The sequence below is a fragment of the Hibiscus syriacus genome, unplaced genomic scaffold (genome assembly GCF_006381635.1).
Source record: "Hibiscus syriacus cultivar Baekdansim isolate YM2019G1 unplaced genomic scaffold, ASM638163v2 tig00110597_pilon, whole genome shotgun sequence".
In the NCBI taxonomy this organism is placed as follows: Eukaryota; Viridiplantae; Streptophyta; class Magnoliopsida; order Malvales; family Malvaceae; genus Hibiscus; species Hibiscus syriacus.
The window spans coordinates 739,782-811,870 of record NW_024062795.1 but is presented as its reverse complement, the minus strand read 5'-3'; the positions used below and the strand labels follow the sequence as shown (position 1 = coordinate 811,870).

General features: G+C 34.1%; 8 protein-coding genes and 1 non-coding gene across 9 annotated transcripts; 3 read left to right on the top strand and 6 right to left on the bottom strand.

Moving 5' to 3' along the window:
* Nucleotides 1-6,570: 6,570 nt before the first annotated feature.
* LOC120134072 (FCS-Like Zinc finger 13-like) lies at nt 6,571-7,896 on the top strand. Its single transcript, XM_039150548.1, has 2 exons — nt 6,571-7,194; nt 7,404-7,896. The coding sequence occupies exons 1-2, from the start codon at nt 6,626-6,628 to the stop codon at nt 7,564-7,566; spliced, it is 732 nt and encodes a 243-aa protein (XP_039006479.1). The 5' UTR covers nt 6,571-6,625; the 3' UTR covers nt 7,567-7,896.
* A 451-nt stretch (nt 7,897-8,347) lies between these two features.
* Nucleotides 8,348-8,498, bottom strand: LOC120134788. The gene has a single exon (XR_005517192.1). It is a non-coding gene; the product is annotated as a U4 spliceosomal RNA (small nuclear RNA).
* A 1,622-nt stretch (nt 8,499-10,120) lies between these two features.
* Nucleotides 10,121-11,804, bottom strand: LOC120134062 (protein TIFY 10A-like). The gene is made up of 4 exons (XM_039150541.1): nt 11,582-11,804; nt 10,519-11,007; nt 10,360-10,417; nt 10,121-10,275 (listed from the first exon to the last, which is right to left on the bottom strand). Exons 1-4 carry the CDS (start codon nt 11,772-11,774, stop codon nt 10,167-10,169), a joined length of 849 nt encoding a protein of 282 aa, XP_039006472.1. The 5' UTR covers nt 11,775-11,804; the 3' UTR covers nt 10,121-10,166.
* Nucleotides 11,805-23,358: 11,554 nt separating this feature from the next.
* Nucleotides 23,359-25,596, top strand: LOC120134731 (pollen receptor-like kinase 3). The gene is made up of 2 exons (XM_039151168.1): nt 23,359-24,933; nt 25,028-25,596. The coding sequence occupies exons 1-2, from the start codon at nt 23,568-23,570 to the stop codon at nt 25,594-25,596; spliced, it is 1,935 nt and encodes a 644-aa protein (XP_039007099.1). The 5' UTR covers nt 23,359-23,567.
* A 1,433-nt stretch (nt 25,597-27,029) lies between these two features.
* Nucleotides 27,030-36,266, bottom strand: LOC120134730 (subtilisin-like protease SBT1.8). The gene is made up of 2 exons (XM_039151167.1): nt 36,134-36,266; nt 27,030-27,583 (listed from the first exon to the last, which is right to left on the bottom strand). The coding sequence occupies exons 1-2, from the start codon at nt 36,264-36,266 to the stop codon at nt 27,030-27,032; spliced, it is 687 nt and encodes a 228-aa protein (XP_039007098.1).
* Nucleotides 35,657-37,780, bottom strand: LOC120134081 (subtilisin-like protease SBT1.8). Its single transcript, XM_039150556.1, has 2 exons — nt 36,134-37,780; nt 35,657-35,850 (listed from the first exon to the last, which is right to left on the bottom strand). Exon 1 carries the CDS (start codon nt 37,759-37,761, stop codon nt 36,535-36,537), a length of 1,227 nt encoding a protein of 408 aa, XP_039006487.1. The 5' UTR covers nt 37,762-37,780; the 3' UTR covers nt 35,657-35,850; nt 36,134-36,534.
* Nucleotides 37,781-55,274: 17,494 nt separating this feature from the next.
* LOC120134614 (phospholipid:diacylglycerol acyltransferase 1-like) lies at nt 55,275-58,708 on the top strand. Its single transcript, XM_039151057.1, has 7 exons — nt 55,275-56,003; nt 56,456-56,678; nt 56,796-57,079; nt 57,203-57,530; nt 57,665-57,924; nt 58,009-58,508; nt 58,654-58,708. Exons 1-6 carry the CDS (start codon nt 55,516-55,518, stop codon nt 58,490-58,492), a joined length of 2,067 nt encoding a protein of 688 aa, XP_039006988.1. The 5' UTR covers nt 55,275-55,515; the 3' UTR covers nt 58,493-58,508; nt 58,654-58,708.
* Nucleotides 58,709-65,858: 7,150 nt separating this feature from the next.
* Nucleotides 65,859-68,049, bottom strand: LOC120134185 (actin cytoskeleton-regulatory complex protein PAN1-like). Its single transcript, XM_039150668.1, has one exon. It carries the CDS (start codon nt 67,962-67,964, stop codon nt 66,201-66,203), a length of 1,764 nt encoding a protein of 587 aa, XP_039006599.1. The 5' UTR covers nt 67,965-68,049; the 3' UTR covers nt 65,859-66,200.
* Nucleotides 68,050-70,185: 2,136 nt separating this feature from the next.
* LOC120134184 (protein ALP1-like) lies at nt 70,186-71,796 on the bottom strand. The gene has a single exon (XM_039150667.1). The coding sequence runs from the start codon at nt 71,776-71,778 to the stop codon at nt 70,234-70,236; it is 1,545 nt and encodes a 514-aa protein (XP_039006598.1). The 5' UTR covers nt 71,779-71,796; the 3' UTR covers nt 70,186-70,233.
* Between the last annotated feature and the right edge of the window lie 293 nt (nt 71,797-72,089).

Sequence of the window (72,089 nt, the reverse complement as noted above, 5' to 3'; positions counted from 1 at the left end):
CGAACTACCTTTCGAGTGTCACTCCATCTTTGTTACACAAGAGTTCTGATCTGTACATGAAAATTTTAAAATCAGCATCGCATTTGAGGTAACCTAATTTTTCTAGGTGAGTCTTAAATTTTAGGTAGATAATGGGCCTGTTTACATAAGTACACAATTACCCAAGTAATATGATTTTTATGAAGATAGTTATGAATTTAAAGATGTATTGATAGTTTCTGCCAAGTTGATACTAATGTGACTACATTAATACCCTTCATTATATATATACATGAGTTCACGTGTATTATGTATACATAAATATTCTATCATCTCTTTGAATCGATATAATAGCAGTTCGTACCCTAATCAATCAAGTTATACTCCAAAATTCAAGCTTTCACTTTTTTTTAATAATGTGAATCCAACATAATATAAATTAAGTGATTTTAATGATAAAAAAATATGTTGTTTTTAGAGGATTCAATTCGAGCAACTATATCTACATAGTGTGTGTACATTATCAATAGTCTAAAATATTTTTAAACAAATATTATCTTATAATAATTTTAGACTTTTTAAAAAAACTAATAATAAATAATAAATTAACTTTTAGAATATATCAAAATCATTTGACTTTTTCATTTAACAATTATTATTATAACAATAAAATAAAATTATAATTAAGTAAATCTATAATATAATAATAATTATTTTAATCTTAATTAACATTAAATTTTAAGAGGAATCCTTTCCGTTTATCTTTAAAATAGGAACCAACATCCTACTCAATGAAGTGAGCCGAGTCGTTGTCACACTGAGTGCACTCATCAAACGAGTTTACTCGGTTATCTTCACGAGCCTCAACTGAAAAGAAGCAACAAGGAATGTACCCGCGGTGGACCACACTGGCTACGGGACCAACCTTTGCCTCGTTATTTAGGGTAGTTTTAGCTTTTGCTTTGACTGGACTTTATTGGGCCTCTTACAATGACTTTACCACCCCTATTCAATATCCTTAATAATATTCAGTTTTAGTAATAAAAAAAAGAGAAAAAAAGAATGCACAATATTATTATATCTGCTGAAATATTTAATTTTATAATTTTATTGAAACTTTAAAACGTGTATTTTATTTTTAAAAATCTTTCTTTATTAAATTTCTATTTAATTTTTTAATAAATCTTTTTTAATTATTTGTACTAAAATAGTTGTTTAAATTTTAAAAAAAATTGTTAAAATATTTAAATTAGAAAATAAATTTATTTTTAACATATCTTGATACGTTTTAAACATTTTTTATTAAATAAAAATGTTTTTTACTTTTTAAATTTTAATTTTAAACATATTTTTATAATTTTAACCTGATTTTAATTTTTCAATGTTTTAATTTTATATCTTAATTTTATTTTTATTGTTATCAAAATCTATTTAAAATCAATATTACCTCACTATAAAATTAAGTGATTTTAGGGACGATATAAAATTGTTTCTAAAAGTCGTCTCAGAAAAAAAGTTGAGAATGACTTAAACCGTCCATAAGAATCGTCCTCTATAATTACAGCCATTATAAGTTTCAAGGATAAATAACGTCTCCAAAATTAAAGATAAATTTCATCGAAAAATTCTTTGGACACGATTATCGTCCTAAAATTAATTTATGACGTATAATCTTCAATAATGCAAAATACCACATATTACTTGGATACTTGTTTTTCCAAAGTTTTATATAGTATTTTGGGTGAAATTTGTCTCTAATATTTTCTTTATTTTGTATACTCTTAATATATTTATAATTCAAAACTTGAATGGTCATAGAGAGATAGATTTGATGAATTCTTTGACTCGTGAGATTGAGATTATCACTCTTAATAAATTTATAGTCTAATATTTAAGTAGTTCCAGTGAGACGAACTTTATGAATTCATCGAACTTTATTTGAGAAATTGAGTTTATTTGATTTAACGTTCTTAATTATTTTATAACCCTGCCTATGTTGAGATAGACTCGATGAAATCATCTATATAAATGTAAAGGATTAACCACCTTCTATGAAAGATGTTGAGTTGTTTATCCAAAACACTTTTCATCATTTTGGGGTATAACTGTTATATGGTTGATATATCACAAAACTTAATTAACGAAGAAATTCATCATGTGCTATATAAGTTTACTCTTGTTTTAGTAAGTTTTAAATTCATTCACTTGTTTCACTATGTATTAGTTCTAGATACATTCACTAATACTTAAGCGAGTATTTTTGCATTGTCCTTTTCTTGTTCTTAAAATCTATTATCCTTTTTCTAGACAACTCTATTTCTTTGGATTGGTAGGGGATAACGAAATATGAGTGACCTTTTTCTAGATAACAATTTCATGTCTTTGGACCTTGATGATAATGAAATATGATTGACCTTATTTCAATGTCTTTTAATTGTATAGAAGTTAAATTTTAATAATAAATTGACAACAAAAGATAAGTTGTGTATGATTAACAAAATATATCAATAAGCTAATGACATTCAAGTGAGGTATTTTTAGACTAAGGAGATCATCTTTTTTCCTAAGGCTGAAAACGATCTTTAGTTATATCAAGTGAGGTATTCTACCTTAATTGTATATTTTCATTTTGTTCAATTACGATCTAATTTTGATTCAACTTATTTTTTTAATATGACATAATTTATCGAGATCTTTTTATTATCAGATATTCGATTCTCTTTTAGATAACTTATTTTAATCGCATGTAAAATCTATTTCATTGATTTTTCAAAACTCATTGTCCCTTCTCGAGATCTTCTAGAATTCATCCTTTCTCATTTCCTCATTCCAACCATAAAAAATCTTAGCTTCATGTTTTTTTACCAAGGATATTTAACTTCGGAATCTATTAGTATATCATGTTTCGTGCGTGTTACAAACAAGAAACTAAAGTTTTTCCTTCATGAACATCAATTTTGATCAGAACATTCACAAATAGTAGATGTGACTTAGTCACTCTTTTATGACAATAAAGATATCTGACAATTGATTTGTTAAATTTTATGAATAAGTTATCCTTTAAAATTTAATTTCATATTGTTGTACATATAGATCATAATAAGTTAATGATAGTTCATTTATCTTATTTCATTTTCTAGGTTTTATCATCTTAATACTAGAAAAATTGACTCGTTAAAATGATAGACAACAAATAAAGTTGTGAATAAATTATTAATCAATAGCTCAAGATATCTAATTATTGATGAGGATTCAAACTCGACTATTTATAGCCTCTTTAAAGGACTCATTCTTGTATGTTATAATAAAGAAACATATACCGTAAATTTAAAAATTCTCAGATGGAAATTATTTGGTTCATAATCAAAAATCATTTGCAATGGAAAGAACTTGTGATAATTTATTGTGTAGCCCTCAAGACTCGATTTAGATATTACACTCAAATCAATGAAATCACACTCCATCACCAAAGAGGCCCTCAAAAGTAAAACATATTTGAGAAACCATTAAATTCTTAACAAATAAATAAATTAAAATAAATTCATGTCATGGTTATAATTAGACTGAAAAATAAAGGAATAATGATAAAAAAATATCTATAATGTTTGACTAAATAGTCACTTTAGCTCATATTCTTTTTTTTATAACATTTTGGTGTCCATCGTTTTACTTTGGGGTAAAACGATCCGTTTGTGCATGGAAACGATTAATTAAAAACGGTCAACACATTAAAATAAGAGTCTTTTACCTTAAAATGAAACTTTGAGATAAAAGTGCTACAAAAGAAACGAATAAGGGCTAAAGTGACTATTTAGTCAAACATTATGGAGTTTTCCCCTAAAATAAAATGTTAGAGCTCAAAATACTTCAAAAAAAAAAATGAGCTAAAGTGACTACTCAATCAAATGTTAGGAGTATTTTATGACATTATATTAAAAATGAAACACTTAATCACCTTTATATTTAAAAATCATCGGACCAAACCTTCGAATGTGAGACCCATCTTATGACTTGGAAAATCTAAAAAAGAGAAACAAAAGAGAAGTGAACTAGAAAGTTGAGTGCGATATAACAATAATAATAAATATCAAACAAAATATAAATAAATTTGTAAAATAATCTACTCAAACAAGTTGCATAAATCTTATATAGGACAGGACATATCAACATGTAGAAAACAAGTACAAATATAATGGTTTATGCATGAGAAAGAATGCAACTAATGAGCCCCAACTACCCCACGACAACACAACAAAAGGATAATGATCCCCTAGAAACTCCTATACGCTAACACAACGATTAGATGATCGAATTAACAGCCATTATGGTTGTACCATAATGCAAGATTACCAACCATAATAGAAGAATTAAAATAGAAGTGCGAAAACATCAGTTATATAGGGCGAGCCGCTAAACTTTCTTCTTTACAATCCCAAATCCTAGATACATGTAAAAAGGGTATAAATGTCATAACCCAAATAAGTTACACATAAACATATCAAAGTTCTTGAAGACAGAAAACATCGAAAGTTAATAGCAAAATTTATATTACTTTCACAAAAGATCAAAGTCCAAAACGTGTATACAACAAAAGGACCATAAAGCATACTTGCATCATCATAACATGGTAATTGCAGCAATGCACTCGTACGATCTAGATAAAAATACGAGTAAATTAGATATTAGGTTGTTATCATTCATAATTCAATCAGTACACAAGAGTAATATAGGAGTACACAAAGGACGCGCGTACCTTATATTATCAAACAATCCTTTATGAACAAAAAAGATTTATTTACTCAAGATAAGGATTACACAGTTCGTAGGCATCAAGAGAAGCATTTTTCCTCTAACAAGAACTACACTAAGATGAATACCTACGTAAAGATATTATTCAGATCTCATTCTAGACATAAACTTAGAATGCACTTATATAATTTACTAATATGAAGAAGACTGATTTGAGTCTATAACACGGTATTTAAAGTTTGAATTAACCTGAGAAGTCAGAAATAACAGTAAATTATAGACTAGAATTGAATAAACGTTCAAATCAAAATGTTAAACATAGAAAATAATTTATTGGGTCAAAATCCGAAAAAAAAAACAATAATTTAAGTTAACATAAAATATGAAAATCAACACGATCAAAGTTAACATTAAAAATTAAAATCAAAATTATCAATTTAATTTGATTCAACTCAAATGAATTAAACAGATTAAATCAACCATTAACAAATTAATAGTCCAATAAGTCGAATTAATCAACGATCAATGAACCAAGTCAATCAAAGATCAAGTCGTACTTGGAAATTTATGTTTTTGTATAGATCATAGATAAAATCGTTTAAGGGGATGGCTTAGTAATTTTATATGGAAATAAAACCATTAGGATATAGTACTTTCCTGCTAAAAAGGAATTTGGGCCCACAGTTTTCAGTGGGCTAAGACTAAAGTAAAACGGCTGGTTTCAGCAATAATTGCGAGGCTACATCAATTGTAGATTTCCGCCACGTATCAGAATTAAACGGTGATAGGGGCCAAAGGAATCTTTTGAGTGAGTAAGTGGGTCATAGGCCACTGGATCACTTCTCGACCATATATTATAAAATTGAAAGATTGGTCCCCACTTAGAAAGTTATAATTTTTCCAAATTCATACGAGGAAATTACTATCTATGGACTTTACACTCTCAACTTTATCTTAGTATGTCCTTACTCCATAAGAAAAACTCTTCTAATAGTACATCAAATTAGAGGGTCAATATTCATCCAATTAAGTTGAATTAATTTTTAAAAAATAAATTAGTTAAATTTATTGAGTAATTTAATGATAAAATAAAGTATTGTTTTTCATAAAGATTATAGATTTAAAAAGTTGTGTTTCTGAGATGTATATATTTTTAATAATTAAGAAAGGTTTTGAATAAATATTACTTTATAATCACTCATAAAAGATTAAATTAGTCAAGTAGATGAGTCTTATTTTAAATTCAAATTTTATTTTAAAAAAGTGTGTCAAGTGGATTTACTCGAGTTTTTATTTATATTTGATTATAAATATTTATAATCTTATGATAATATTCTATTTAAATTTAAATTATTTTTTATAATCATATACGACATATATATATGTATTTTTTTTTATATTTCTCCAATGTGATACACATTATTTCTTCATATTTATCAAATGTGATACACATACATCTTATATAGTTGATGAACTCGACTAAAATTTAAAAATCAATTAACTAATTATTAAAAAATTTAAGTTTTTATTTTTTGATTCTTATTTTATAAATCAACTTATTTTTAAAAAAATAATTGAGTCAAATTTATAAAATAAAGAATCGAGTTTAATTTTTTTAGATTGAATTGAATTAATAAAACTCAATATTTTCGAATTGATCGAAATTTACTTGACTTATATTGTTTAATAAATAATTTAATATTTAATTAAAAAAACAAATGTATTGTGATGGAATTTGATAAGTTAGTCTTCTTTTTATAGTAATAAAGTATGAATCATGATTCGTCAATCATCATATAAAAAACCTAAACAATGTTCTAAGTCTACCACCCACTCCATCACCATAACCATAAATCTCTTCCTCTTCACTCTAAGATTTGGTGGAGACGATGGTTTTATGACAATAAAAACAACTCTCGCTTTCTCTTCAATTCCTCACCTCTTAACAAAACATCGATTCCCAATCATGTTAGGGAAGAAATCACGTCCGATAATCGGGAAATTGTCCGAATTATTGGTTTCCGGCAACAAGCCCAGATTTTTCAACCCCGTAATTCCTTTAGATTTCAAGAGCTCATCGCCCAAAAGTTCCAAGAGATACGACATCGGTGGGGTCGGATTAGGGATCGTCGCTGCACTCGAGAAGTCTACTTTTACCGATTGTCGTAACCGTGCGATTTGCAGCTCAAATTTGAACCGATCGAATGCGGTCGTCGTTGATTCCGGGAGGGGATTTGATAGACTCAAGGGAAGAACCGATGATTCGGAGGAGGATTATACGCATGTGATAAGCCGTCGGCCTGGGAAATCATCGACCCAGGTTTATTACAACGGAGACGATGATGTTAAAGAAAACCCAGAAGCAAGATTGGCTAAAGACGATGTCGTTTACCCAACTTCAGATTTTCTCGCCTCTTGTCATCTTTGCCGGAAAAAGCTGCATGGCAAAGATATATACATGTATAGGTAAAACAACCATCTCTTTCCCTACCCTATTAGATTTCGCCTTTGAGTTCGACATTTCTCTAAACACATAATACTTTTTAAATAGTTGGAATTGATAACGAATATTATAGACTCAGCTGCCGAGAACAACATTTTTTTTTTGCCATGAAATTCGAATATATCTGAATTCTAATAACTTGGAATTTTTTTTATTTATTTTTTTGGTTCAGAGGGGAAACAGGGTTTTGCAGTGAAGAGTGTAGGTCGAGGGAAATAATGACGGAAGAGAGGAAAGAATATCGCAGATCAAAAGCTTCAAGGTCTGCAAAATTTTCAACGTCGCCATATAATAGTAGAGGCCAAATCTTTTCAACTGGGATTCTCGCAATTTAGCCTGAGCTTGTGATTTACGTTTTTCTTAATCGCAATATCGAGTTTTTAACGCATATACTGATAAAAAAATCGAAATTGCAAAAGATGATCTCTGCATATAATAATATCTAAAAAAGAAGCATAAGTTGAGAACTCAAGAAGGATGAAAAGGGAATTTCGGTGGGATTGTAATGAAACAGGGTAAGAAGTGAACCTCATTATGTTGCCCTTTTTTCATAGAGAAAGGTTTCAGTCCTCCAAACTTTGTTTCTCTACTCCCAATACATTATCAGTGAGAAGTGAACCTCATTATGTTGTTTGAGTCCATCAAACATTGTTTCTCTACTCCCAATACATTATCGGCGTGAAACTCGGTCAATATATTTTACATTAATAATGAAATAGTTTTTTCCATAGGGTTGATATCATTACAAAATGAATAATCGGGGCATTGCATTGCAGTGAAACTTGAATCTACAGTAATGGTGTATTCGGTTCAGCTTTTTAATAGAAGATTAATTGAATCCTTTTATGCGATTTTTATTTTTTAAAAAGTTGTTCTCGAAAATTAAAAAAATTCAAATTCAAATTCATTTGATTCAATTCAAACATTAACGGCCTAGTCATCAAACTCTTGATCCCTTCTAATTTAGAGACATCATTGCTTCATTGAAACCCCAACACAAGAAATCTTAATGCACTAGTACAACCTAAAATAAACTCAAAAAAATTGGCCAGGCAAAACACGTACACAATATAGCCTTTTTGGGTCATATTAATAAAACTGTACTAGAAATTGTAGGGCTTTACCCCGAAGGGAGCCCTTCAAGAAATTCTCGAAGGCCAGGAGCAAGCCCAGGCCTAAGAGGGGGTTTGGAAATAGTTTTCAACCAGCAATAGACGCGCCTCGGTTAGAACCTCATGAGCTGCGTCATTGCCCCAAGCGCAAAGATACTGACACCCATCATGCCGTTGTCTTTTTATAAAACGTAGGAACCATTACCATTTTATTCTCAACTGTTGTGGGATACGAGACAAGTAGCTTCATGTTCAGTGTTCGGATATATGAGCTTTCGGCCGTCATACCTTAACAACACTCTGGTTAATATATTCATTTCTTCAGTTACCAGACAACTGTTGAGTGATGCCTTGCTGATTCTTTCTTCAGTTCTTGCTCCGAAGAGATTCAATGCCTTTAAAGCTTCATCTCGAATCATAAAGCACATGATGTCTGTTAAGTAAATGTATCTGATAGGTGATTCCTTTCATTAATTTAATCAATCATGACAGCATCTTTGAACATTAATAATTACAGATTGAGGCAACAGAAGGAGAATTTTAGTGAGAATCTGGCTTAGCAACGTTCTTTAAAGTAAATGAAACTGAAGGTTGTTGAACCTTCGAGGTGTTCCCGTTTTCTTTGCCAGCAGCAGCATCGTTACTGTCTATGTTAACAATTACTTCTTCTATCTGCTTGCGATCATCAACCGACTCATTGGAGTGAAGAAGGAGAGGTTGCTCTTCTTGCTGGTTTGCATTACAACGGTTTCATGGATTGATCGAAGGAGGACAGGTAGGAACAATCGTCCCTTACAAATTTAAAATTTATGTTATGGGTTCTTTCTTCTATAAGTCGAGCCAAAATTTTATAAGAGAGTCAGACTTCATCAAATTAGATCGGATCGAAAAACGACAATTTCAAATAAAATTATTATTTCTGCAAGATAGGGAAGCAATCAACCAAAGCAAAACGCGTGACAACTAAAAGAATATGAAAATATAAATCAGACTAAAGGAATATAAATTATATGATGATAATGGCTTAGTGGTGTAGGTTGATAACATAAAGAATTTTGGAGGGTAATTCTGAATATTTAAATTTATAGTTCAAATTATGGGACATATCAACAAATTAATTTCCGTCTGTTTACGTTAAATTATCAAACCAATTAAAAAATAAATTTCAATACTCATCTAAAAATTGAAAATGCCATAACACATAATTTTAAAAGATATAGATTATTGATAGTATTTAATTATCTTTGACTATTTAAAAATATTAATATTATATAATTATATTTAATTGTATACCTTTTATCATAAAATAACTTATAGTTTATGGTGGTTTCCTTTTTCTGCTTGCCTTCCGTATCTATACGCATGTTTGTTGAGAAATTTTTTAAAGGAAAGATGCCCCTTTTGAAGGCAACAAATAATGATAAATTGGCTATCACAGATATTGCATTGTCATGCTTCAATAACAACTAGGAACGGACCAAGACACTGTTGGGAACAACCATTACTTTCGCTCATTTACAATCCCATGTCAATTTAACTCAAGACGTTAAATAAAACCATAAATCCAATAAGAAGTTCATGCTTCATAATACATCAACTAATTTTTTTCCTTTTAAAAATCTAATTACAAACAAACTATTAGTCAGATTTGATGGAGAGTTGGGATCTAAGAACGATTCCTTAGAACTAACAACTAGAAGCCAAAAATTAAACACAGCTGACCAAACAGCGGTCATAAATGACGAACCTGCTGCAAAAACCAACAATCAAAGCATACCAGACTCGAACAATCCTTAAAATTCCATATCAACTACATTCCTAAACTACTGCAGTGGTTCAACTGCTAAACCCAACCATGGCTTGCTGTTTCCGGGCTTCGATTGCGATCCGGCTGCCGAGTTACTTGCCTGGTATGGACCCTTTGAGGTGATCCTGCACAACCAAACATATGAATATTAACATCAATTATTCAACTCTAAACTTGGAATTGTATAAATTACATCTCTAGATGCTTACCTATCCTTTCTCTTCTCGAGGAATCGATGAAGGGAAGCCCTTCTAGCAATTGGTAGATCTGCGAATAGATGAAAACTAATAAGAAACTATGTATTGCAAAGCAGAATTCCATCTTCAGTAACTACATTATCAAAAACTGAAGCAGAGAATGAGGAATACCTCCAGCAACGGATCGCTGCTGAGCTGGTTGAATGCTTTCTTGACTTGTTACATTGTTCCTGAGATTAGGAACACCATTTGAGGTCGGGGGAACTACGATGCCCGATTCATTCGGGGTGCCGGGCATGCTAGAAGTAATGTTTGTTTCCGGATTCAGGTTGAAATTGTTTTGGGAGCTGCACTTGGTAGCCAAAAGCATAATTTCCTTTGCTTTCTCTGCCGGGAAATCATTGAACACCATCACTTGTCCACCGTAAAAGATAGTCATCGGTGCAGATTGAGGCTCCATTGCAGCACACTTGTTCGAGCTATTAACAATAGAATTAACCCTTTTCGGAGCATTGTCCGTGGGAGCCGCCGGCATGGAAAAACCATCTTGTCGGGGGAACAAATCCATGGATTTCACGCTCCTCGGACCTCCAACATTCCCGCTAGATATCTGATCCATAGGGAACAAACTCATGGTCGGACGGACAACCTCCGGTGCCACTGCAACATATCCATATCCATAAATAGTTCGTCGATGCATCATACTGTTTTTTTTTTTCAAGTCAATACCTTGAATACCCTTTAAAGTTCAAAGATTCATGTTTCAAGAACCGAACAGCTAGAGGCCATATATAAAGAAATATCCTATGATTCTGCTGGGATCTGAACAGAATTTTGTGCTAAAAAACATGTATACATTATTTAAATCTCTATCATTACTCTGAAACCTTGAAATCGCGCACGTGGTTTAATGCTATAAATTGAGTGGTTTTTGGGAGAAACCGAGAGATAAAAGGACTTTTTTTACTGTTTAAGCCATTGTAAATATGAAAATGTCAACATACAAATCTCATTTTGTGGATCTGAATTTTTTTTATAAAAAAAAACATGATTTTGAAGCTAAAGCTTAATTGAGCTGGTTTAAAATCATAAATAAATAAGAAAACACAATCGAAATTATAATTCAACTATTCCTCCTCAACCCAAAAACTAATAAAAAAAAGGAAGAGAGAGAGGGAGAGAAAGAGAGAGAGAGAGAGAGAGAGAGAAAATCATAAGAAATTGAAGAGCTAACCATTAGATTCAACGTTGCCTGTCATTCCCAAAGTTAGATCCCCAAAGCCACCTTTCTCCTTCAAGTACTGACTCAACAAACTACAAGTTCGCTTGAAGCTTGGCTTGTCCGGCGTCGCCGTTTTCTGACCCATAAATTCCGGTGAAACCGACATGGCTGAGGCAAAGGACAAAAATGAAGGAAATCGAAGCATTTAATCCCGCTTTTCTCTTCTGGGTTTTCAGAGAATAAATAAAAAACCAAAATCTTTGAACAACTTTAATAAGGAAGAGGAAGAGCAAATGGTTTTGAGATGTTTGAAAAAGCTGAAAATTAAAGTGCACGAGGAATAAATGGGGCTTTTCTTAAGCTTGATTTTGAGCACCTTGTGAGAGCCTTCTCTCAATATTTTATTGTCTCCTTTGATTTGGATTTCAAACATGTGATTATTATTATTATTAGTTTCTTGCTTCGGTTTTTTCGTCAACGTTCATGTCTATCAGTTCATGTTCTCTTTTAAAACATGTTCGATATTTTAAGATAATTTTATTGCTTTTTATGAATTTACATGTTTCTCCCTCGTAGATAAGCATAATTATATTTTTATTATCATATTTAATTGGATAAAGTACGTAAATGGTCCCCCAATTATATGTACTATTTTATTGAGTCTTTCAACTATTAATAATTATAAAATTATCATTTTAATATGGAACGCTACTTTGTTGAGTCTCTCAATTATTCATATATTCCAAACTCATCTTTTTTTCCAAAAATTGACGGTCTTCTAAGCTAGACATTAGTCTATTATATGAGACATGATTAAATATGATTCTAGAATAGTTTGAATTTTACAGTACTTTGAGATTATGAGATCATATGTTATCTTATCTCGGTCAGCAAGTTAACATCCAACTTATACGATATTCGATTTTTTAATAGAAAATCATGACTTTGAAACATATGAATATTCATATGGTCGTTTTGTAACTTTTAATAGTAGAATAACTCAACAAATCAACAACCTATAGTCAGTAAACTATTTTGTAACATTTAATAGTGGAGGAACTCGACAAAACACTATCATGTAGTCGGAGGACCAATTGTGTGTTTTATTCTATTTAATTTTGTCCATATACTTGACCTGCTTTTAATTTTTCAAGACAATTTATTATTTTTCAAAACTTAAGATTACATCATTTATGCTAAAACTATGACACAGTTACACATCAACCAGCACGTTAATTTCATGGTAGTCTAATCAAATCGAGCTCAAAAAATAATATGTTTGAGCTTGAATTTAACTCAATATTTAAAATTTAAAAATTTAATTAATATTTTGTTCTTTTAAATTAGGGTTGAATTTGAGAGAAAACAAATCGATGGATCCAATTAAACAAGAGTTGGCTAGATTAGCATATCTAAGAGTGATAAATCTGGATAAATAATTTAAGAGTTTAATTAAAATTTGTTTGATTTAATAAAAAGTTTTTAAAAATTGAAAATTCAATTAAAATTTTTAAAATAACATAGAGATGCAATTATATTTGTATTTTTGTTAAAGGGTGAAGTAGACAATAATCATAGATGGTGATCGAACGGTTCGTCTAGTAGTGTGGGTTTGATGTTTTGGAGAAGAAGCATGTATGTCCTCTTACTCTTTGCATGACTATTTATAATGTCATTTACAGGTGTCGACTGAGAGTTGTCATGACATTGATATTAATAGGACTTCATAGAAAGCGATGACTTAGATTAATTTGTCATCAAAAGAGATCACTTGTATCAATACATAATTGTTATAGATCATACATCATGAGAGATATTCACGAGTTAGTTAGTGAATGACACGTAGTCGTTGTTGATAGTTCATGAGGCATGCTCCGAGTGTCTGCAAGGTCATATGAATTGTGCGTTTACATACTTCAAAGTTTGCACGAGTTGTATATTCACATATCTAGAGGTTTGCGAAACTAGATGTTCGCATATGTGGTAAGCTCACATATAATAACAAATTTATTAAATTATTATAAAATTATCATTAACTTTATTAATCTTTATAGTTTAAACTTTCATTGCTATGCTATCGGGTTCTTTTTTATTTTCTTATACACATTTTTTAATAAATTTACGAAATAAAAGACAGCTTTTAATAATTTTAAATGAAATTTCTGATTTAAATTTATTTATATCCATTGACATATTGTATTTTATAATTTTATAAACATTTTAATTATTCAAAATTTAATTCCGTGAGTAAACAATTTTGAATTCTTCAACTTAAACACATGTGCTTTGTGAATGCATGAATCTCGTTTGCGCAATGGTGAAGACAAAGCGTAGGATACATGACTAAAGTTTAATATTGTATAAAAATATTAATACAATTTTAATAATGTATAAAAAGGTATTAAATAATATGTTAATTTATTCTCTTATATTCGATGCTTTAGACAACATTCCGTGTTAAAATATTAGTATGAATTTTCAAATAAAATTGCTTTCTTTAGGTGCCGTCTTGCAATGTACCAGCAGTTATACATGACTCAAGTGGGCGGCCGTCGTAAAACAAAAACACCGTTTTCTTCTCATCCCTTCCAACCAATCCTTATCCAATAATGTCCCAACACGTGTAAATACCTTGTTACAACTTGATTAGGATAAATAATTAACTTTTAAGATAAAATATTGTCCATATTCTTCTCCTATTTTTTAAGTTTGATGTCATCAATAAATTAATAATTAGTTAATTAAATATTAGCATATTTGAATTTAATTCGTTTTTTTAGGCAAATAATGAAAAGAACTAAAAGTCAAACTAATTGTGCGAAACGCGGAGAGAGCAAAGATAGGCTTAAGGGCGGGTGAACCGTGAACAAATCACCACAGGTCAGCGCTCAAGCTTAAAGATACACGTGACTATGAAAGGAATGATTGTGAGAGGTAACAATTTTTCTCGTGGTGGTGACTTTAGAATTGCCGCCTTTCTTTTAATCATTCATTTTTAAATTTTATCGAGCACGGGTCCCGCCACGTTTGTACAGGGAGTAATAAATAGTGTAAAATAATCGAGGACATTAAAGAAATAAATACCAGGGGCGGGAAAAACCGGAAAAGAGTCACGGGCGACACTGGAATCCTACGTCATGTGAAAAGAAAAGGCATAAACAATTTATAATGTTTCTCTACTTACTCTTTTAATTTTTTAATTCGGTGAATTTATGGAAGCAACATTTATTTTAAAACTAATTATAAAATGGGTAAAATACATAAATGGTCCCTCGACTATAATATATTACAATGTTAAATCCTCCAATTATTAGAAGTTACATAATGGTCCCTAACTATATAGTGTTGTTTTATTGAGTCTTTCAACTATTAAAAGTTACAAAATGGTCACCGATAATTCATTATGTTTCAAACTCGTAATGATGAATTTTTAACAAATATAATATCTTAGTCAGCATATTAACGTCAAGCTTAGACGATCATTAATTTTTAACGAAAATGATGAATTTATAATAAAATAAATAGTCCGATGACAATTTTGTAACTTTCAATAGTCGAAGGACTTAACAAAGCAACTCTTTATAGTCAAATGATCATTTTATAATTTTTAATAGTCAACTACTTAACAAAACAATGTCCTATAGTCAAAATACCATTTGTATATTTTACCCTTATAAAATTAATACTTACAAACCTATCTAGAGAAGTAAAATTTTACAATCAACTTAGCGCATCTAAACACATCGCTAATATAATACATTGAAACATATCACTAAATAAATTGTTATTACTAAGGAAATAACAAAAGGGTGAATTACAAGTTTGGTACCTAAACTATCACTTTTGTTCCGTTTAAGTACCTAATATTTTTTCTTCAAAATCATACATAATGTTTAGTTTAAATTTCAATTTTGTACCCCGATGTTAAAAACTTAACAATAATTTTGATATGACATGACATGTCATTTATTAAATTTTCACACCATCTTTCTCTATCTACGTCAGTATTTTTTAATTAGTTTTATTCAACCAATTAGGTGATGACATGTGTCACCACCCATAGGATAAAATGAATGAAATCATTATTGCTCTCTGAGCTTATCGATGTGATCAAATTTGTTCATATTTACCTTTCATTTGAGTTTATTTAATTAAAATTTTTAATTTTTTTCTTGTGTGATATTGAGTAACTAGCTTATTGCGTCAATGATAATAATAAAATATCTTATTATGTGTTCATATTTTATTGTTTTTATAATTGTAAACCTTCATTGTGATATTCAGTTTTTTTACATATTTAAATTTGTATTATTTTATTTAAGAAATCTTCTATTTTCTAATAAAAATGATAATTCTTTTGTTCTTATAACATATTTTTCTCTATTTTAAGATTGAATTTAATGCCGTCTCTTTGAATTGTTTTTATTTAATTTTTTTTGTTGATTTATTCCTGAATTGGATCCTTATACATGTTCTCTCACATTGATAGGTGTCTATAATCACCTCATATATATACGTTTGTGTTGTGATAAAACTAATTGTCATCATGTCCTCATTGTTATATTTATTTTTTATGTTAGTGTTGATGATATTTCTCTTTTACTTTTATTAGCCACATTTATTTGTATCTTTAATTAAATAATATGATTAAAATACTTTAATTTTAATGATTTATTCATTATAATTTAATTGTATTTTTCTTATTTATTCAATAAAATTAGATCTTATATTAGTTAAATGAATCGTGAATATTACTTTGAATCGGCATATTTACCATTAATTATAGAAAGGTAAAAGAAATCTTCTTTTAAGTAGAACATACACATTTAGCCGATTGATCAAGTTGTTCATTTATATTCTCTTATATTTCCTTGAATCATGAGTTCTAAAGTCGGTACAAACATTATCCTTATTTCTCTTAGAATATCCTCGTCCTTTAACCTCTAGATTATGTTTAAAATTTGTGTAGGAATCTTCTTCCAAGCAACTTCGTTTGTCAATTTAAAATCGTTTAACCCCACGTTCACAAACAAGTATTATTAAGAGAAATTTTAATCAACGTCATTACATATTAATTAATATGAATTTTTATTTATATAAAAATAGTAAATTAAATACAATGATTGAATGTTTCTTATTGCAAAACACCAATCAAATACAGCAAATCATTGAACTGCTCCGAGACCCGGAAACCACCTCGTCATTGCAGAAACATTATAAAAGTACAGTCGGAAAAAGAAATTTGATATCAATTCAATTTTTATTTAATTTTATAGTTACTTTTATATAAAATTTGATATTTGTAGTTAACTTAATAAAAATAACTTTAAAATATCGTATAAAAGTATTTTTATAAAATGCATAGTGTTCTTTTATTAGGCTATAATAATTATAAGGTACTATTTATTCGAGAAACTCAATCATTTGACAATGAACATTCAAAATCTCTACAAATGACGTGTTTAAACTTGAGACCTCTAGAGATAACGACTAATCATTTAATTACTGAAATCACTTGGTCCGTTCATAAAATGCTAATGTTATTTTTTGTCTGAACGTATAAAATGCTTAGGTCTGATTATATAAAAATTTAACTTTCTGATTATGCCTTGCTATGTTAATTTAACTTTCTGATTATGCCTTGCTATGTTAATTTAACTTTCTGATTTATTTAATAAAAAACTGTCTGATTTATGGGCTAAGGTGTTTTAGGGCTTCAATGTTCATAATCTCTCTCCAAATCGGCCTGAACATGAAAATGGGCCTAATTGTTATTACCTAAGCCATTAGTCATATACGTAACTTTTTATAATAGTTGACATATTTAGTGACATGAATTATTAGACAACAATTTAATTGGGAAAATAAGTTTTACTTAATTATTAATTAATTTTTATATAAAATAACAAAAATTAATATAAAATATTATAAAATATTGTAAAATCTATCATATGATTTTTTTAATAGTCTAGGTGATCATAATTCATAAGGTAGTATATATTCAGAATATTTCTCAACTATTGACAACATACACACACTTTACATATACAACTATTATGTAAAGAATAAAAGGTTGTTAGGAATGTTAGAAATCAGTTAGGGAAGTTAGAAATTGTTAGAAGATTAGTTAGGCAGTTTACCTCTGTTGTAAATGAGATAAATTAATATATTGAGGCATTTCCAGTAATTCCCTTGCTTTAACATGGTATTAGCCTAATTTCGATCCTTTTGCTTTGTGGCTCCTGCTTTTGCCTCTTTTTCATTATGCTCCTTTTTACCTGATTGCTTTTTCCCCCCAATTTTTTTCTCTTCTCTCGACAATGCCATCTGCAGAGGAAATTGACTTCACTCACTTACTCTATCTCCACCCATCCGATATGCCTGGGCTTTTGCTCGTTTCTCAGCCGTTGATTGGCTTAGAAAACTACGGTGTTTGGAGTCGTTCACTGAAGATTGCTTTACTTGCGAAAAACAAGCTAGGGTTCATCGAATGGTTCTTGTCAACGAAGCGATTACAGTGGTGTGTTGCAAGTGCAGTGGGATAGGTGTAATGCCGTGGTTCTATCTTGGATCTTGAATGTCGTCAGCAAAGATTTATCAGCCGAACTCGTGTTCGCCTCCAGTGCTGCTTCAGTTTGGAATGATTTGCAGGAGCGATTTGATAAAGTTGATGGCTCTCGCATATTTTTTCTGCATCGAGAGATTGCTACTCTCTGTCAAGGTGAATCTACGATTTCTGCTTTCTTTACTCGGTTGAAGATGTTGTGGGATGAGTATGAATCCTTGATCCCTTTTACTGCCTGTGATTGTGGTGTTTCCCAACAGAATATGAAACACCTTGTTCAACAAAAATTGTTTCAATTCTTGATGGGATTAAACGAGTCTTACTCAACGATTAGGAGCCAGATTTTGCTTATGCAACCCCTGCCTACGGTGAATCAAGCTTATTCTATGATGATTCAAGAGGAATCGCAATGTTCTCATCTCTCTATAGCTACTGTACATGATTCGATGGCTTTGTACTCCAGTTCTGTTACTTCCTATGAGAGAAAACGTTTTTCTGGTACTTGCGATTACTGCAAGATCAAAAGTCACAAGAAGAACCAATGCTACTGTCTAATTGGGTTTCCTCCCAATTACAAGTTTAGTAAGAAGAAAACAACTTCAAATGTTGTGGCAAATTCAACAGTTTCTGTTGATCCGGTGGCTGCTCCCACTCGACTTAATTCAACAATGTGTTCTCCTCCACTGTTTACTCAAGAACAGTATGAACAAATCCTGCAGTTGTTGAACAAACAACCTGCTGAATCTGCTGTTAACCTTGCAGGTGCATTTACTAACGATCCTTTACATTTCAATGTTTCACTTAAATAGATTGTTGACACAAGAGCAACAGACCATATTGTATTTGATTTTAAGAGCCTGAATTCTTTTAGTCCTTGTGATTCCTCTACTCGATTCATATGCTTTCCTGATGGAAAAAAGGTTCCTGTCACTCATCTTGGTTCCTGTAACTTTACTTCAGATTATAGCCTTGAAAATGTCCTTGTTGTTCCACAATTTAAACATAATTTACTGTCAGTATCACGGCTCACTCATGATCTTGGTTGTTCTTTCACCTTTTACCCTGACTTTTGCCTTCTACAGGATCTCTGCACTGGAAGGATGAAGGGGATTGGTAGGCAGTCTAGAGGATTATATTTTTTTGAGTCTGCTTATTTTGCTTCTGGTTTGTCTGTTTCTCAGCCCCCAGTTTTAAATCGTTTTTCCTTTACTACACCTTGTATGAATTCTTCCAAACTTGACACTTGTATTTGGCATGCTAGATTAGGGCATGCTGCTTTATCTACAATGAATAAAATAGACAGTTTGTAGTCTGTTAAGTTTCAGCATGATTTGGTGCATCAATGTTCTGTTTGTCCCTTAGCTAAACAAAATAGATTGTATTTTCCTATAAGTACCTCTAGGTCGGCCGTCCCTTTTCAACTAATTCACATTGACTTATGGGGTGCGTATAGAATTTCTACACACAGTGGTCATAGGTTTTTTCTTACTATTGTTGATGATCACACTAGGATGACTTGGCTATATCTGTTGAAGCACAAAAATAATGCTCTTTTCTCTTTAAAACAGTTCATTTCCTTAGCCAAAACTCAATTTTCTACCTCTGTTAAAGTAATTAGAAGTGACAATGGCTCTGAATTCTTTAATTCAGAATGTTCCCCTTTCTTTTCTTCCCTTGGTATTGTTCATTGGAGTTCCTGTGTGAGCACTCCTCAGCAGAATGATGTTGCTGAAAGGAAACATAGACACATCTTAGAGGTTGCCCGAGCTCTTCGTTTTCATTCTAATGTTCCTATTAAATTCTGGGGTGAGTGTGTACTCACTGCATGTTACATTATTAATAGGATTCCCTCCTCTGTGATTAAATGGAAAACACCATTTGAAATGCTTTATCATCATCCACCATCTTTGTCTCATCTTAAAGTCTTTGGTTGTTTATGCTATACAATAAAGCCGCACTATAATGATAAATTTTCTTCAAAAGCTATTCCTGTTGTGTTCTTAGGTTACTCTGCTACTCAAAAAGGTTACATTCTCTTTAATCTTGACTTAAAAACTTTTTTTGTTAACCGAGATGTCATCTTTCATGAAGATGTTTTTCTATTTAAATTTGCTTCATCCAATCAGTCTTTTTTTCCTCATCATCCTGATATACTTGACTCTGATTTTTTGCAACTCTCATTTCCTTCCTCACTTAACCAAACTCCTTCCTCAGATTCTGTTTTTCCTTCAGCCTCTTCAGAAATCCCCACTAATCATTCTTCAACTAATTCAGAGGATCTTTCTAATGCTCCAACAGATGTAGTTCCCATTATTATTCCTCAAGCTTCTGTTCCTAACACTGAGACTACTAGAACATCCCCATCTTGGTTACACGATTATGTTCATGACTGCCAATCTACTTCTCCCTCAGGTAAGTATCCCATATCTCACTATATTTCTTATTCTCATTTACCAAAACATACTCAATCCTTTGTACTTTCTGTTTCTCATTTCCCTGAACCAAAAACTTTTCAAGAAGCCCAATCTGATCCTAGATGGATTAAGGCAATGTAAGAGGAAATTCATGCTCTTGAGTAAAATAAAACTTGGTCTCTTGTTCCCTTGCCCCCAGGAAAAGTATGCATTGGATATAAATGGGTATTTCGCGTTAAGTTCAAAGCCTCCGGTGAAGTTGAGAGGTTCAAGGCAAGACTTATGGCTAAGGGTTATAATCAACGAGAGGGAATTGATTTTGTGGATACTTTTTCTCCTGTTGCTAAGCTTACCACAGTTCGTTTTGTTCTTGCACTTGCTGCCATTTTTGTTTGGCCTTTGTGGCAAATGGATGTTCACAATGCTTTCTTGCAAGGTGATTTACTTGAGGAAGTTTACATGGAGTTGCCTCAAGGTTTTTGTAGTCAGGGGTGAATGTTGTGTGTAGACTACAAAAGTCTCTCTATGGCTTAAAGCAAGCCTCGAGACAATGGAATGCCAAGCTCACAGAAGCCCTTATTTCAGCAGGATATAGTCAAAGCAAACATGACTATTCTATGTTTACTAAGAGACAAGGGGATTGTATAGCAGTACTTGTTGTTTATGTTGATGATCTGCTAATCACAGGAAATGATGCTAAGATGATTTCAGAGTTGAAAGGGGTACTGCGTAAGAACTTCAAGATGAAAGACTTGGGAGAACTGAAGTATTTTTTGGGCTTGGAAGTTTTGAGAACAAAAGAAGGGATATTATTAAATCAGAGGAAGTATGCCCTTGAGCTTATTCAAGATGCAGGGTTAGGGGTTGCAAAACCTGCTGTAATGCCCTTAGAAAAGAATACTAAGCTCACTACAGTGGAATATGATTATTCCCTGCAACAAGACAACAAAGGTGAGGATTGTTTAACTGACAAAGCAGAATTTCAAAGGTTAATTGGCAGGCTGCTTTATTTGACACATACAAGGCCTGACACGTCTTTTTCAGTTCAACATCTTAGCCAGTTCATGCATCATCCGAAGAAAGAACACATGGAGGCAGCTCTTAGAGTGATAAGGTATATAAAGAATAATCCTGGGTTGGGAATTTTCTTGAAAGCTTCAAGTAGTTGTCAACTGGTGGCTAGCTGTGATTCGGATTGGACAACATGTCCAATGACAAGGAAGTCAGTGACATGTTTCTATGTAAAGCTAGGTGATTCGCTAGTTTTATGGAAATCAAATAAACAAAGTACCATAGCGAGATCTTCAGCAGAAGCTGAGTACAGAAGTACGGCAGTAACAACTTTAGAACTAATCTGGTTTCAAGGTTTGTTAAAGGAGCTTGGTGTCAACAATATTCAACTAGCAAAGATCTTTAGTGATAGCAAAGCAGCCCTACAAATTGCAGCAAATCCTGTGTTTCATGAGAGAACAAATCATATCGAGATAGATTGCCATTTCATAAGAGAAAAAATTCAGCAAGGCTTAGTTCAAACATAATTTGTACCAACTGCAGAGCAACAAGCAGATATTATGACAAAGGCTCTTGGTGTTGCACAACATAAGTATCTCTTATCCAAGTTGGGAGTTGAAGATGTATTTCACTTCCCAACTTGAGGGGGAGTGTAAAGAATAAAAGGTTGTTAGGAATGTTAGAAATCAGTTAGGGAAGTTAGAAATTGTTAGAAGATTAGTTAGCCAGTTTACCTCTGTTTGTAAATGCAATATAAGTGATGTAAATGAGATAAATTAATATATTGAGGCATTTCCAGTAATTCCCTTGCTTTAGCATATTAGTACACAGGACTAATACTTCATTTAACTACCAAGATCACTCAATGGATTATATTATATGAAAATTTTAAACAACGTATAATCTTAAACTAATACATATTAATCAATTCGCTAATAAAATTAGAGTTGAAATAATAAAATGATGAGTAAATTACATTAATGATTAATTATGAGACGTTAAATTATAAGTATCTTTCAATTAATTTATATTTAATAACAAATTACATATACGTTAAACTGTATGTCATTGCCAAAAAAAATCATGAAAAAAAGATGCAATAGGATTAAAATTTGGGCCTCGTGGGTGGAGATGAGCATCCTAATCACTTAAACAATCGACAATAATTTTCCATGTCTTAAATTACTGTTCAGTGTAAGGTATTTTAAATTATTGATAAATATATTTTAAACATATTTGTAGTATATTAATAATAGATTTTTTAAATTATTGATATATTTTTAAACATATTTAAAATATTAATAATTAACATTTATAAAATATATAAAACACATTTTAGTTGTATTTTCAATTATAGTTATAATATATTTTAAATTATTAATAAATATATTTAAAATATAATTAATAATAATTTAAAACAAAAATGTTATCAATCATAAATTGAACTTGATTCAGTGATTGCCTATCCCCTCTCACAAATCCTAGGTTCTATTGGATTTTTTTAGTGATTTTCACCAATAAAATACAATTTAATATATATATATATATACACACACAATTATACAAAATTAGTTAAATTCATTTTAAAAATTAATAACTTAATTAAAATAATTAGGTAACATAATTAAAGAATGAATAGATTTATCGTCAGATTAAGATGGCTTCATAATGAAATGATGATCCATATAAAATGATTATAAGTTGAGGTGGCGGAGGGAAGAGGGGGCCAAAAAAAGGGGAAGAAAAAGTCAAAAAAGGAAGTTAAAAACCACTGTTTCTGGTTTTTTCAATCGAAATCCTATTCTTAGAATCTGATGTAACCTTCGCCAGCTCCATCATTGAATTCAACCTCTCCCCCATACTCGTATCCAACAATGGCTACACCAGCCTCCCCTCAATCCAAACTTAACCTAAAATCATACCAAGAATCAACCCCAACAAAAACCCACATTTCTCACGCAGCAGCGGCTCGTTTCTTCCCGGAGCTTTTCACCATTTCCGGTCAGTTATGGCCGCTGTTCGCTTCCTCCTTTTGCTTTCTCTCCTTGCTTTTCTTACCGCCCTTTCTTTCTCTCTTTCTGATGATGAAAAAGCCCTCCTCAAGCTCAAGAAATCTTTCACCCATGCCAATTTGGATTCTTGGGTTTCCGATTCTGATCCTTGTCAGAAGAAATGGCTTGGTGTTCAGTGTTCTGGTGGTTCCGTCGTTGCCCTCCATTTGACAGGTTTACAGCTCTCCGGTCAAATCGACGTTCAGGCTTTGCTTCAAATTCGTGGGTTGAAAGCCGTCAGCTTTATAAACAACTCCTTCACGGGTTCCATCCCGGAATTCAATAACCTCACTACTTTAAGGGCTATCTATTTGTCTCAGAATCATTTCAGCGGTGAAATCTCCAATGATTATTTTTATCCCATGGAGAATTTGAAGAAAGTTTGGTTAAACGAAAACAAATTCAGTGGCAAAATCCCCGATTCGTTAATGCAACTCCCCAGTCTCATTGAACTCCATTTAGAGTCCAATCAATTTTCCGGGAAAATACCACGGTTGAAACATCCAGAAGTGCTTAATTCCCTTGATCTATCGGATAACAAACTCCAAGGCGAAATCCCAGCAAGTTTCTCCAAGTTCGAAGTAAGCGCATTCCAAGGAAACGACGGTCTTTGTGGGAGAATCTTGTCCAAAGAGTGCAACGAAACTGACATATCAGATGACAATGGCGAATCCTCGGGTAGCAAAGTTGACCAATCGGATAAAAAAGGAGCCTCGTCGGTGGATAAAAGCCAAGGATCCGATTCAAATGTAGTCGTTATTTCTATCGCCAGCATTGCTGCTGTGTTGTTGTTGGTGATTGTCGCCTTCGTTATGGCAAAGCGGCGTAGGAGGGAAGACGATTTCAGTATCTTAAGCAAAGAACCGTTAAAAGAGGAGGTTCTTCAGGTCAAGGTGTCGCAAGCTCAATCGACGACCACCACCACGAAGCGGAAGACGTCGGAAACGAGCCGTCGGAGTACTTCCTCGAAGAAAGGGTCGTCGCATGGGAGCAAGGGTGGGGGGGCTGACTTGGTTATGGTGAACGACGAGAAGGGTGCATTCGGGATGCAGGATTTGATGAAGGCGGCGGCGGAGGTGCTCGGGAACGGCGGGTTGGGGTCGGCGTATAAGGCGGTGATGGGGAATGGGTTGGCGGTGGTGGTGAAGAGGATGAAGGAGTTGAATCGGCTGGGAAAAGAAGCGTTCGACGCTGAAATGAAACGGATAGGGAAATTAAGGCACCCCAATATATTGACGCCATTGGCGTACCATTCTAAAAAAGAGGAGAAGCTAGTTGTTTCTGAATATATGCCCAAGGGAAGCCTCTCATACGTCTTGCATGGTATGATTTTACATACTCAAATTGGTCCCTATAATTGAAAAGCGTTCCAATTGCATCAATAAATTAAAGTAAAAACGTGTTTGATTTAATTCAGGTGATCGAGGAAACATTCATGCTAATCTAAATTGGCCAACACGTTTGAAGGTCATCAAAGGAATCGCCGATGGTTTGGGTTTCATTCATGCTGAATTTGCAACGTACGAGATTCCCCATGGAAACCTTAAATCCAGTAATGTTCTCTTAAATGACGATTATATACCGTTGCTGAGCGATTTCGCGTTTCAGCCATTGACAAGCCCCGACTCTCTTCCCCAAAGGTTGTTTGCATACAAATCCCCAGAATATCTTCAAACTCAACAAATCTCTCCAAAATCCGACGTTTATTGTCTGGGAGTCCTCATCCTGGAAATCATTACAGGCAAATTCCCATCTCAATATCTAAACAACGGCAAAGGTGGGATCGATATCGTTCATTGGGTTCAAACAGCGATACTTGAGGACCAAGCAGAGGATTTGATCGATCCCGAGATATCGCAAGGTTCAAGTTCAATCGATCAGATGGTTCAACTTCTCCGTATCGGAGCTGCTTGTACCGCAAGCAATCCCGATCAACGGTTGCCACTGAAAGAAGCCATTGGCAAGATACATGAGGTAAATCCTTAATTATTTAACCGCTCGTGGCAGACCCATGTTTGTTGTCGGATAGACGGTACCCAAAAGAAAAAAAGAAAAAAAAAGATTTGAGGTTGTCGGAAAGCAACGACAATTGATACAAAAGCATGGAAGATCGTTGTGCATAGCATTTTTTATGGTTGTTTTTCATGAAAGTAAAGAAAACCCTTTTTAAATGGCTTTGTATAAGGTTAATTAGAACAAGTAATGTCGGAAAAGTGACAAGTTTTCATAAAAAAAAACAAATTATTAGGACAATTTCAAACCAAAGTAGATTCACTGTAATATTATTGATAAGTTTGAAAGTCAATGCAAAAAGGTCTGTTGTATGGACGACAAACCTTCTTTTTTTTTAGTATTATAAACTTTCATGGGTTGAGTTAAGTTTCCTTGTTCGAATAATTGATATAAATATGAGCAAAAATTATATTTAAATATAAATGTTTTTATCGTTATGTAGTAATTCAAGTTAAATGTAAACTATTAGTTTGTGAATAAATGATTTGTTTGTTAAAAAGTAAGAAATATCCGCATTTCTATTCAACAGGATGTATTGAGCTCTTAAATTAAGAGTCTGTGAACCTAATGGGTGATCGTCCATTAACACTCTTTTTATATACACAAGGTAAAATATATTAGCCAGTGGCCACCCATTTTTTCTTTTATCTCCCTCTCTGTGAACCTATCATGCATATAATATTTTTTAGTGTCACATTTTGCAGTCAATTTTTCTAGTTCTCTCTTCTTCTGTGAGCTAGCATCTGCACTTTCCTGCTTCTATTTCCTAAATACGACTAATATTCTTAACTTACCTAACCTCCCTTCATTCCTTAAAAAACAATACCCATTATCTAAAAGTAACGAACCTTTTCCTTGCAATTTTAGCATAATTCTCAGATACATGTTAAGTTTGTAAAACAGGGGGCTTTGGCCACTTTGCCTTTTAACGCATCTCTTAATTATGGGATCACCCAAGGTCTGACTTGTGGCAAAGCTAAAAAATGTTTATGGACCTATTTGACGTTTTAATAAAAGTTTAGGGGTAAAAATAGATTTAACCTTTTTTATTAACATTCTCACGTCATATTTTAAGAAAATAACGATGAAGTGATCATTTTATTATAAATCGATAATATTAGTGACTAATACGTCACTTTTAAAATTTTAGTGGGTAAAATGAAACCTTAAATATTAGTGACCATTTGTAGAGTTTCCCCTACTTAAAATCGTTCTCTACCATGAAATTGAAACACCTGAAATACTCAAGTAAATTGCACCCTGCCATTTCTAGATTAACAACAAAAATATAAAACTAGATACAAATCTGTAAATGATTGTCTGGGTTTTACTCCGCCGATGAAGTGGGGCAGTGCGAGGCTCATTAAAAGGAAAACCCAAAACTAAAAACTAAGCTCTCCAAGTTTTTACAGTAATGCCCATGAGAAAGCAACTGGGCTCTTCACTTGGTTTTGAGCATTGCCCCACGCTATTGAACCGAATTCAGATCTAACTGTTGATCTCTTCCTTCTCTTAGCTACAAACCTCACAGTGTATCTCTTCTTCTCCCCGACATGCCTAAAGACGAGAGTCCGGGGCCTTACTGAAATCCTAACAGATGATGGGCCATTCACGGTCACTTTGTATATCGACCTTGCAGGGCCAACATTTGTCAATTCACGACTGTATCGAACAACCCTTTTTTCGCCAAACAAAACAGAAAATGATGGGTAATTGAGTTCACCAGGGTCTTTGAAACTCTTGGAACATGTAATATTAGGGCGCTTGACAATGGTGTTAACCTGATCAATGGTGTAGCCGAGTGAGCATAAGAAGGCTATGTATTCTTCGACGGAGATGTCATATATTAGCCCCGGAGAAAGAGCTTTGTGAGGGTCAACGTGGCCGGCGCCATGTACCCATGGGTTCGATGGTGAGCCATTGGTTGCATCAAGGAGAGATGAGTTGGTGTTGTCTTGGGCTAAATTATATAACTGACACCATTTTTTTTAATTTTCCCTTTCTGACACCGTTTGACCAATATTTCCAGAAGTAGCACCCTTTCTGTTGAGTTGGCAAAGGCGCGTCCCCGGGGACGCGCCTTTGCCATATCAGCAGACACGTGTGGAAAGCGCATCTCCGGGGACGCGCCTTACATTAAATGTCATAAATGCCCCCATCCGTTTTTCCTAACTACCCCTCCTCCTCCCCTATATAAACCCCATCAACCCTCCCTCATTCTTCACACCAAAATCATATTCTCCTCTCTTATATAACTCAAATTCTCCAACTATTTGAGTTTTAAATTTGTTATTAGTGGTAAGAAATTTATTTTTATGTTAGTATTTTTTTAAATAGTTATTATTTTTTATATTAATTTATTTATGTAAATATTATTTTTTTATTAAAATAATATTTATATAATTATTATTTATTTAGAATTATTAATTTTTTTGCTAATTATATTGTTTTGTCTACAGTTATAATGGAAAACGAAATGCTGTTGCGATTGGATATTGATCATATCTCCAGACATTTTAGCGATATGGTAATATTTTTTATAATTAATGTTAATATTTAAATTTATTTTTATTTTAAAGTTATTATGAATTTATATTAATTTTTATTTTTTATAATGTATATTATTTAGGATGCTGATCGTATTTTAGAGACTTTTATTAAAAATCCACGTATACCGACACCGGAACGTATTTTTCCATATTTGGCTTCTGCCGGGTTCGGGTATATTGCAACAATTATAGGCGGTTGCAAACTCGAACCTGTCCTAATTTCTGCACTGATTGAGAGGTGGAGGCCCGAGACACACACTTTTCACCTTCCATGTGGAGAGGCGACAATTACATTGGAGGATGTCTCTATGCATCTGGGGCTTCCCGTCGACGGAAATATGATGTGTGGTATGGCGGATGGTGATTGGCAATCAATGTGCATTGATTATCTTGGAGCTGCTCCGCCAGAGTTTAATGGAGGTAGAATAGCTTTATCTTGGTTGAAAGCTAATTTTGAGGTTTTAAATGAAAATGCTTCAGAGGATCAAGCAAAGGTATGTGCTCGGGCATATATTCTACGAATAATTGGAGGAATATTGATGCCCGACAAATCTTGCAACCAGGTGCATTGTATGTGGTTGCGGCATCTGATCGATTTTGATGAAGCTGGAAGATATAGTTGGGGTGCTGCAGTTTTGGCATTTCTCTTTAGAGAAATGTGTCGGGCGACGAATTATAAGAAAACTGCTATCGGTGGATGTCTTCTGCTTCTACAATCATGGGCGTGGTTCCGCATGCCTTTCTTATGCCCGATCGTGAATGAACCATACGTATTCCCCTTATTGTTGAGGTAATTTTCGAACTAAATTTTGATTTAAATATTTTCAATTAAATAGGGTGATATTTAGTTTATATTATATTTCATAGGTGGTCGATGAAAAGAAAGGACCATAAAAGTATACCTACTGGGTTAGAGGAAATTCGTTTACTTATTGATACGAAAGCTGGGTCTGAGGTATGTTTTTAAATTTGTTTAATTATTAATATTTTAATTTAAAATGTTAGATATAATTAGAATATTTTATTTATTTGAATTGTATATTTATATTTCAGTTTCAGTGGATACTTTATGCGAGCGATGAAGTGAAAGCTTGCATCCCACCCCACCTTAGTGGGTCATTAGAGGTATGGATATCGGTTATACCTCTTATATGTTATGCTATTATTGAGTGGCATCCAGTTGATCGCGTGCTCCGTCAGTATGGTTGTACGCAATATATTCCTGGAGCTCCTAGGAATTTAGACGACGTGCATAACATAGATAGACGAGGAAAGAAAGATGTTAACTGGGTGGTGAGACACAGAGATTGGATTGCGCTTTGGGAGAACCGATATACACTGTTGGCCTCGACAATATTACGCTGAAACTGGTCATATGGTTACGGATAACTATATGGACTGGTTTAATGAAAATGGGAAGCCGTTTCTACTTTCGGCGGAAGCACGAGGGGTTAACATTCCTAGGCGTCGAGAAAGACGTCAACCGTCTCAATATCATCGTCCCCCGACGCGTGGACGGAGAGAAAGCGTTACCGGTTCTGCATCAGTCCCACCACAACATCCTTATTCGTCGATGCCGCAGGGGTACATGCCCAGCCCTCCACTTAATATGCCAAGCCCACCAGTTTATATGCCATCTCCGCAGGGTTACATTCCGAGCCCGCAGGGTTACATTCCTAGCCCGCCAGGTTATATGCCTAGCCCGCCAGGTTACATGCCTAGCCCGCAGGGTTTTATACCATATGGAGGTGCATATACGACTATGTTTAATGATCCAGCATATGGTTCATATGCATCTTATTTGGCTGGTGGTGCTTCTCCGCAGACACCTCAATCTCCATCTGGATCACATACATCGATGCCAATGTTTCCACAGTTTTCACAGTTCCCGGTGAGCGGTGGGATTGTTACTAGCACTCCTCCAGGGTCGTTATTTTATACAGGCCCTTCAGCCCCTTCAGCGTCATCTACACCAAATGAAGAAAATGCTGCTGATGATGATAGTGAAGATGAGGAGACTGAAGAACAAGTTCCACGAAGAAATCCTCCACGAAATAGACAACCACTGCCATGTGGAACTCATTCGAGAAGACGACATCGGTGATCCAGTTATATTTAATGTTATTTAAATAATTATATTTCAGAATTTTATGTAATTTGGTTATGTTATTTAAATGTTTCATGGTTGTTACATACATATTTTTTAATGTTATTTTTTATTCACATTTAACATTAAATGTTTGATAAATGTTTTTAAAATACAAATTATATTATTCGAAATTTAAAATAAAAATAAAAATAATATTATTCAAATTTAAATTTAAAATATAAATTATAGTATTCAAAATTTAACATTAAATTTCAACTTAATATTCCAATTGTATTCGAAATTAAAAGTTATATTCCAATTATAGTACACAATACTTAAATTGAAATTAAATTTATCCATACATATGATTTTATCATTAACATATATATTAAAACGTATACATTAAAATCAACTTATGTTGAGTTCATCGATCGACGGAATCAGCCAAGAGGGGGGGTGAATTGGAAATTTATTCAATGTCACATTTCAATGCTCATTCCGTACAATTTCAATGTCACAATCAACTTATCACTTCACATTTATTCAATTTATCCATAACATTTTATCTAATTTATTCAAACTTCACATAACGTTTTAATTTAAGTTATTCTTAACTTGCTGAACTTTCAAAAGAAGTTAAATTTTGGTTATAATTTACCTGATTTACTGATATATCTAGTGTCCCCGAGGGACATGAGTGACATAATAGGGCAATGATAACATATTCTCTGATGAAATAATGGAAGGCGCGCCCCCGGGAACGCGTCTTCATGTGAATAGTGAAATAATAGGTACTGATATATCTAGTGTCCCCGAGGGACATGAGTGACATAATAGGGCAATGATAACATATTCTCTGACGAAATAATGGAAGGCGCCCCCCCGGGAACGCGCCTTCATGTGAATAGTGAAATAATAGGTACTGATATATCTAGTGTCCCCGAGGGACATGAGTGACATAATAGGGCAATGATAACATATTCTCTGACGAAATAATGGAATGCGCACCCCCGGGAATGCGCCTTCATGTGAATAGTGAAATAATAGGTACTTATATATCTAGTGTCCCCGAGGGACATGAGGGACATAATAGGGCAATGATAACATATTCTCTGATGAAATAATGGAAGGCGCCCCCCCGGGAACGAGCCTTCATGTGAATAGTGAAATAATAGGTACTGATATATCTAGTGTCCCCGAGGGACATGAGTGACATAATAGGGCAATGATAACATATTCTCTGACGAAATCATGGAAGGCGCGCCCCCGAGAACGCGCCTTCATGTGAATAGTGAAATAATAGGTACTGATATATCTAGTGTCCCCGAGGGACATGAGTGACATAATAGGGCAATGATAACATATTCTCTGACGAAATAATGGAAGGCGCGCCCCCGGGAACGCGCCTTCATGTGAATAGTGAAATAATAGGTACTGATATATCTAGTGTCCCCGAGGGACATGAGTGACATAATAGGGCAATGATAACATATTCTCTGACGAAATAATGGAAGGCGTGCCCCCGGGAACGCGCATTCATGTGAATAGTACTCCGATTATAGACACTATTATATGCAACGTATTATAAACTTTCAAAACAAACTTCAGTTCACAATCTTTCAAATTCTCAAATTCCCAAACTCTAAATTCTCAAATTCTCTGAAAATGAGTCGTCTTTCTGCTGTTGTTTTGTATGATGGAGAAATTAAGGAAGCTGAAGAGGGGGTTGTTTTTGAGTCAGATCATTATATCCCCTTAACCTTGAAGAGAAACATCACAATTGAGGAGTTAATCACAAAAATTTCGTTAAAGATTCGTGTAGCAGGCCAGAGAAGACTATCTTCACTTCAGTACAGATTTCCTACTGAACTTTTTCCGCTCACGTATACATCATTTCAGCTTTCAAACGATGATGATGTTTCTATGATGGTTGATGCTCATATGGGGAGTTCACAATCTCTTATTGAAATGTATGCCACTTTTATTGAGGTTCGTACAACTCGTGGTCTCTCATATTCCTCTCACTTTGGCATTACATATCAAACTGATCAAGTTGATAGCCCGACACAACTGATCTGTAATGATTTCACATCATTAATGGCGGATCCAACGCCATATACCATGCCATCAAGTTCAATAGGAAGGCATTCATCTGCAACTGCTTATGATCTCAACCCACGTGGCTTCACCAATAATCCATATGGCAACATATCTTCTACTTCAAGGGGCAGACATTCATCTGCCAATGTTTTCGACTTACATATGGAAATGCCAACGAGACGACAGTCTATTCACATCCCACATGATACAATGGCCTCAAGTTCAAGGGGAGGACACGCAAGCGGGAACTTATTTGACCTCAACATTGGATTATCGGAGGAACCCTCATCTCCACCAGAAGAACCTCTTCGGGAGCCAGGTGCAGATGGTGCTGAAACGGGATTATTCGTTGAACCTGACTCACCACAGTTTAACGTACATTCTGATGATGACGAGGATGACGTTCCGATAAATACAACACCAGCCGAACTTCCTGCACATATGTATGAGGCTGATTATGATGCAATGTATGAGCCTGAATTTCCAGATCTTCCTGATGTTGGCAACTATGGACTTCAATCATCAGTCAATGACGATAATTTACATATTGGAATGGAGTTCGCATCGAATGAGGAAGCAATGATGGAAATAAAGAGTTACAATATTCGTAATTCAGTTCAGTCCCGAGTTGATCGATCTAACACGGAGAAATATGTCTGCTACTGAGTCCAACGTGACAACGGATGTCAATGGATGGTCCGTGTATCAAAGAGGAAGAGGAAGAACAACTTATGGGAACTAACCAGATACAACGGTCCTCATACATGTTGTGCAACAGGTATAAACTAGGATCATCCCAACTTGGACTCAAACATTATTTGTCAAGCAATCACGCCCATTGTGAAGCAAAGCTCTCATATAGCTGTTGCAGTGTTGATTTCTGCTATACAGTCACAATATGGGTACACTGTCTCATATAAAAAAGCGTGGTTGGCAAAACAGAATGCCATTTGCAAACTTCATGGCGAATGGGATTCCTCTTACAACGAGCTGCCCAGTTGGTTTCATGTTGTGCAAAGACTTAATCCTGAGACAATTGTTGAGTTCGAAACTCAACATCATTACGTGAATGATCGAATGGTTCGCGATCACTGCCAATTTTACCGAGTCTTTTGGACTTACCCTCAGTGTATTAATGCAGTCAAGTACTGTAAACCAATTGTCCAAATTGATGGTACTTTCTTGTATGGGAAATACAAGCAAGTTTTATTATTGGCTGTGGTCCAAGATGGAAATCGCAATATTCTTCCTGTTGCGTTTGCCCTCGTTCAAGGAGAAGACACTGAGTCTTGGGCTTTTTTCCTTAAAAATTTACGTTTACATGTTGTCACCAGGGAACGACTATACATTATTTCAGACCGAGGAGCCGGGATAAAAGCAGCAATGGACTCTTTGGGTACAATGTATAGACCTCCACATGTTCAACATCGTTATTGTGTCCGTCATATTGCTGCAAACTATTACGGAAAATACAAGAAGAACGATGAACGTCAGTTAGTCGTGCGGATGGGTATGTTACTTTTTCCCAATTTTTCTATCAATTTCTTATTACTTATTTATACTTCATATTAACTATTACATATTCCTAATGGCTTAGGTTACGAACTCTTACCTCAAAGGTTTGAGTCGATGCTACAAGAGCTGTTTGGCAAAAATAAGAAGGGGTGCGAGTACATTATAGACATCAGCAAAGAAATGTGGACAAATGCATATTACGGGGGTATCGCTATGGTCATATGACAACAAACTTGGCTGAAGCAATAAATTCAACCTTAAAGGGGACACGTCATTTACCAGTCACGGCGTTGGTTAAAACGACTTATTTTCATTTTGGTCAACTCTTTGCAAAGCTCGGTGGACAAGCTCTTACTTGGATGCAAAACGGACATATTTACCACCCAAGACTAGTAGTTGATTTACAGAAAAAAGTGGCTGCATCAAATGTGATGTTAGTTACAAATTTTTCTCGCACCCGTGAATTGTTTCGTGTAACCGAAATGCCACGTCCGCTGCAAGGGATTGAAGCTAACTCTTTCAGAGTTAATCTGCAAGAGAGGTGGTGCGATTGTGGTTTCTTTCAAGCACTCAAATATCCATGCTCTCATGTCATTGCTGCTTGCTCACATTCGCATTTGGACTACAAAAAATATGTTGATCCCGTATATCAACTTTCACAAGTATTCAAGGTATATGAATTTGAGTTTCCGCCCATAGGAAACGAAAGAGACCCAAATGAGATTCAAACTTGGCTTACAATTGTACCAGATCCATTGCTATTGAGGGACTCAGGTCGTCCAAAATCTACTAGAATACATTGTGATATGGATATTCGGGAGAAGTCAACAGAACAAAAACGATGTGGACATTGTAGAAACATCGGGCACAATAGAAAAAAATGTCCAGCTCTGTTATCATCATATAACCGTCAACTCTTATGTAATTAATATTGTATTTAAATGAATGTTTTTGTTTCTAATAATTTAATGTTATTGCATTTATATAATTTGTCAATGTATGTACACCTAAATAATTGTTTTTTAACTTTTAAATACATAAATATATTTAATATATTTATTTAATATAATAATTAATATTATTAGTTATAATTTTTTTAAAATATAATAATAATTCCACCTTCTAAGTAGAGAAAAATATTAAATTAAACAAATTAAAAGTTATTAAAAAATTTATGTATACGATGACACATTTCATGTTCTGATTGGAGGATTAAATTTATCAAATTAAATTTTCAATAAGACTAATTTTATAAAATATGTAAGTCTTGAAGATTAAATATGTAATTATACTAATTTATTAACTTATGCATCAATATTTTCGTTAAATATTGATATGAGATGACTAGATTGATAACATTTAAATAATTAACTGATAAAATTAATAGATCGATAATCAAAATCAAAAATAATAATATAACCATATGTGTAATATTATAATTTCATACATTTTTCCTATAACTACAATAAAGTCAAAACTGGTTTTCATATATTGTTATATCATATTAATGTAGATAATTCACTCCACCTTTAACACACATTAACAAAATACATTTGATAATTCTTACATTATAATCGAAACATTTTACATAATATATTATTAATTTATAATAATAATAAAAATAAACTATTTATTATAAAACAAAATACGTGTCTGCTGAGTTGACAAAGGCGCGTCCGGGGACGCGCCTTCCACACGTGGCATCCAACTCAGCGAAAACGCGGGTAAAGCGCGTCCCCGGGGACGCGCCTTTGCCAACTCAGCAGAATAGGTGCTACTTCTGGAAATATTGGTCAAACGATGTCAGAAATAGAAAATTTAAAGCAAACAGTGTCAGTTATGTAATTTAGCCGTTGTCTTGGGGGTAGGCAGTGGTCATTAGAGCCGATTTGATTGCACTTGGGCTCCATTCTGGATGAGCTGCTTTCAGCAATGCTGCTAGCCCACTGATGTGTGGGCAGGACATCGACGTACCTATGGTTTTCAAACATATATAATTTAAGCAGTAAAAGGAGAAAGTGATGGCATGGATTTAAATCAGTTGCAGTAGTGCTTTCAATTATATATATATAAGGAATGTTATTTCAGTAATTACGGATATCATAATCGTACAATAATAGTCTCAAATAATACTACTATCATTAATTAATACTCGTTATTCCGACAACAAATCACTATTTGAATCTCTAAACCACTGTAATGACATATCATAAGCTTGAAAAGTAAAACCGGCAAATATATAGCCGTTATAACGTACCTGACATGATGTTGAACTCAGTCCTCCTCGGGTCTTTAACCAACCCGGTTGGACCAATAGCCTCAGACCACGCGGCCAATATGTTAACTCCAGGACCAATGATATCTGGCTTCAGTATCTGCGGTGTCACCATATTGGGTCCCCGGGAACTAAACGCCGCAACGACATGTGAAGGCCGGATTCAAGACGGTCCCACTGAAAACAAGCTTTGCAGTTGGGTTAGAATGGTACCGTACGTATTTCCTAATCAAGTCACCGATTTTCCTCCCCACCGCCATGGCAGGTAGCAAGTGACTGTCGGCCACCAATTCCTCACCGCTAGCTGGTGTATTTGCTAATATCATTCCCACCCCCCGGCGTCGCGCACAACCACTCCTTTTTCCACTCGGGCATTCGTGCCTCTATCGCAAAACCACTATTTTCCCACGAACTGAAGCCGGGTCTAGTGAACCGGGGAGACATAAATTACTGGAACTGTTATCTTTGTTGTAAACCAAACGGACCGATTTTTTCCCCATTCCTCGACCGTTGTAAAGCGAGACGCCGTTATAGCCGATTTTGTTCCCTAAAACGGCATAAGCGGGAAAATCTCGATCTAAAGTCCCGGCGCCAACGGTCATAATCCAAGGTGCCACGTTGGCAAGCGTAGCCTTGACGGGCCCACTGTTGCCAGCAGAGCAAGAGACGAAAATACCCCTCTGTACCGCCACGAAAGCTCCGAGAGCGATGGAATCGCGGTAATATGGCCCGGATCCCCCGCCGAGAGACATGGAGAGGATGTCGACGCCGTCTTGAATGGCCCGATCCATTCCGGCAAGAATATCGGATCCAAAGCAACCAGTTTCCCAACAAACCTTATAGGTGGCGACGCGTGCGTGAGTCGCCATCCCACGAGCAATCCCTCTGGCGTATCCTAGGAGGCTAGCATTGGCCACGTGAGAACCAGCTGCGGTGCTGGCTGTGTGGGTCCCGTGACCATCTCTGTCACGCGGGGACTCGATTTGTTTGGTTCTCTTGAAAATTCCGCCACTTCCGGTCGCCATATGGTAACCTTTGGAAAAGCTTCGAGCGCCGATGAGCTTCCTGTTGCAAAACTTGGGACCAAAATCAGATGCCAACTCACACTCACCGCGCCAATTAGAAGGAATCTTCGGCATGCCGGCGTCGTCGAAGCTCTTAGATTCCGGCCAAACTCCGGTGTCCAGAACACCAATAATAACATCCCGAGAAGCTTGTTCGAGTTGCTGGGTGTTAGGGCCAGCCCAGCGTCCCATCTCAGAGTCAATGCCGAGGAATCGCGGGGTACGAGTTGTGTGGAGAGTGTAAACGGTGTCTTCATAAACACCCAGAACTGAATCTGATCTGCCAAGGGACTCAGCTTGCTCTTCATCGAGAGAGGCGGCGAAGCCATTGAATGCAGCAGTGTAGGAATAAAGAAGGGAATCCGATGGGGAGTCGGAGAGTGATTGCAAGCTTGAACTGTACCAATCATGGTGAGTTTCAAAAGGAAGAGGCTTCTCTTGATGTTTCATGTGAACAATGTAGGTATTTTTAGCTGTGACTTTGAGACATAATACGAGGATGAAGAAGAAGCTTGTGAAGAACTTAGAAGAAGCCATGGAGGCCATGGCTGTCGATTACAGTCCAATGGAGAAGTGAATAGAAATCTACGTTTCACTGTCGGATTTATAACCCACTTAGATTTGTAATTACCCTTATTTTTCTGGTTTATTTTCCTCAATGCCATCTCGTTGTCTATTCATTTTATCACATTAATTAAGATTTATCTCTCAAATTTGCACAATTGCGTTGGTTTTCTTAATTAAATATAAATAATAAAAAAGAAGGTTCATGGAGGCTGATCTGTTTAGCACCAGAAGAAATAACACAAAACAAGTAAAATGGTGACACGTTCATAATTCACCTTTAAAAGATAATATTTAAAATTATATTTTCGTATCTTTTTAATTTTAAATTATTAATTTTTATGTGTATTAAGAAGATAGATTAATGTGTTTAGAGGTGGTCCTAGTAGTGCAACCAATGCAGGTGGTGTGGGAGTGGGATGGATTAATGTTATAATTATGGGCAATTCCGTATTGGCGGATATAGATATTATTTTAATACACATATATTAATACTATAAAACTTTTATATGGAATAGACATAAATATAATTTCAAGATAGATGTGATTAATAAAATAAATAATTAATAAAAATAATCAAATTTTAAATAAACACAAGTTCATTATAAAATAAGGATGGATCCGTCGCTAAATGCTACGTAATTATAAAAATAAAAAGGTTGAAAAAGAAATCAAGATGAGCCATTGTCAAGCTACTGTTTGTTAATGCCCCATGTGCAAAAATCCTTCTACCACTCTATTAACAATGGCGGCTCCTAATTTAGCGACGCTTAAGGGTGAAAGTTACCCGTTATATCCCTATATTAATAGGGATATATTTAAATTATTTTTTATTATTAAGTAAAATAAATTTAATCCATGTATTGATGAAAAGAATTGAATAATTTATTCTTATTTGACTTCTTTTATTAGTACAAAGATTAAATTGATCTATAATAATAAAAGAAGTAATCTTACTTTTGCATGCTATTATCACAAGGATGTTTTAAAAAAGGATGTATAATGAAAGTAAAATAAGATGATTATAAGATAGTATTTGTTTTAATTTTTTCTTAATTTACTGATAAACACACGTCTTATAGACGCAATTATTTAAACTCGAGTCTTTTGGGGAAAACAATATTCTTTTTACCGTTAATATTCTCTAACGTTCCTCCTCCCAATTGATACGAAAACATGATGTTTTTTGTTGTTGTAATTTTTGTATATATAATTTTTGCATTGAATATAAAATTTGAATCAATTAAATAAAGTTTTTTTTGTTGAAATAATAAATTAAAGAAAAATATGAAGAAAAGACTATTAAGGTATGTTTTTTAATTGTGTAAAACTAATGGTGAAATTGTATAAAAAGTATATTCTGAACGATGATTATGATTTTATATGTTACATGATAATATATGATGGAAATATTTTTATTTCAAAGATAATCATAATGTTTATATAAAGTTAGAGATCATTCTCAATGTTTGCACTTCAATGTATCCAATATTTTCACTTTAATGTGCCCACTGGTATGCACTTTCATATGTCAAGGATTGCAGTAATGGTACCCGATATTTTTATGCACTTAATGTACCTAATAAATTTGAATATCGTATTTTAGTTATCTATTTCATATGGTCAATTCCATTGAAAATTGAATAAAAAATAAAGCCAAAGACTCTACCTGAATGAGTATGTTATAAATTGTTATGTTATCCGATTTTGTTCGTAATCATATGATGATAATGAGAACTTTTTTATATTGTTTCATACATGTATACTTGATTGTTTTATTGAGCTTTAATAGCTTTAACTTGTGGTGTGTTTCCATGCGTAGGTAAAATTTAAATGCAAGAAAGTGATCAAAAGTCACAACAAGTGCTTAAGCAATAATATTTTGTACTACATATCATAACATTTCTTTACTTATGTCAGTGATAAGTATATAAGAATTTTTAATGTTGTGTGCATAAGTTATCTAGCTTAAGAGTTTAAAAAGATTAATGAATGATTTGTATAAGTATTAAATGAGCATGCACACATATATATATATAAAAGATATAAGCATCTAATTTTATCAAAATTTAAAAAATATCTAAATTACAGTGAGAGTTTATAATCACAACCATAAATTAAAATACATAATAAGAACATTTTTCTATAACCATTAACATAAAAAAACTAGTCATTTAAGATTAAAAAGATCGTATAAGGAAAAGGTTAAAAACCTAACCAAATAAAATTGAATAAAAGGTAGATACGAACACATCTGACTGCAACGGTAAACAGTCCACAAAAAGGGATCGAGTCATTGAAACATCACCGGCAAACCACAAATCAAATTCAAACTACATGATAAAGCTATCCACGAACGTAAATTACGTATCCAAATCCAATCCAATGATCCAAAGCAGGGAGAATCAACATGATAACAAATTAGCGCTATCTTGATCAGTCGTGACGATGTCAAATTTAGCCCCGAGAAAAAAGATAAGCGCAAATAACGACCAGACGACCGAAAATGTATCAAAAAGCGGAGGAAATGTGGCATAAAAGTAGAGTTATTAAAAATTAAAAATAACAAAAAATACAAAGATACGACCTAATAAAATAAAGAAAAAAACATCGAATATTGATGGTCACAATTAGCACTAAGATTGATGTCACCGTCAATTACAAATATGAAGGGAAAAAAAGACTAACGGCGACACAAGAAAAAGAGAGAAAGTTAATAACCCATATGATTCGTACAATAGCATGGACATGTTTTTAAGGGTTTAAGACATGAGTATGAGTTATATATGGTGTATAGGGTTTATATGTGATGCAATAAGGTTAAAAAAAAGTTTAAACTTCATTTTTAGGCATCTAAGTAGGAAAGTATTGGAATTAAGCATTGAGTTTTAAAACTTTCAAGAAACTTCCATACCCTAAACAATTTGAACTAAAATTTTCAAAATTCTTCCTCAAATTTTAAATTTTTTACAATTTAATCCTACAATCATATCTGGGCCATTTGACATCCAATTTGATTCCAGTTTGTTTTAATACTCATAATTTTGAATAAGAGCTAAATTACATAATAATTCAATAAATTTCATGTTTTAATTGTTATTCAGAATTTTATTTATAATTTTATAATTTTGTCCCTTAAAAAATAAAATTGATCAATTGTTGTTTTTAATTCTATTGTTCCCATTTTTTAATATTGTTATTAAATGAATTGTTAAATTATATTTTTTCACATTATTAATCTAAAATTTATTTATGATTAATTTGAGATCACTTTGGTGAGTAATGAGATATCTTTTATTTTGTCATGTGTCCAAATCGAGTAAGGGCGGTTACACCTTCATACATATAAAATTCTTAAAAACTTTCAAAGGCTACTCACTTTCTCAAGAGGCTTAACAATAAAACAGAAGAATTAAATGGCACAACTCATATTCTAAAACAGAAGATACGAATCATTGATGAATGTGACAACTTTATACGTGCATCAATACTTCATCAACACAAACAATGCCTCGAAAAAAGCTACTCACATTGCTCCTACTGTACAAAAAAAAATAAACAATCTCAAATTGTGCTCTCTCGAATAAGTTTAGATAAATATTATACCCCCAATATTAGGGAGTAATAATGATATTATGTCGACAAGACCCACTAAAGCTTCCATCAACAACCCTGTGGTCCCTATCCTATGACCTTATACCCCAACAGCTCATATTCCATGATGGTCATAATTTGTGAAACAATCCCATAGCTTTCATAATCAAACCAGATGCTAAAGTTTGTCATAAAAGAAAGAAGCATGATTGATCTTATAGATAGAACATTTGTTATAGTATAATTTGATCTGTAATTTCTTCCGCTGCATTTTGTAACCATTGATGTAATTGAAATGAAGCTCCATCATTTGTCTTGTGGAAGGGTTTCAAATATGTGTATCTTCGACGGTTTCTTGTTCGACTAATCTTTGCTGTTGCTTAAACAAACTAATCCTTTAATTGAACCCATCATTAATCTATAGTTTGCCGCATTTTACAAAAATACTCCTGTTTTCTTTTTTGGATATTCCAAATACATATATAAATATTATTTGATTTTGGCTTAATATAAAAACCATTTTTAAAACTATATATCTTTTCACATTTAGGAGCCTAACATTCTTGATATTATTATCTTAAGGGATGTTTGGTTCAAGGTATATCTTATTACCGGGGCAATGGATTCCTCATTCTCCCGTTTGGTTGGCCAACATTTTCAGCCCTAGTAATCTTTTATTACCAACAGTGGATTTTTTGGGGTATATTACCGAAAATGTAATTACCCCTTCCTTTAGCTATTGTTAGATTACTGGCGTTTTAGACTAAAACGTCCTTAAAAAAAATTCTTAAAAAATATCATTCTTCTGTCGTTAAATAATAAAAACTATACGAAGGTTAAATTACAAATTTATCCTTAAACTATTTTAGATTTACAAAAAAAAATCTATAATTATATAAAATTTATTATGAATTTATTTATTTTTTTAAAAATATATAAATTAATTATAGTAATATTATAGTAGAATTCAACTTGTTAAAAAACAAATATATAATAAGGATAATTTGGTAAAATATACATTCCAATAATATTTATTTCTTTAACCAAACACTGTAATCTTACATTCATGCTCAACCAACCAAACACAAAATACAACATTCTCAGTAATCCTATTCTTCGATAATCTTTTATTCTCACTGATAATCTTACATTCCGTGAACCAAACGCACCCTAAGTTTCTAATATGTCATGACCGTTAAAATATCAGTCAATCAATCAATGTTCGATATGTGACATAAATTTTATTTTTATTTTTTAAAAAATTAAATTCATAAATTTTCAAAAAACAATCTCAAAAAAGTTTAAAATATAAAAAAAAAATCCCTAAAGTTTTTACTTCCAACCCTACTATTATTTTCGAATCGTCAATTGTTGTTTTTATTACTAAACAATCACGTACCTCACCGTTCACCCAATAATCAATCATCATCCTTGCCATCGTTCCAATTTCCTAAACTTCTAACTTTTAAATTCAATCATTACCCTTAAATCCTATTTCAATTTCCACAATCATGCATTTTACGAGCGTGCGACAAGGGATTTAATATTTAATTTTGCAATGGAGTTTAGATTTACAGCGGCCGACTGCAATTGATTCAACTTTGTAAGGGAAATGGGAGCTACAAAAAGTAGAGATTATAGCATATTAGAGTGATGGTAAGAGGTTAAGAGCGACGAACGATAACAATTAAGTAGATTCTTTAAATTGATGGAGTTTTTTAACGGTCGTAACATTGATAACATCAAAAATGTTGGACACATATATTGATCGGGAAAAAATTAAATATTTAAATAAAAAAATATGTATAATTTGACCCCTTTTTATATTAAACTTTTGGTTTATATTATATTATATTATCCTAAACCGAATACACAAAAAACCCATACCCAAACCGTGTACAGCAAATACACTGAAACCCATGGACCTATTCAGTGTACCCAGAATCTGCGCTGCTGCGCATGACCTAAAACGTGTATATCGCTCAACTGGACCAGTACCAAGATTGGGCTACAGTTTTAAGCTTCGAGCAGGCCCATCATGAAATCAAGATCTGTTGCTCAACCATGGCAGTAAGTTCATCGGAACATTAGCCACCAGTACCAACGGTTTCCCTCCTTAGCGACAAAAGCAGATGCAACCATAACTTTTTCTGTTTATCCCCAAGCATAGCATACATCCTTGGTTTGAATTCGATTATGGTTAATGGTTTATCGATAATTTTTCAATAGTATTTTTTTTAATTCGTTTGTCGATATGATCAAATATGTTTGTGTCTACCTTTTATTCGAGTTTACCTAGTTAGATTTCTAACATTATTATTGTATGATCTTTGTGTGATTTTTATTTTTGATTAATCTGTGATAAATACAAGGTAATATATGTTTAAAAACAACTCTCAATCATTCGACATTAAATGCTCATACCCCTGATATTCATGGTGCTTGAACTTGAGATCTCAAAGAATAACAACAATTCATTTGCCACCGAAGTCACTTGGTTCGTGCTCTTTATATGATTTTAAGTGGCCAATTTCATGTATTAATGATTCTAAGAAAATATTCTATAACACAATTAATTTATAATTATAATTGTATAATTATAAACAATAGTTCTAAATTCCTATTACTTTTATAAAATTAACTGATTTTGTATATTAAAAAGAAAAGTTCATTCTTTTCTAAATTTATAATATATTATTAAAACTAAAACCTTTTAATTTAAATAATTAAATATCAACACGAATCAACTTATCTCAATAGTTAAAATAATTATTGTTATTCTTAGCGATCATAGGTTCAAGCACCAACAACTGCATGAATTATTGACGGATCATTATCAAATGATTGAGAGTACTTAGACTATATATTATATTATAACTACTTTTAGTTTAATAAAAAAAATCAAATCCCAAACTACATTAAATTAAAAGAGAAAAAGATATGGTTGTCCCATGTGAACACTCATTAATATGGAAGACTACCACCAATATTGTACGTAAATTATGGATTATGCTTCTTATACTTAAAAATAAGAGGTATGGTGATAGTTTAAATGCACCCTCTACTTTCCCCCCACAATAATTATTTTATGCAACGAACTTGTATCGTGTACCCATATCTTAATTGATAGTTCCCAGATGGTGGTGTAATTTATCGATTAAATTAATATTTACTACACTAAGCTTTTATTTGATATAAAGGAAACATGGAATTTTGGTTAATTAAATAATTAAAATAAATATTAATTATAATCTTAATTATTTAATTAATAAAATTTTCATCCTTTGTATCAAATAAAACCCTTTTTATATAAAAACCGCTAATTTTATTAAAAATAAAAAAAATCCAAATTACATTTAAGGTTTACAACCATAATTGTAAATTAAACACATGATAAAAATAATTTTTTATTAGCCACTTAAGATCACACAAGAACCATTTATGGAAAAGGTTAAAAAAGTTAACCAAATAACTCTAAGAAAAGGTAGATACAAATAGATCTGACTACCACAAGAGGATTAAGCTATTGCAAGTTCACTGACAAATCGCAGATCATAGTTGAGCGACGTAAAGAACTATCCACGAACACAAATCACATATTCAAATCGAATCAGAGGGTCCAAAGTAGGGAAGATCAATATGATAATAAATATGTGTCATATTTATCAGTCGTGACGATGTCAAGTCCAATCCTGATAAAAAAATACAAACAAAAACAACAGTCAACCGAATAAAAACGTGTCAAAAGACAGAGAATATCATGTCACAAAAGTAAAGAAAACGTGTCATAAAGATAAAATTATTAAAAAATAAAAAAAACAAAGATACAATATGATAAATTAAAAGAAAAACAATTAACAATAGTAGTCGGTGATCAACATCAAAATTAATACCATTATCGATCACAAAAATGAAGAAGAAAACATACTAATAACAACCAAGGAGAAAGAGAGCAGACTCGTATCAAATAAAACTTAAAAAGAGAATATTAATAAATTTTTATATAACGTTCTTATCCTTCTATACTATGTTTGATTTGAATTATTAAGATTATTTTTTTTATAAATATATAAAATATTAATGTAAAATAAATTTTATATTTCATATTATTTCTTTAAAAAGAAAATTTTATGTTTTTAAATTAATTTAAATTTAAGTAGAAAAAAAATCAAACTGGACACATTAACACAGCTAGGCATTGGTCTATACATCGTGATGTGTTATGGCTCTTGAATAATCAGATATAAGATCCCTAAAACTATATTAAATGAAAAATACCACTGTCCCCTACAGTGTGAGCATTCGTTAATAGGGGATTAATATTAACAATAAGAAAATGATATTAGTGTATAAAATAATAGATTACATGGACGGTTGGCTATTATTTTATGCAACTAAAGTATATAATATTCGTACCTCAATTTGATATATATTTCCAAGATGTAGTGTTTTGTCAAATGCAAATAATATCAGTCAATTTCAATCCACCAACGCATTTATTATTTATCAATACTATAAATTCAGCCATCCCATGCACTTATTTATTCTAATATATATTTCACACCAAAATTTCTAATTTCAAAGACGTGTACGATATTATTTTTGGAAGGATTTTGTTTCTCAAAGGTACGTCTCCATATCACACTTATTTGAGAAACAATATCGATACGACTTAAATGTGCGAAATTGAATAGATACAGCATTGTTTATAGCATCATGTGGACATGTACGTGTACGTTTGGTATTTCTAGTGAAAGAGATTAAATTGCGTGCAAACAATTACTGGACCAAATAATAGATATTTGTAGAAAAATATAATATAATAAATAAGTGATTTATATTGGTCCTGTTGACAAGTCAAGGAAAACGGTGCATTAATGCACCAAATTCATTCGATGCAAATTGTCAAAAGTTTCAATTAATTTATTGAAAAAAAATGGTAAAATCTTAAATTAGTTATTATACTTTAGGGTATTTATAAATTAGTCCTTAAATATTCGACTATAAATATCATATCTCATTTAGCTTCAAAATCATCCCAAAAGCATTCTAGCTTTCTTCTAAGACTAGAGAGAATTTAGAGAGTTTCTTGATAGTTGTTTTCTCCTTTTTATCAAGAGAGAATTATCATTGTATTCTCCTTGGTAGATCGAGAGAGGTTGTAATTCCTATTTTTCTCATAGTGAAATTCTTCTACCGTTGCCCATGGTTTTTACTCTATATTATTTAGAGGTTTTCCACGTAAATTTTGTGTCTCTTTTATCTTCATTTTTATTTTCTCAAATTATCAGTTGCGATTTTGCTCTATCCAATTGTCGTCTTCCGCAACAATTGGTATCCGAGCCAGATTTGAGTGTGTAATCTATGCTTATTATCTTTGTGATTGCCACCAAAAGGTAGATCCTCCAACATAAGAAAATAAGAAGGTATTACCCATTCTTTGAGGTTATAGAGAACTATTTACGATAGAGAAATAGTGGGAGCTATCAATAATAGAAGCTATGGCAACAAAATTTGACATTGAAAAGTTCAATGGGAGAAATTTCTCATTGTGGAAATTGAAGATGAAGGCCATCATCAGGAAAGACGGGTGTCTAGCGGCTATCAATGAAAGGCCGGTGGATTTCGCAGATGACATCAAATGGAACGAGATGGACGGGAATGCTATGACAAACTTTCATCTAGCATTAGCAGATGAAGTATTGTCAAGCATCGAGTAGAAGAAGACAGCTAAGGAAATATGGGATCATCTCACCAAATTGTACGAGGCCACATCGCTGCACAATAAAATTTTCCTTAAAAGGAAATTGTACACTCTCCGTATGCCAGAATCTACTTCAGTGACGGAGCACTTAAATACACTGAACACCTTATTTTCTCAGCTTACATCCTTAAGCTGTAAAATAGGAGAACAAGAACGTGTTGAACTTCTACTTCAAAGTCTACCGGATTCGTACGATCAACTCATCATCAACTTGACAAACAGTAATGTCACTAGTCTAGTCTTCGATGATGTTGCAGCTGCTGTTCTACAAGAAGAAAATCGGCGCAAGAACAAGGAAGACAGACAAGTAAATCTGCAACAAGCAGAAGCGTTGACAACGATGAGAGGGAGATCAACGGAACGTGGCCAAAGCAACAGTCACAAACATGGTAGATCGAAGTCGAGGAGCAAGAAGAATTTAAAGTGTTACAACTGTGGAAAGAAGGGTCACTTGAAGAAGGATTGTTGGAGTCTAAATAAAAACTCCAATCCACAAGACAATACTGCAAACACTTCAGATGATGGAGATGCTCTATGCTGTGAAGCGTCAACCACCGTGGAAGGTACAAAGAGATATGCATACATATGGCTCATTGATTCGGGAGCAACATATCACATGACCTCAAGAAGAGAATGGTTCCATCAGTATGAACCTATCTCAGGAGGATCTGTGAATAGTTGTAATGATCATGCCTTAGAGATCACTGGCGTGGGAACCATCAAATTGAAGATGTACGATGGAACAATCAAAGTTGTTCGAGATGTGCGGCACGTGAAAGGCCTGAAGAAAAATTTATTATCCTACGGATTGTTGGATAATAATGCAAGCAAGATTGAAACACAAAAAGAAATCATGAAGGTGTTCCATGGAGCGCTTGTGGTGCTGAAAGGAGAAAAGATAGCTACAAACTTGTACATGCTGAAGGGAGAGACTTTGCTAGAAGCAGAAGCCTCTGTTGCCTCATGTAGTTCAGATTCTTCAATGCTATGGCATCAGAAACTTGGACACATGTCAGAACAAGGAATGAAAGTTCTTGTGGAGGAAAAGCTACTTCCAGGCTTAACAAAGGTATCACTTACTTTGTGTGAGCATTGCATAACAAGTAAGCAGCACCGGTTAAAATTCAACAAGTCAAATTCTAGAGGCAAAAATGTTCTAGAATTGGTTCATTCTGACGTATGGCAAGCACCAGTTACATCCCTAGGCGGAGCAAAATACTTTGTCTCATTTATTGATGACTACTCCAGGAGATGTTGGGTGTACCCTATTAAGAAGAAGTCAGATGTGTTTTTAACTTTCAAAAACTTCAAAGCGCTGGTGGAACTTGATTCTGAAAATAAGATCAAGTGTTTCAGAACAGATAATGGAGGAGAATACACAAGCGAAGAATTTGATGACTTTTGCAAGAAAGAAGGCATCAAAAGACAGTTCACAGTGGTGAACACTCCTCAACAAAATAGAGTGGCAGAGCGGATGAACAGAACCTTGTTAGAAAGAACAAGAGCAATGTTGAGGGATGCAATCCTAGAAAAATCATTCTGGGCAGAAGCAGTCAATACCGCCTGTTATTTGGTGAATCGAGCTCCATCAACTGCAATAGAGCTAAAGACACCAATAGAGATGTGGACTGGTAAACCAGCTGATTATTCAAACCTCAATGTATTTGGAAGTATAGTGTACGTGATGTACAACTCCCAATAAATTTCAAAGTTGGATCCAAAATCCAGGAAATGCAAATTCTTGGGGTATGCTGATGGAGTAAAGGGGTATCGCTTGTGGGATCCCACTGCCCGCAAAGTGATCATTAGCAGAGATGTTATCTTTGTAGAAGACAAGCTACAAAGAAAAGAAGACGATGATAGCGCTGAAAAGTCAGAGACTACACAGATACATGTGGAAAAGGAGTTTGAACAAGGAGATTCTTCTGAAGCAGAACCAGCACATGATGAACAAGAACCAGAGAGTTCTGAAGCTCTAACAACTCGTCAATCAGATCGTGTGAGAAGACGTCTCAATTGGCACTCAGATTATATTATAGAAGGAAATATTGAATACTGCCTTTTAACAGAGGATGATGAGCCATCAACATACCGGGAGGCAATAAACAGCTCAGATGCTTCACTATGGATGATGGCGATGCAAAAAGAAATCGAAGCCCTTCATAAAAATAATACATGGGATCTTGTGCGACTACCACAAGGAAGGAAGCCAATTGGTAACAAATGGGTTTTCAAAATCAAGCGAAATGGTGACAATCAAGTGGAGAGGTATCGTGCAAGACTGGTGGTCAAAAGATATGCTCAGAAAGAAGGTATTGATCTTAATGAAATTTTTTCTTCTGTGGTTCGAATAACAACAGTTCGAGTAGTCTTGGCAATGTGTACTATATTGAATTTACATCTGAAACAGCTAGATGTTAAAACAACTTTTCTTCATGGAAATCTTGAAGAAGAGATTTATATGCTCCAGCCTGAAGGTTTTGAAGAAGACGAAAAGAAGAACTTGGTTTGCAGGTTGAACAAATCTCTGTACGGTCTAAAGCAGGCGCCGAGGTGTTGGTATAAGAGATTTGATTCCTTCATTATGTGCCTTGGATACAACAGACTTAATGCAGACCCTTGTGTTTATTTCAAGAGGTCTGGTGATAACGATTTTGTTATATTGCTGTTGTATGTGGATGACATGTTGGTTGTAGGACCCAACAAAGATCATATTGAAGAATTGAAGGCACAACTGGCTAGGGAATTTGAAATGAAGGACTTGGGATCAGCAAACTAGATTCTAGGGATGCAAATTCACCGAGACAGAAGTAATAGGAAGATTTGGCTTTCACAAAAGAATTACTTGAAGAAAATCTTGTCACGATTTAGCATGCAAGATTGTAAGCTAATTTCTACCCCTCTTCCTATTAACTTCAAAATATCCTCCAGTATGAGTCCTAGCAGTAAAGAAGAGGGATGGAGATGTCTCGAGTACCGTATGCATCAGCAGTAGGAAGCTTAATATTCGCTATGATATGCACAAGACCAGACATTGCACAAGCAGTGAGAGTGGTTAGTCGGTACATGGCGAATCCAGGCAAAGAGCATTGGAATACAATAAAGAGGATCCTGAGATACATCAAAGGGACCTCAAATGTTGCATTATGTTACGGAGGATCAAACTTACTAATCAATGGGTATGTAGATTCTGACTATGCATGGGATTTATATAAAAGCAAATCTACGACATGATATGTGTTCAAAATTGCTGATGGAGCTGTAAGCTGGGTTTCAAAATTGCAATCAGTTGTGGCTACATCCACAACAGAAGCAGAATATGTAGCAGCTACACAAGCCAGTAAAGAAGCAATTTGGTTGAAGATGTTATTGGAGGAGCTTGGGCACAATCAAGAGTATGTCTCTCTGTTTTCTGACAGTCAAAGCACCTTGCATCTAGCAAGGAATCCAACATTTCATTCAAGGAAAAAGCACATACGAGTTCAGTACCACTTCATTCGTGAAAAGGTGGAATAAGGGGCGATAGATATGCAGAAGATCCATACCAAAGACAACATAGCAGATTTCATGACGAATGCAATCAATGCTGATAAATTTACCTGGTGTCGATCCTCCTGTGGCCTGTCAGAGACGTAAGCAACATGAAGGTACAAGGTAGAAAGAATGGTGTGAAGATATGATTGTTCCAATCAAATCTTCAAGTGGGAGATTATTGAAAAGTCAAGGAAAACGGTGATTAATGCACCGAATTCATTCAATGCAAATTGTCAAAAGTTTCAACTAATTTGTTGAAAAAAAAATGGTAAAAGCTTAAATTAGTCATTGTACTTTAGGGTATTTACAAATTAGTCCTTAAGACTTCGACTATAAATACCCTATCTCATTTAGCTTCAAAATCATCCAGATGCATTCTAGCTTTCTTCTAATACTAGAGAGAATTTAGAGAGTTTCTTGAGAGTTGTTTTCTCCTTTTTATCAAGAGAGAATTATCATTGTATTCTCCTTGATAGATCGAGAGAGGTTGTAATTCCTATTTTTCTCATAGTGAAATTCTTCTATCGTTGCCCGTGGTTTTTACCCTATATTATTTAGGGGTTTTCCACGTAAATTTTGTGTCTCTTTTATCTTTATTTTCTCAAATTATCAGTTGCGATTTTGCTCTATCCGATAGCCGTCTTCCACAACAGGTCCAACCTTCATGTGTTTCTATTGACTAAGAAAATTTTAAATTTTTGTCTAAACAAACTTAATGAGATTAATCATATATATATTAATAGTTAAAGTTGGCCTATCATTTTCATTGATTCAGCTGCACTTTCATTCGCAAAGCATATTTATTCAAATTACAAATATAAAATCTCAAGCTTTTACGAGTTAAATAATCTGAATTATTTTATAAAATAAAATGGTTAACATAAATTATAAACAAATTTTAAGGCGATACAGATAAATTTAATCTTCAAATTTTCTATATTTATATCAGTTTTAATATTATATATTAATATTAATTCATTTTATATGTTTAAGTTAGATTTAATTTATAACTTCTAAAATTTTAATTATCATAACTTAGAAAAAATATTAGGTTATTAAAATTGTCATAATTATGACATAACAATCTATGCACACTTTATTATTTTGATGTAATAATTTGTGTTATCTTATCTTATAATTAATTACATTTTAAAAATATTTTAACATTAAATAAATATATTTGTTTATATATGTTTAATATTTTACTTTTAATTATTTTTTAAAATTTCCAATATATATATTGTCTTCTATTCAAGGACGAACATAAATTTTATGTTAAGGGAACAAACTTATAAAATTTTAAGAAAAATAAAAATAAATATTTAATAAAAATATAAAAAAATCTAAATTATATAAAAATTTAAAAAAATGATTGCATATCCGCTCCTTTCAATTCATCCCAGCTTCCATCTATACCATAAAACAAAGGATAAGATAAATTGTAATAGAGTTGTTGAGTCTCAGCTTACCGTTGCATTGACTAGAAAGGCGAAAGAAACGATAATGGGTGAGACTTTATTTTTACAAGCAACAAAAATAGTGGACCACAAGGGATATCTACAAATTTGATCTTAAAAAGACAGATATTTCATGATTTTTTTCCACCAAAAGTTTTATGGGTAAAATGCACAAATAATCCCGATTATATAACATTATTTTGTTGAGTTATTTGATTATTAAAAGCTACAAAATAATCTCTCAATTATAGGATAATGATTTGTTGAGTCCCCGACTACTAAAAGTTACAAAATGATCACTACTATTCACAATTTTAGCTGGATGTTAACCTGTATATATGATAAAATATGATCACAGAATCATTTGAGCTATATTTTGTAGATTGACTCTCCATTTATAATATATTGTCGAGTCAGTTCTTGAAAGCAATGACGGTGTTAGTAGACATCATTAAAATATGATTATACCATATCACATTCACCAGGTTATCGTCAAGTTCAAATGATCGTCAAATTTTTAATGGAAAATAACGAGTTTAGAATGACTATTTTGTAATTTTATATAGTCAAGGAACTCAACAAAACAATGCCCTATATCTAGGGGACCATTTTGTAACTTTTAATAGTTAGAGGACTCAACAAAGAAGAACCCTATAGTCAAGGGACCATTTGTATGCTTTACCCAAAAAATATTATAAAAACGATGATTTATTAAAAATCTGAATTTTAAGTATTTATATTTTAGAAAAAAGTTAATTTTCGCATAACATTATAATATTTATACCGAAAATAAAATAAAATTACAATCATTAATATATTATAATATTTATATCTGGTACACAATTATTTAAAACATAGTTTGAATATTCAAAATAAATTTTATAAATAATTTATAAATTTAAAAAAACGATTTTAAATTTTATATATTTAAATACCACCTAAATTAATTTAATTTTTAGCTTCCAAATTTAAGATCTATATTTTAACTTTTAATTATGCTTCTTATTGGCAAAGTTAAAGGCTTGAAAATGGAAAATCACATTTTGCATAAATTTTTTCACAATTTTTTTCCAAATCAAACCTTGTGTTATAGAAAAATAATTTAACCCTCATTCGATTCTACGCTAATCGAAATAATAAAATATTAAAATCTATGATAGGTAAGTTCATATAATAATGTTGTAAGCATAAAAATGGTCAATTGGTTTTTTTTCTCTTTTTTATATAGGAATGAGAGTCTCGTTAAAAACCTCCATCTCAAAAAAGTATAAGAAGAATGAGGAAAAGAGTGCTCAAAATTATATTATATTCAACAAAATTTATCCAGAGTTATCGAAACAATCCCTTGATGAAACTAACAAAGGAACATAAAAACCAAAAAATAAACAACTAAGCCTGCCGATGGCACTGAACTTAAACAAATAGAAACACATCTTCACCGCACCAGCACCTTCAAGCGCAGCATAACAGTTGATTGCCTTACCTCTTATTAAAAAATTAACAGTGATTCAATAAGATAATGTCATTAATATTTTTTTTTGGGTAAACTACATGTTTAGTATTCATATTATCATTATTATTATTATTATGTTTTGATCTCCTATTATTAAAAAATTAACAGTGATTCATTATAAGATAATGTCACATCATCATTAAAAATATCACATCAACAATTCTATTAATTTTGTTTACAATGGATGGCCAAAATGAAACCAAAACGTAACGTTAGATATTATTTTAAAAAAAGTAGTTGGGTGACCAAAACGAAATAAAGTTATAATTAGGATATTAAATGTGTACTTTAGCCTATTTTTTATATTTAGCTTACTAATTATATTGGACCCTAATGATTTAGGGTTTTCTAAATAATAATAAAATAATAATAACAATTATAAGTTAATTTAAGAGGATAAGACATTATATTATTTTAAAAAAATTGAAGTTCAAATTATAACGTTGTAAGGAAAAGGTTAAATTAGAAAAATCAATCTTATAATTAACTTCTACAATATTCGATTTTAATTAATCGATCAATAAATCAGACACCGATAATTATATAAAAAAATTCCTTAAAACAATATTAAAGATCCAAATTCTGAAATTTTGAATATAAAAATTAGGTTAAGACGTTTAATTCAATTCAACAATAAATTATCTATCAGTGATTATATAAGAAATTGTTTTTTACCGATAGTTTCTCTTATATTACTAAACATGAGTGATTTTTTAATAGTAAACATGAGTGATTTTGTTACAGAATTAAACTTTTTCTAAATAATTATTAATTAAAAATGTTAATTACTTTCATTATTGCTATTAAAATGATACTAACTCCTAATACACATACAAATTATTTAATATTATTTAAATGTTTATTCGAATTTCGTGCTCAGATGATAAGGTAGAATAGAAGCTATTCTATATAATTATTTTTTTATAAATAAGCTTCAAGAATAAAACAAAAGTAAAACAAAGAATTACTAATATTGTGATGGAATAAAAAAAATAAAAGGAAAAAGAAGGAGTACTATGACGCAATAAACAAAAAAGTAATCATATCAATTCAAAGAAAAAAAAGGAACCATGTGATTGCATAATTTAGACAGTCGTGTCCTTTCAAAGTTTAGGATAAACTAATTACTTAGTCATCTAACTATCACTTTAGTTCTATCATGGTCACTTAACAATTATTATTTTTAAAACCTTATATAAAGTTATATTTTAGTTTCATTTTACTCACCCATTATTAAAAATTAACAATATGCTGATATATTATCATGGAAAAAATAAAAAATTACCATGTCCATAGTTTTATTTATTTTTCAAAGACGGATGATCAAAATAAAACCAAAATGTAATATTAGATATGATTTTGAAAAAAGAAATAGTAAAGTGACTTAAACGGAACTAAAGTGATAATTGGATGACTAAATAAGTAGTTTATCCTAAAGTTTAAAACTGCAAAACAGAAAACCCAGAACAAAAGCCTGCTTCTTTTCGGCTTTATTTGTGGGAGAAAAAAGAACAAAAATACGTATTAATCTTCGCATGAACTCGGTGTGACTTTTAACTTTGACTCAACCCACCGCTAAACTCATCTCGCCATTGATTCATCGCCTCCGAGTAGTTCACTGTCGTCAACCCGGAGGCTTCCGACGACGTAACGAAAGGTGAGGTCGAGAGTTAAGAGACAGCCTCATTCATTGCTCATTGATTATCATACTCGCCCACTTTCAGGGATCTAAAACAAGAAAAATAAAAAGATTTTTTCGAGCGTAAATAGCGGTCACTCTCGTGCTTCCTCCCACTAATAACTCCGCTGGCGGCTGGCGTGAGGAGTACCGTTAGAAGGGTCTTTAGCTGTTGAGTGCTGACCACTTCGCAGAAATGAGCAGCACACCGCTAAGATTCTACAGGTCCTATTTGGGGTCCAAAACAATGTCGTTTTTGCGGTGGAGGAAGGTGACAGATTCCTCAAAGTCGCGAATCTTCGATCCCAGCTTCGACAAAGAAGATGACAAGAAGAACCAATACAAGAGCCCCCAAAGACGAAGTTATAGCTCTAAAAAATGGTCCTGCTGGGACAATTGTTGTTGGTTCATTGGCGTCATATGTTCGGTGTGGTGGTTCTTGCTCTTCTTATACAACGCAATGCCCGATTCGATCCCGCAATACGTGGCGATGGCTATAACGGGGCCATTGCCGGACCCGCCTGGTGTCAAGCTCAGGAAAGAGGGCTTGACGGCCAACCACCCTGTGGTGCTTGTTCCGGGAATTGTAACCGGTGGGCTCGAGCTCTGGGAAGGGAGACAGTGTGCTGAAGGATTGCTTGGGAAACGCCTTTGGGGTGGCTCGTTTGGAGAATTTTATAAAAGGTATCGGTTTTTTTTGTTCTTTTTCATTCTGGGTTTTGCCTTTCTCAGCAGATATGCATGCCAGGAAATGTTCAAGGTTACTATTACTGCAACTGCTTCTTGACTTTCTATCTTTTATTATTATTATTATTGTTGTTGTTTTTTATCAAATAAAATTAGAACTTTTTAATTGTTGCAAAAGCTTCTTCCTTATCTTGTATGTTTTGTTTATGGGATACTTTTGGCTACTCTTTCTGCAACTTGATCTCTATCATGTGAGTGGCAGAATGGATTAAAAGTTGTATTTGTACTCTGTTGGATCATATGTTTTACCCTGTTCTGTAATAGTTGAAGCTTTCTACAAGTGTTAAGAACATGATTATGTAAGATTCCAGGATTCACTTTATTTTTTGTCTCTCATCAAACTGTATGTAAAAGTTCATACCCCTACCGTTCTTCCAATTTCATTGCAGACCATTATGCTGGCTTGAACACATATCACTTGATAATGAAACTGGATTCGACCCTTCTGGTATAAGGGTCAGGCCTGTTGCTGGACTTGCGGCAGCTGATTATTTTGCAAGGGGTTATTTTGTTTGGGCGGTCATGATTTCTAATTTGGCTCATATTGGCTATGAGGAAAAATCATTGTATATGGCTGCTTATGATTGGAGGTTATCTTTTCAGAACACTGAGGTATGCTCTTAATTTGAAATTTTACAGTTCTCTCAAATTGATTCTACCAAATAAATTTGTGCTTATTCACATTCATAAAATACAAATGTTTATATTTAGTCTATTTGAATAAATCAGGTCAGGGACCAATCTTTAACTAGAATTAAAAGTGACATTGAGCTCTTGGTAGCTACACATGATGGGAAAAAGGTAGTAGTTGTTCCGCATTCGATGGGAGTCCAGTACTTTCTGCATTTCATGAAATGGGTTGAAACACCAGCTCCTAGGGGTGGTGGAGGTGGATCAGATTGGTGTGCGAGGCACATAAAGGCAATAGTGAATGTCGGTGCACCTTTTTTAGGTAGCCCAAAATCGATCGCACTGCATTTTTCTATTGAAGTCAGGGATGTAGCAAATCTCAGGTACTATCATGTTTGCTCTCATTCTTGGTGAACTGAAAATAGTTTCAGACATGGTGAATTGCATTTCTAACTCATGGTGAAAATAGTTTCGAGAGCTTGATGAAATGTTCATTGTTAAAACAGGGCTCAAGCACCAGGTCTTCTGGACAAAGATGTATTTGGTCTTCAAACTTTTAAGCATTTAATGCGAATGTTCCGAACTTGGGATGCCACCTTTTCAATGGTACCGAAAGGTGGGGAGACAATCTGGGGTGGTCTTGATTGGTCACCTGAAATAGATAACTTGGATGATGGCCCGAAAAAGGGGAGGAACATTAGCATTCATAATACCAGTGAAAACTCAAAGAGCTGTGTGTGTAATACAAAAGGTGTGAATTATGGGAGACTTGTTTCATTCGGGAAAGAATGGTCTGAGACACATTCTTCCAAATTTGAGAGGCCTGATTTCAAGGTATTGTCATGCCGAATGGAAGATTTTATAAATCAAAATGCAATTATGACAGGAAGACTAATATGAATTGTGCTATTTGGTTTGCATGCTAGGAGATCATTTGTTCCTTACTCTGATTATTGTTTGATCAGCAGAATGTTGCAAAGGGTGATGAGCTTGCCAACTCAAGCAACTGTGACATATGGTTAGAGTATCATGAAATGGGAAAAAAAGCTATCAAAGCAGTTGCGGATCACAAAGTTTACACTGCCGGATCGATTTTGGATCTGCTTCATTATGTTGCACCCAAGCTGATGGCACGGGGAGCTTCTCATTTTTCGTATGGGATAGCCGATAATTTGGATGATCCGAAGTATGAACATTACAAATATTGGTCAAACCCCTTGGAAACAAAGTGAGTTTCTTCAACTTTTCTGTTATTTTAATTGGTTTTTGATATTTTCTTTGAGTAGTTTGCAAGTGCCGGATTATTTTGCAGGCTACCAAATGCGCCAGACATGGAAATCTACTCATTGTATGGAGTTGGACTTTCCACCGAAAGAGGTTATATCTACAAAGTAGCTAGTCCCAGTGATTGCCATATTCCGTTTCAGATAGACACATCGGTCGATGGTGATAGTGAAGATTCATGTCTAAAAGGCGGTGTTTTCTCTGGTGACGGTGACGAAACAGTTCCTGTTATAAGTGCAGGTTTCATGTGTGCAAAAGGTTGGCGGGGTAAAACCAGGTTCAATCCTTCGGGAATCCGTACTTACATACGGGAGTACAATCATGCCCCTCCGGCTAATCTGCTAGAAGGTCGAGGCACCCAAAGTGGTTCTCATGTTGATTTGTTGGGGAATTTTGCTTTGATCGAGGATGTTCTCCGAGTCGCAGCAGGGGATTCTGGTGAAGACCTCGGCGGAGATCGTGTTTATACCGATATATTTAAATGGTCTGAAAGGATCAATTTGCAGCTCTAGATTCCGAACTCAGGAGGTAATCACTCAAAAGACTAAAGTTGAATATGGAACATTGATTGAAATATCTTCTCCAACTTAAATGGTCTGAAAGGACCAATTGCTGCTTGTCTGGTTTATGATCTTTTAAGTCATGTTCACCATTTTGCACTTAAATGTTTCAGTGATGACACTGATCTTCTCTCACTTCTCCTTGGGTTTTACTCGTTGAAGAAAAAAGAAAACAGGGTTTGAGGCCCTCAGTCATCAGAAACGTTGTAGAATCAAAAGAGCATCGAATTATGGTTGTATGAAATTGGCTTCCCACGTTATGATATGGCATGCCCCTTCAATGGGAGGGGCAATTGCCTCAAATCCTCAGATATAAACATTCAATTAATTAATTTTGTTAGATTACTCTTTTTTTTCTCCATTCTTGTTTTTGAAATAATATATCTTTCTCAATGCTTGCAAATTATTTATTTTACTGTATAAGCAATGTGATATTATATGAAAAAAAAAACTGAGACATACTCATATAGGACACATGAGTTTAATTATTTGCTTCACATATTGATAAGATAAATAAAGAGGCAGGATGTAGGGTTGGAAGTGGGATTGGAAAACAGCCTATTTGGTGGGGTAGGTTCAATCAATTTCAAAATTCCAATCATAAAATGGTCCATGCCCCCATGCCTTGAACAAAAATATATAGGATAAATTACGTATTTTGTCATCTTATTATTCTTACGGTTTTATTTTGATCATTCAACTAAATTTTTAAAATTATATTTTGATCAATTATTATTAAAATATTAATGGGAATACTAACGTTTTATTATAAGATAATATCACATCATTATTAAAAAATAAAAAATTAACACATTAGTAGTTATGTTTATTTTTCAGTGATGGGTGACCAAAACAGAATAAAAATATAATTTTAGGTATGATTTGAAAAGGTTAAATGACCAAAACGAAACTATAAAAATAATTGAGTGATTAAATATATAATTTATACAAATATATATTAGGAAATGGAAAGTTTTAAAGTAAAGTGTTCACTTTTGTCAGACTGGTCTCATCGTTTGATTTGAACATTGAAGCAATGAATATGGAATGGGACCAACAAAACACATATTTGCTTTTCATCCCTTCCCTCATTTAATTAACCCACCTTTGACAGCTGTTGTTGCTCGTTTGCTCCAATCTCAAATTAGTATCATTTTTCTGTATATATATTTAGAGGATTGGATTTAGACATTTTTCCCGAAAAATTATCGATAATCAGTATATTTAACGATCTAATATCAGTTAGATTATATTTTTTGATCTAATACCTGTAGCAGTAAAACGTATTTTTTGCCCCGCGTTATATGTTGATTTGGCGTCACGTGGGGTATAGCGCGCCCCCTGTACCGCGCTATATGCTGACATGGCTTACACGTGAGTATAGCGCGCCCTCTGATCTGCGCTATATGCCACGTAGGGGTATAGCGCTGCCCCTGCTCAGCGCTATACCTGGGAATGAATTATGTCCGCGCTATACATTTTATCTGAATAATTATATATAGCGCGGTGCAGATACCGCGCCTTATATGGTTATAAATACTCTCCCCCCTCCCGGTTAAGTTTCTCACATCTCTCCTCTAACTTATAAATTAATACAACAATTCTGTCAACGAGTAATAATTCTGGTAATTTTCTCATATTTGATTTAGAAGTTCGTGCGATTTTTCATTATAAATTTTGTTATAATTTTTTTATTATACTTATTGTTTATGATGATTATTTGAAAAAATATTATACTAATTATTTTCAATTAATTTTTGTGTTTGTAAAATTAAAAAGCAGGAGCATACGTCAAAATAGTTTTGCGGTACATGTAATAATATAAAATTATATTATTTAAATTATTTACGTTGATGTGTAAAAAATTTATTGTGTTATATTTTCGTTCATATATAATTTATTTAATCAGGTTTGTTTCAGTTATTTTTTTTGCAGATATAATATTGCTGCACTTTTAAACTCAAAGAATGACTCGACTTTCATCTATTGTTTATTATGATGGTGAAATTTGAGAATATGAAATCGGTATTGTTTTCGTATCAAATGAGCATGTTAAAATATCATTCAAGAGAAACATAACTCTTGAGGAGCTTATAACGAAGATTTCGAAGAAGATTCATGTTGGAAGTAATAGAAGAATGTCGTCGTTGCAGTACATATTTCTAACATCATTGTTGCCATTAACTTATACAGCGTTCAAACTTTCAAATAATGATGATGTTCAAATGATGGTTGAAGCTTAAAGTAATTATTCAGACACTGCTATTGAGATGTATGCATATTTTGTTCAAGTGTGTGCTATTCGGGGTCAATCATTAAGCTCTCACTATGGGCTGGCTGAACAAGTTGATCAAGTTGACAGCCCGACTACAGTAATATGTAATGATTTTAATGTCATAATGGGGAGACATTCATCCGTAAATCCTTACGGTCTACGAATAATCCGTATGGCAACACCGCGTCCAGTTCAAGGGGAAGGCATTCATCTGCAAATTTCTTTGACCATATGGAGATGACATCGACGCAACCATCTGTGCAGTTTCCATTTGACACGATGGCTTCAAGCTCTAGGGGGAGGCATTCGACTGCGAGCTTTTTCGATCTCAATATCGATATGCCTTCTAGTTCAAAGGGAAGGCGTGTAAGTAGTAGTTTCTTCAACCTAAATGTGGAGAGCATGGAGGAACCATCATCTCCACCAGAAGAACCGCTTCGTGAGCCTGGTGCGGATGGTGTTGAGACTGGACTATTCATTCACCCAGAATCACCGCAATTCAACTCCGATGATGATGAAGTTCCAGGAAATGTGGCACAAACTGACCCTCCTGCACACATGTATGAAGCTGATTATGGTGCAATTTACGGGCTAGAATTTACGGATATGCCTCATTTCGGTGACTATGGATATTACTCATCAATAAATAATGGTGAGTTATATTTAGGCATGGAGTTTTCAAGCAAATAAGAAGCGATGATGGCTATAAAAAATTACAATATTCGTAATTCTATTCAGTCCATAGTCAATCGATCAACGACCGAAAAATATGTATGTTATTGTGCCCGACGCGAAAACGGATGCAATTTCACGTATTGAAAATGAAGAGGAAAAATAACATATAGGAACTAACAGTATACAACGGTCCTCACACATGTTGTGCTGGAGGGGTCAACCAAGATCATCTCAACTTGGACTTTGAAATGATATGCCAAGCCATCATGCCCATGGTAAAAACAAGCTCTCTTATAGCTGTTGCAGTGTTGATTTCAGCTATACAATCGCAGTATGGGTACACTGTCTCCTATAAAAAAACTGGTTGGCAAAACAAAATGACATTGTCAAACTTCATGGCGAATGAGATGCATCTTACAACGAACTTCCAGGTTGGTTTAGGCTGGTGCAGACGTTGAATCCTGGGATAATTATGGACTTCGAAACCTCCTATACATACCATAATGATCGAGTTCTTCGCGATCTAAGCCAATTCTACAAGGTTTTTTGGAGTTACCCACAGTGCGTTAATGCTGCAAAATACTACAAGCCTGTGGTCCAGATCGACGAGACTTTCTTGTATGAAAAATAAAAGCAAGTTTTATTATTGGCAGTTGTCCAAGATGGCAATCGCAACATTCTTCCAGTTGTTTTTGCTCTTGTCGAAGGAGAAGATACAGATTCTTGGGCTTTTTTCCTCCGAAATTTACGTGCACATGTTATCACGAGGGAAAACATCTGTGTCATTTCAGATCGCGGAGCTGGGATCAAAGCAGCAATGGAGTCTTTGGGTCCAATGTGGCAACCACCCTTTGTCCAATATAGGTATTGTCTCTGACACATTGCTGCGAACTATCATGGAAGGTACAAGAAGAATGATGAGCGTCAATTAATTGTGCGCATGGGTAAGTGAAACTGATGTAGTTTGTTTTCTTTCAATCGTTTTAATTTTGCAAAGAAAGCAAATTAGTAAGTTATACATTTTTGATCGGGTTACGAACTACTTCCTCGAACGTTTGAATCAATGCTTCAATATTTGCGGGCGAAGAACGAGGAAGGATACGATTACATCAGCCTCATCGATAAAGAAATGTGGACGAACACATATGATGGTAGATATCGATATGGACACATGACGACCAATTTGGCTGAGGCAATCAATTCAACCTTAAAGGGTGCACGTTACTTACCTGTAGCGGCTTTGGTAAAAACTATATATTTTTGTTTGGGGGTGCTTTTTGCGATGCTAGGGGGACAAGCTCAAACCTGGATGCAAGACAGTCATGTCTATCACCCTAGATTAGTTACAGATCTACAGAAAAAAATTGTTGCATCAAATGGAATGTCTGTAATAAGATTCTCTAGAAGGCATGAAATGTTTCGTGTCACAGAGTTGTCGCAACCTCTTCAAGGGATTGAAGCTATGTCGTTAAGAGTAAATATAAGGGACAAAACGTGCGACTGTGGGTTTTTTCAAGCTCTGAAGTATCCATGCTCTCATGTGATAGCAGCTTGCTCGCATACACGTCAATACTATAACCATTTTGTGGATCTCGTATACCTATTATATGAAGTTTTTAAGGTATACGAATTTTAGTTTCCCCCCATAGGTAATGACAAAGACCCTGGAGGTGTATGACTGACTTTCCCACCGGCCTGCGAAAACTGGGAAAACTCATAAAACCCAGACATCGCTGAGTGTGAAAACTGTACAGGAGGTGTCTGTACTGCGGCCATGGGTGATGAGGCTGAACCCGCCAGATATCCAGTATATGAACCTTAAGTCGGATATGCAAACATAGACCCATAATAGCCTATAGGAGGGGTCATATGTGACGGTAGTGGCGGCAGGGTCATAAAACCAGGTGAAGGCGGCAACGACGACATCTGGTAATGGAAAGGCGGCGACATCATAAATGGTTGCGGTGGCTGCTGTGAAGGTCATGCTAGTACAGCTGAGGATGAACCGGAAGCACATGCTCTCTGTCCACGAGTCAGGGGACAATGGTGTTGTGTCGGTGAACGTCTCCGTCGACGTCGTGGAAAGGTCTGCTCTCGTGCATCCTCGGGAAGCAGAAACGGTTTCTTGTTACTGTTAAACCACTCATAATAACCTTCAGCAACACTCAAGAGGTCAAGTAAAATGGGCTCTCTACGGGGAAGGCGTCGATGTCGATCCTCCCACAACACGACCCACTCATGATGTCTCACCAGCCAATCTGTATCTGTCTTGCCGCGTCTATCTAAGATATGCAACTTGTCCATATTGCGAGGTGCTTCCGGAATTGGTTGAAAGCAACCAAACTGTCAGAGCACGCGATCAATAGAGTGTCACTCGACGGTCGCATAACAGATCAGAAGGACCATCGTCATCCAAACATCTGATAGGCCCCTCAACTCATGTGAGATCACCGTCCTCACATCATCAGTACAATATGTCACCCATTCAAACTAAAACAAATATTATATATTTTTTTATCAAAATAATAATCTAATTATATAACTATAATCTAAAATCGATTTTTAAACATTAAAATTCATACTTGTGTGCTAGCATTCTGATCGATTAGCACCCTAATTTTTTCTAAATCATCAGGTAGCTCCTGATGATTTTTCCTATCACTAGATCACCTATTCAAGGAAAAAATTATTATACGCTGTATAAAATTATTAATATACAAAATCAGTTTTATAATTACCTCAGAAGTAGTGGAAATACGAATGGGTTCTTCACAACGGGACATAAAAAGGGCAATCGATACCATGCCCAAGACTGCAGCAACAGGAGACATCCGCCGATAGCATTACGCCTGTAGTCAGTGGCTCCACACATCTCTGTGTACAGCAAAGCCAAAACTGTCGAGCCCCAACTGAATGATCCGGCCAGACGAAAGTCGCTAAGATGTCACAACCCACATACAGTAAACTAGGTTGTGCGATTTGTCCGGCATCAGCAACCCTCCTATCAACTGCAGTATGCATGCCCGTGCATACATCTTAACTTCATCCTCAAAGGCGTCTGCGCTCAACTCCTGAAAATTGGCATCTAACCAATTTAACGGTATCCTATCTCCGATAAAACTTTCCGGGATACGTCATAGATTATCCCGGCACAAAGTAGTCCAGGAACCCTGTGAGATCCCTGATATCACATCTCCATCCACCGGAAGCCTTAGGTGCATAACAACATCCTCAAGTGTAATCGTGCACTCTCCGCACGGAAGATGGAATGTATGGGTCTCCGGCCTCTACCGCTCTACTAAGGCAGAAATAAGGTCTGGTTCTATCTTACAGTGACTCTGGTATCTACCTATGTAACCAAATCCAGCCTCTACTAAATACGGCAAGACACGGCTAGGTATCACTGACTTAAGATTCCTAATAAAAGGATCTAATGCACGGTCCTTCTCCTAAAATTAAATAATCACACAAATTAATTCTTAATCTAATAATCATGCATTAAATAAATCAACAAATTATTACAAATAAATTAAATTAAATTAAAAAGTTAAAATGTTATCGTATCAGCAAAGTATCGAGATATATGATTTCCATCCAAGCGAAGTAGATCGCCTTCCATTATATATATGCAAAAAATTATATTAGTAAAATATTAAATAAAGTAAAATGCTTAAATAAATTAAATACATAATATTAAAAATATTATAAAATATACCTTAAATAGAGAGAGTATTTGAGAGAATATGGTGTGATGAAAGTAATAGAGGAGGGGGTATTTATAGGGACGATGAGGGATAATTAAAGGTATAGCGCGACCCCTGTACCACGTTATACCCCACGTATCAGATAAACAGCTATAGCGCGGTACAGGGGGCGCGCTATACCACACGTGACGCCAAATCAGCATATTGCGTGGGGCAGGAAGCGCGCTTTACTGCTACGGGTGTTAGATCGGGAAATATAATCTGACCGGTATTAGATCGGTAAATATACCAATCACCGGTGATTTTTCGGAAAAAACGCCCTTGAATGTAGAATTTTAATACTTTAAAAACCAAGATATTATAAATGTAATTGTTCAAGATTTCTAAAAATGATAATATTCATTCTTTTTATTATTATTAAGGTAGTTTGATTTGTTCATACAAAATACATTATCTAATATATATATAATTGGACACCAGTTAATAAATTATTATTATTTCTTAAAATTTTAGATTCCAATACTATATATATATATAGATATATAAATATTAATAGTTACTTTATATTCACTTTAGATTAGTCTAAGAAAATATAATTAGATAGTAAAAATGTTAACTTTTATAACATTAATGCTTACATATATCCCAAATGTCGATAACAACTGCACAATCACAACTTGGCTGATACAAAGTGAGGCTCCAATTGGTGAACAAAAAAACACAATTAGAGTTCCATTTTGAATGCACCAGCAAAATTAAAACATAGTTTGACATCAAAATCAGACACAACTTGGAAGCTCCAACCACGACCCCAACAATCAAAACACACTCAAGCTTGCAAGGAGCTTCATGAAAGTGAACAAAAACTTTACTCCCATGAACCTTCCTCAACAATATCACTATAATACTTATTCACTTGACTGAGGAAATCGAATTCAACCAGGAAAAAAAAAGGTTGAGAAATGTCTCATTTTGGTTTCTTCAACCGTGTTAATTTTAATGGATCTTATATCATTTGCTTCTCTTTCATGGAGTTTATTTTCTCTAATTTCCACCCATCTCTGAGTCTGGCAATAAAGGTATCAGCTTTCGCATTAACATCAGGACTGGGACACACAACTTGGACCCCTCCATCATTACCCTCCATCATGCTTGACGGAACATTGGCTTCCTCAATGTCCGGAGAGCTGCACCGAGAGCTGGGATTGCTTCGTATCTTAACGAAATCCCCACTGAACACAAATTTAAGCTCCGACATTGAAAATGACGGTGGAGGTGGCGGCTTCGGGATTAATGGTGACTGCCAGCCGCTGTTTACATTCTCCTCATAGTAACTGCTAGTGTTTGCTTTTGTTGGCAATGGTGGCCTACATCTGTTGGCCTTGGACGTAGTTCGCCTTCTTGAAGGTTCTGGTGGGGGTGTTGGTGGTGCAGGCGGTGGTGTCGTTGGCAGGATTTGGGTGTTTTGCATAAATTTTGGGACGGAAAATGGTGGTGGTGGTGGTGGAGGACGAGGAGGAGGAGATGCCAGAGGAGCTGAAGGGATTTTTTTGCTTTTGCTGGCCTTTGATCTGAAGAGATTGTATTTTTGAAAGACGGAGGACGGTGGCGGTGGCATTGGCGGTGGAGGTGGCGGTGGCGGTGGCGGAATGGTGGAATAGCAAGGCGGTGGTTGACGTCGAGAATGCAGAGGGTAATCGTGATGATGATCATGATTATGATCCTTAGCCTTCTTCTTCTTTCTCTTCCTAAAAGAAGCAAAAACCATCTTTATTTCTTTGGTTGCATTACTTCTTCTACGTTCCAATTTCGCATACCTTTGTTCTGATCTATTTCCCTGCTGAACTAGCTGCGATGGTGGTCGTCGAGGAGGTGGCGGTGGAGGTAGCGGTTGTGTTACTGGCTTCGGAGACTCACTCTCATCGAATTCAATATGAGGTTTCATCACGTTCTCTTTCTGTCCAACAGCTTGGTAAGTTCGCCTTTGTTTAAGGTAAGCAGCTGCTGGAGGCGGAGGCGGAGGCGGGGGCGAAGGCGGAGGTGGCGGTGTTGACGGAGCTGGAGACATTGGTGGAAGAGGCGGCCAAGGCGAAGAACGAAACACAAAGGTGTCGCAAGGAATAACCTTGGGTTCAGATTCTTCAAAATGATCATTTCTCCAGCTCTGGCGAAGCTCGTGAGCTTCATCGTTATAATTATTTGTTGAAGATCGATATCTGTTTATCTCAAAATCATCAAAAAAACGAGACCGATCTTCATTATTTTCCCACAAAGACTCTTGCCTCAGATCTGGGTACGAGCTACTGCTTCTCTTCAGCCTCCTCACGCCGGTTGGTTCCGCCGCCAATGTCTTGGCGTTCACTGGAGGGTGATCATCGTAGATCTTCTTTTCCGGATACTGATCAAACCATCGCTGCTGAACGGGATGGCTTAGCTTGTTATTATTACTACCATCAGTCCTACTGTACTTGTCCTCCCCGTCGCAGCCGTTTCTTCTAACGAAAACGCCGCAAAGAATGACGAAAAAGACAAGGAAAACGTTGAGGGAGTCGGAGTTTTTCTTGACGCCGGTGGGTCTAAAAATCTGACCGGCGATGGTCGACAGAAACGGAGGGACGGCGAAGAACAAGAGAAGCAATGCGATGGTGGGTAAGAGAATGATGAGAACTGGTGGGGTGAAAAGGGAAGATGGCGATCTACGACGACGGTAATGCATGGAGGTGGTGGCTAGTTGTGGCCATAATGGCGGCGGCTCTCCAGTTAATTCCATGGGAAAAAGGCCAAGTTTTGAGTTTTCTTGTCAGGCGATAAAGACTTTATAAACAAAACTGAAGGGGGAAGCTTGGGCTGAGAAGAGATATTATCCGTCATCATTTCAAATGAATCATTTCCAACCTTAATGCGCTCCTGTATTTAATAAATTATAATTTTGAATTTTATTTCTAACCTTAAATGTCTTCATGATTTTATATTTGTTTTAAATTAATATTTAAATTTTAAATTTCAAAATGTTTTAATAAAGTATTACATAAAAAAAAATTAATAATCAATAACTAATTGATCTAGAGAGATAAAATAATAGATCATTTAAAGAGTGTCAGAGTTTGAATCTTAATGTTATTAAAGAAGCAAATTGGATTAGGGGTTGTCCTTATAATGTGCCTTTACAAAATTCAATCCAAACTACTCGATTAATATATCAAATATCGATGATTAAATAAAAATGTAATAAAATATTTTAAAACGTTTCAATAAAATATTACATTGAAAAAATAAAATATTTTATTAATTAGTCGTGTGGTTAAAGATATTCATATTACTTCATTTTATGTAGTTTGAATTTGACATTTACTTTGAAAATATAATAATTTGAAATTTGATTCGAATAATAAAGCATAACATTTAAAATTATGTGTCTTCGACACACACAATGTGTGTCATTTTTTAACAAAATTCGTATGATTAATTCACATTTTTTATTTTCTTTTATTTTAGTATAACACGTATCAGTATTGATGCCATACAGACAGAAGGTGTTTTCAAAGGATAGAATGAAAAAATATTTTTAAATAGCATATATATATAGATAAAAACTTGTTAGTTTTCGGGAATTTCTGAATTTTCTTATGTTCTCCAGTGTGGAAAAGCCCTTTGGGAGTTGGGATTTGAAATGTATTTTTATATAAGAGAAAAGAAATCCAGAGTGGGTAGTGAATAGAGTAAATGTTGGGCATTACTTTTGGACAGGAATGGGAATGGAGCGTGGCAGCAATCATTCAAATCATACCCCAAAAACTCACTTGCCTTGCATTATATTATAAACGTATATGAACAAATTTTTTACCTTTCATTTAATGAACTAATAAATACAAACAAATGAATGGTCGATCCATAAAATACAACTCAAACAGTTTTGATATCAAATTTTATCATATCTCACTCTACATGACATCTATTTTTTTAACAAAAAAAATGAGTTTGAAAAATTTTAATAACTAAGTGACCATTTTATAATTTGTAATAATCAAGAAACTCAACACAATAACAACAACAACAACAAAACCCAATTCCCATATGTATGGGGTAAGGGGGAGGTAGGGTAGTAGGCTACCCCCAACGCCAGGTTGAGAGTAACTTCCGTGGAAGACCTCCGGCAGTCAGAAAATTAAAAATTTAGATAAAATGCAATGCATGTATAAATAAATACATAAATACATAGCTAAACAGTATTCATATGCAGTCATTAAAATCATATGTGCGTCTGTAACGGGAATTAATCCCTAAGAAAGAATCTCTGCATTAAACTCAACACAATAACATCTTTAAATAAAGTGATCATTTTATAAATTTAATAATCAATAACCTTAACAAAAAAATTCCTTACTATGGGAAGATTATTTTTGTAATTTACCTTTTTTTTACTTTAAAACGTCATTTCACCACTCGTAAAAGAAAATCAGAAACTAGTTAAAAGCTGTCTTGTGACATTTTAAAAATAAAAGTAGTTAAATGTAATTGTAAATAAAAATATTAAATCAATTAAATATGATCATATTTAAACATTTTCATCTTTCCACTTCAAACCCAATTCCGACGAAAACTTTGAAGGGATAACAAATAAAGGGTAAAAATGGGGAAATTATGCGGTAAAAACCTTTTAATATATGGTTAATAAAATGTGTTATTAAAAATGTTAATATTTTTTTAATATTTTTAATAAAAAATTACTTAAAATATTTTTTTTACCTAAAATATTAATATTTTTTAATATTTTTGATAAAATGTTCAATATTAACATTTTATGTAAAAAAAAATAATATTTTAAGTAATGATTTTATCAAATATATTAACAAATAAAACATTCAATAATAACATTTCAGATAAAAAAATATTTTAAATAATTTTTTTATCAAAAATATTAAAAAAATAATAACATTACTAATAATATATTTTCTTAATCGTATATTAATCTCACAGCCAAGAGAATTTCCCGTAATCCGTAAAAATGATTTATTAACGCAGAAACATGAATGAAAGTACTATAGAAAAGCAGTGCCAGCAAGGCCATGGTGAAGCAAATTGTGGGCGATGTGATCCCTAGCTTGTACGGCAGACGTAGATCTGAGATTATTCTCTGGGATGACTTCATCGTCAAAAACCTCAAAGTTAAGCCCACCTTCCATTTCTTCATTCCTAATCTCACAAATATTGTGCAAAACGCAGCAAGCTCCAAGAACGACCAGCAATTCTTGAAGCTTAACTTCGCTTCTCTTCTGCAAACAAGACCATCTCCCTTTCAATCTCCCGAATGCTTCTTTACCCACTTTTTCAATCTCTCCGATTTTCTCATTCAGTGCGTGTTGAGCCCATGTTACATTTTGATGACTGTAAGGTACCAAAATCCAGTCCATCAATGGATACGCTTTGCTCCCCACCACCCAAGTATCCTTCACGTGTCCCTCTGTCGCACTCTGGTAAAACGCCGATTTCTCTAGAATTTGTTCGTCCGACATCGAACCCGGCCACCCGATGCAGACGTCGCTGAAGACGCCGTTTTTGTCGACGATTCCTTGAAGGGTGATTGAATACGAGTTTTTTTGGCTTCTTTCCGTGTGTTTTTTGTTGAAATATGCGGCGGCGTTGGCTTTTGGTGCGATGATCGGGAGGTGGGTGGTGTAGATTGCGCCACCGATGTTTGGGATCCCGGTGGCGGATTCGTATTCGTCTTTGATTTTCTTCATCTTGTTGTCGTCGGGCCATTGGACGAATTTGGGCATTAAGACGGTTCTAATGGCGTTGCAGACCTCCAGCACTAGTTTATGGCAAGTTGAAATCCCCAGCCCAAACCGGTTCGACACCATCCGAAGCGGTTCGCCGGTTGCCAGCCGCCAAATACAGACTGCGACACGTTGACGAACCGGGATGGCGTCCCGGAGCATCGTGTTCTTTTTCATCACCGCCGGTTCCAACTCCTCGCAGATCATATTGAACGTCGCTTTGCTCATCCGAAAGGCGCGTTTGAACTCCTCATCTGAGAAATCCGGGTGATTAAATTTATCCCACCAGTCCTTTGATCGATCTTTTACCCATAACCGCTTATGGTGTCCCGATCCGCCGCCGGAATGCGATGGTCCCTCATTGTCTGAATTACCAGCTGAAACCACCGCTGCCGTGGCAGTACTAGCAGCAGGTGAACTGGATTTACAAGCGCGTTTGTTTCTGGAATCATCCAATTCATTCATTTCAGCGTGATGGCTTTGAATCTGATCGAAATAATCATTCATTTCTTGAACTTCATTCTTGTAATTAGCTTCGAAACTTGCTCTTTCTGGATTAGGATCAGTTAACCATTGATGTTGTTCTTGTTTTGCTCCATCATCCAACAACAAAATCGAAGAAAGTACATCTCTAGACCCGTTCTTCTCCAGTTCTTCATTCACCAAGGATTCTTCGCTATCTTTTCTACCCCTTTTCTTGCCATTCCCATTGAACCCATTTTCCATATCCTCAAACCAAGAAAATTCGCCGCCGTTGTTATAAGAAAGACCTTCAGAGGAATGAAATGCAAAAGACCCAATTTCCATGAAACGTGTAATATGAACACAAAATGATTTGAAATTGAATATGAAAACAGTGGGGTTGTATATATACCTATTCTATAAAACAACAGTCAACGCGGTTGGAGAATCGGCTAAGGAAGCGCGTGGGAGCGACGGTGTGAACGCGGTAGAAGAGTGAAATATTTGACGTTCACTTTTCGTATTTGATATGATTTTGTTCTCTTAATTTTGGTTTTGTTCGTAAAATAAAATTACGCAACTCGGTAAGGAATAATTGATTTAATTATCTAATTAATTAGATTAATCAAATTAGTTAGAAATTTATAAGATTATAT

Coding starts and splice junctions, on each gene's coding strand:
- LOC120134072 (XM_039150548.1), top strand. CDS start 6,626: ATGACAATAAAAACAACTCTCGCTTTCTCTTCAATTCCTCACCTCTTA. Junction 7,195..7,403: donor AAAGATATATACATGTATAG/GTAAAACAACCA, acceptor TTTTTGGTTCAG/AGGGGAAACAGGGTTTTGCA.
- LOC120134062 (XM_039150541.1), bottom strand. CDS start 11,774: ATGCTTCGATTTCCTTCATTTTTGTCCTTTGCCTCAGCCATGTCGGTT. Junction 10,418..10,518: donor GCAGCGATCCGTTGCTGGAG/GTATTCCTCATT, acceptor ATCTATTCGCAG/ATCTACCAATTGCTAGAAGG. Junction 10,276..10,359: donor CTCGAGAAGAGAAAGGATAG/GTAAGCATCTAG, acceptor TTGGTTGTGCAG/GATCACCTCAAAGGGTCCAT.
- LOC120134731 (XM_039151168.1), top strand. CDS start 23,568: ATGGCCGCTGTTCGCTTCCTCCTTTTGCTTTCTCTCCTTGCTTTTCTT. Junction 24,934..25,027: donor CCTCTCATACGTCTTGCATG/GTATGATTTTAC, acceptor GATTTAATTCAG/GTGATCGAGGAAACATTCAT.
- LOC120134730 (XM_039151167.1), bottom strand. CDS start 36,266: ATGGTGACACCGCAGATACTGAAGCCAGATATCATTGGTCCTGGAGTT. Junction 27,584..36,133: donor TGAGTTCAACATCATGTCAG/GTACGTTATAAC, acceptor TATATAATTTAG/CCCAAGACAACACCAACTCA.
- LOC120134081 (XM_039150556.1), bottom strand. CDS start 37,761: ATGGCCTCCATGGCTTCTTCTAAGTTCTTCACAAGCTTCTTCTTCATC.
- LOC120134614 (XM_039151057.1), top strand. CDS start 55,516: ATGAGCAGCACACCGCTAAGATTCTACAGGTCCTATTTGGGGTCCAAA. Junction 56,679..56,795: donor TATCTTTTCAGAACACTGAG/GTATGCTCTTAA, acceptor TGAATAAATCAG/GTCAGGGACCAATCTTTAAC. Junction 57,080..57,202: donor AGGGATGTAGCAAATCTCAG/GTACTATCATGT, acceptor TTGTTAAAACAG/GGCTCAAGCACCAGGTCTTC.
- LOC120134185 (XM_039150668.1), bottom strand. CDS start 67,964: ATGGAATTAACTGGAGAGCCGCCGCCATTATGGCCACAACTAGCCACC.
- LOC120134184 (XM_039150667.1), bottom strand. CDS start 71,778: ATGGAAATTGGGTCTTTTGCATTTCATTCCTCTGAAGGTCTTTCTTAT.